Source organism: Xiphias gladius, chromosome 8, assembly GCF_016859285.1.
Source record: "Xiphias gladius isolate SHS-SW01 ecotype Sanya breed wild chromosome 8, ASM1685928v1, whole genome shotgun sequence".
Taxonomy (NCBI): Eukaryota; Metazoa; Chordata; class Actinopteri; order Istiophoriformes; family Xiphiidae; genus Xiphias; species Xiphias gladius.
In genome coordinates, this window is record NC_053407.1 from 15021782 (window position 1) to 15091991 (window position 70210).

Here is a 70210-nt window from a genome sequence, read left to right on the forward strand (position 1 = left end):
CTTTGATCTCAGAGCGCAGCAGACCCCCCCCCCCCCCCCCACTCCTCCCTTCACTTTTAAAACACTCCCTGCAGACCCCACGTCCACCTCCCCCAAACCCCTGTGACTCGGGTGCCTTTCGCTAAATGCTCTCCTCCCTCAGTTGCTGCCTTCTGCCTTCCAACACAAAGCACATCCAGGCGCGCACGTCGCTCTGTCTGCTTTCTCCTGAGGCTGTCCGGTCGCTGCTCCAGAGGATGTAACCTGCATCAGTGATGCTCCCCTGCCTGAAGCACTCCTCCACTGTGGTGGGAAAGACAGACGCTCACCTCACCTCTCCACTCAAAGATCCAGCGCAGAGAGCTTCCCTTTACACTAATCCCCTGCCTCATGTATCATCGGCATAAAGCAAGGGCAGAGAAGAAAACAAATAAGGGAGGGTATAATAAATGGTTTCAGAAGAACAGAGGATGAGGTAAAGGAAGCCAGGAGGAGAGAGATGCAGTGTAGAGAGCAGCCACTGGTAAGAGAGGTCCACACTGTGCTGAGCGTAAATGAAGGTGGGTGGAGAAGAGGGAGGGGTGAGAGCAATAGAAATGCAGAGTGAGAGCAGACCGCGCCTATCGACGCCGGCTGAAAACCAAAGCAGCATGGGATATGAGTAAATACACCTCAGCTCACTTAATGAAAGGGGTGTACATGTGTGATTGTGCACATACGATTTAGATCCATGATAGTGGTCATACCCACAGGCACCTGTGCTTCAGACTGTGCTTTTTTTCCAAACCAGTGTTTGACATTAATAATTTAGACAGCAAATAGTCTCGGCAGGGCTTTTGTCTTGCGTGTGCATGAGGGAGCATGCAGGGCAGGGAGACAGAGAGATAAAGAGAAGCAATGAGAAAGAGATGCATGGAAGAAGGTCAAAAATAATTTTTCACAAAAGAGCTTGCAGGCTAATATGTTGTAACTAGTTTCATTACGTGTATTTAATCCTGTGCGAGTGGGTTATTTGTTAAATGTCTCACTAAAACAGTTGTTTAACAAAAGCAAAGGGCAGCTACTCTTCAGAGCGTAGAACTCAGAATAACTAACAAGATCTTTAGAAATACTTTGATTTGTTGGCTTAATAAGAGGTCACATGTTTATCCTTCAGCTGTATTAAGGCTCACTTAGATAACAATCAAGTGGATGTGTGAGACAAGACAGGAAGTGTAACTGACACTGTTTTCAATACCCACAGTTCATACTCTGTCTGCAGAGAACGTGCCCGGATCAAGTTCCTAAGTTTAAACTCCACCCCTCAAGAACTGCATCAGGCTGCTCAGGGAGTGAGGACAGGAAACTAAACCTGCTATCGTCTTTTTCTTGTTCAGCTTTGGTATGCTAAACTCCTTACTTTTGAATCTTTATGTGGACAACAGATGAAGAGATATATGGTGAGTACAAGCCAGATTTTTAGTCATATAATGAGAACAAGGCACAAGAGAAATGTTGATGGAAAATGTGCATAAGTATCTTCATAAGCAAAGCTTCCTGCTGCTCTCATGTCATCGTAAAAGCAAGAACAGAGTACAAGCAGTAATTACAATGTAGTGTATAAAAACAAATATACAAATAGCCACCAAATTACTTTATTTATGTTTCATTCCTTTTTTTGAATTTTTTTTCAGTAATTTTAGTAGATCTGAGGTAGCCGTTTAAGCAGGAGATGGCGCTGCTGAGCCACACGACTGAGCAAGTTGGCTGTGAAAGCCTGGAGAAATGGGAGCCAATTGGCTCTGGGGGATTTGGTCATGTCTACAAAGCCAGGCACAAGGACTGGGGGTTTGATGTGGCCGTTAAGCTACTTCGTGATGATGTTGGGTAAATTTATAAATATCTGGAAATTTCCTGGAGGACTTACTTTAAATGATTAATTCAAGCACATCCATACAATACATGTTAAATAGTAGTTCAAGCAACTCTCTCTCTTATTTTTTTCTTCTCTAATCCTCCCCAATAAGGTATCATTCTAGTACCCTCATGCCCAAGGAGAAAGCACTGTATGAAGAAGTTAATCATATGGATAAGGCTTCCTGTGAGTTTGTGCTGAGGGTTTATGGAATTTGTGAGGGAATTCTGCCATTCGGAGGACTCTCCATGCAAAAGGGAATAGTCATGGAGTTCATGGGCAGAGGATCGGTTCAGGCCCTGCTGACTAAACTGTCTGGCCCTCCGCCGTGGCCCCTGGCCTTCCGCTTTGCCCATCAAGTGGCTCTAGGCATGAACTTCCTCCATTCAAGGAACCTTATGCACCACGACCTGAAGCCAAGTAATGTGCTGCTGAATGATGACCTTAATGCCAAGGTAGAGTGCCATCAACCTCAACTCTTGAGTTTATATTAATTATACAGCTTATTTAATTGTGTGTTTGATGTTATGTGCCCCCTCTTGCTCAGTAGCTAGCAGACTTTGGTCTGTCCAGGGTTTCCACCAGTGCTTCTAACAGCAAGAGAGAAACGACAGGAGAGGTGGGAGGCACATACAAGTACATGCCTCCTGAGGCTTTTGAAGCATCATATGAACCCGTCCGTGCTTTTGACAGATACAGGTAAAAATTAAATGAATACTTTAAATAGGAATACTATACAGTACAAAGCTAACTGTTTGAACAAGTTACTACAATTCTTTCTCTCTGTTGATCAGCTATGGTATCCTTCTCTGGTCTATTGTTACTGGGAAGGAGCCCTATCCATGTACGTATAATTAGTTTTATTGTCTTACCCTTTTCCTCCTCATTGTTTGTTTTTTTCAATTTAATGTTCTGATCTTTTACTCAGCGAAATGACATCCTGCCACCTTTTTCTCTCGTTTGTTTGGTAATCACTGTTTCCTTCTTAATTGATCACTTTACAACTAAAATAAGCACAGCGTATGTTCATTTCACACAAATGTCCACACACTCAGTTGTGTGTGTTCATCATGTTTTGATGCGTGACTTCATTACATCACCTGGACCACAGTGGCTAACTGGAGTCTTGTGGCGCTGAAGATTCCTGAAGGGCAAAGACCTTGCTGCGAGGAAATTAACCAGAGCAAGGCGGAAGGGTTAAAAGAGCTGGTTGACCTCATGAAGATGTGCTGGGACAAGAATCCCTCCAAGAGGCCCACCTTTAAAGGTGTGTATTTGTTATGGTATCATATGTGCTATACATGCTCATTGTCACCATATTAGAACATCTGCTACTCTAAGCTATATTCTTGAATCAACTGGGCTTGAAGGCCTTTTGTCGATGACCTTGACATTTACACCTGCATTATTTGTGAGGCCACTGGTCATTCATGCACATGTTAATTTACACACGCTGTGTCTTCTAAAATGAAACTCGGTTTATGTTTCAGAGTGCCTTAAAGTCACTGAGAATGTTTTCTCAGAGCACAAGAATGGAATTCATGCTGCAGTCCATCAAGTCTTGAGAAGACTGGTACAACTTATAAATTTCCTTTCAGATAATCAAATATAGTGCTGATTAATCATGAATTATAATTTATGGGAAACGGTTCATTTCTTCTCTCCATATATATTATTTTCCTCCCTGTTTTAGGAGTCACCAACCAATTATCAACACTCAAACACAAGTATGCCGTTCAGTTCTTCCCCTCAGACACCAGGTAGATTGTTAAATATTGTCTTTGGGTCAGGTGAGTTTAATCTGATAAAGGAATTCTTTACTTTCTATAATTAAAATATCACACACGTTTCTTTCTCTTCATTTTTCAGAACAGTCAAAGTCACATGATACTGTGGATCATGTCATATTACAAAACATGGAAAGGTCACCAACACAGGTATGCCAGACGCACTTTGATCATTGCCTCGCAGGAATGTTTAAATGCTTTTATTTTCCTTTAACTACTATCAATGCATACAATGCATGTGTTAGTTCATTGGTATAATTACACAGGACAGACTAAATTACCTTCCTACTTTTGCCGACAGGAGTCAGTCAGTGTTTCTATTAAAACAATGAGTGACACAGATAAAGGTGCGTATATTGAAGTAATGCATGAAATGTGGCATGAAAATAAATTAAGGTTCTTTTCTGTGTGTTAAAAAAATCAAATGTGCATGACATTGGCATTTATGAAAGGACACATTTATAATTTAATCATGCTACTTACATACATGCTTTCATTCTTCTTCATTTTCAAACAGCAAAGTTCGTTGATGACAACAGAGCAGTGTTAATTCAAGATGTGTCCGAGGTAATGGCAATAGTAGACGATCTTGGAGACATGGTCCACAGTGAAACCTACTCAGTGATTGAAGCTAAACAGACAAGCCAGGAGAAAATGAGAGTGCTTTTTCGTAGGACATTTCGTTCAGGAGGGGTCACTGCCAAAGCTGTCTTCTATGATGTCCTCAAAACACATCAACCCAAACTAGTGGAGAGGCTCGGTACGATTTGCACTTCTTAAAGCATTCAAAAATGGTTTAATCTCTTACAAGTTATTCAAGTTTTAAATATCACTTTCTCTACTCTCAGGTGGGTAATTCTGAAGCAAGTGTGGCCTTCCTGCATTTTATCCACGTGTCAGAGACTTTCCCTGCCTCTCCTTCTACGTGTTCATCTTATACAAAAAATGTATAGATTTCATTCATTTTTCCATATGTTTTTTGGTAACATTTTACATACTATAATTTCTTAAAATAAACATAATTTTTTCATAAAGAAAGAAAATTTTGTTTCCTCCCTTCTCTTCTTTTTGTTAGTTCAGAAAGTAACATGGCCTGTTGTGCAGAGCCTGTGGCTTAATTATTAGCGACAAACATGTTTTCCATTGTTGATATTATAAAGGGGGCTTGCTTCTTTCAGTGGGTGGGAGAGAGAGAGAGACAGACTGGGTAAGAGGCTTTTCTGGTTCAATCCCTCAGTAACTGTCACAAGCAGTCAGTCAGTCACCTGCAGATGATGGTGTCGAGGGCAACCTAGGCAACAAAGTTATTCTCCTAACTCAGTTTAATGAACAGGTTTGTTGTTCACTTCTCTCAAATTGAATAATAGTCCAAAAAATGTTCTTTTGGAGACAAAATACTTTGGGTAAAATCTAATGTTTAGATATAACCAACAATGCGCAAGTGCCTCGGGAGAGAACTTTAGAGAATCCACTCAACATAGTGCCTTTAAAGGTTTTGCCTTTCTTCACACACACAGAGACACTTGTGTGTGTGTGTCTCTCTCTGTCTGTCTCAAAAGAGCAAAACTTACCACGTAACAGTATTCTGGGATTTGACCTTTGTTTCATTCACAGCTCTGTCTTCTTGAGCTCTGCAAAAAACACACACACCTTCACATCATGGAAATCCTCTGAAGGGAACGTGTGTTTAAGTGTCATCTTGACCCATCCCTCTCTTCCCCAGTGCCACTGCCTCACTCCACCATACACACCCATCTCACCCCACCCCGTCCTGTATTAATGCTCCCAATCCTCTTTGTGGGAGAGTGACGTCTGCTACTGTCAGAAACAGAGTTAAGCTCAGCAGGCACCAGGAGAACGGAGTGGAGAGAAGATCCCAGCCTTAGGGATAACCAAGCAGCACTGCATTCTGGGCCTCCAGAGGCACGTATCTCTGCCAACTAAGCAAGACCAGACCCTCCTCCCCAGTGGCTGCTCATGCTTCCAGCTTGGGAACATACAGGGGATATAGTAGATAGTTGACTTCATCAACAGGTTGGCTTAAAACTCTACCACCCTGGCCTCCTTGACGGCCTCCAAGGTTGAGTCCTGAAAAGCTGGAATACCAACTCTACCCTGGGCAAACAACAGTGTTTCAGGAGACTTTTGTTGCCGCTGCTTCTGTCTTTTTTGAGATTTTTGAAAAAACTGAGAAATTTTGATCTGTTTCATACAGGTGATTTTCACCTGCAAGCATACGGCTGCGAACCTGAATTTGTGAAATCCTGCGTTTTTTGGCCATTTTGGTTTAACTGCTGTGCCAGCAACAAAACAGATGGCACGACAGCTTCCTCCTATGTCAGGTGTGTCTGAAAGGCGTTTGTGTGAACATGCACTCAAAGCATTGGGTGTTTACAAGTGCTTATAATTGAACAGAAATCTAAGTGTGTTGGTGTGTGTCTACTGGGAGCTGCTGGGGCCACTGTTTACTTGGAGTGGGATTTTGTTAATGTGTATGATACAAGTCAGAAGTGCTTGAAGAGTGTGTATGTGTGTGAGGTGGTAAGGCTCTGTGGAGGTCGTAGCCCTGGATTTCCTAGAGATGGATGGTCATGGTTATGACCGGTTTGGAGACGGGGAGAGGGACAATTACCAGATTGATTACCGGAGAATTGTAGGGGACATGGAACCAGCACGGCCATGCATCTCAAACAGAGATGGGGAACAACCTCATCCCTTCGGGGCGTACACCCACCCAACACCACATGGTCATGGGCATGAGACTGCGGCCCAGCGATACAGCGCTACACGAATCCAAGCTGGATATGAGCCAGAAAGGTCAGTCTCACACTCACCACTCTGCATAGCCTGTAAGGTCATGACCTTAACATCACTGCAGACCTTTTCTAATTTGCAGAAGTGAATGTGTGAAGCCTTAAAAATCGTACACATTGTATCTTCAGCAACAACTGAGATGTTTTCACTTTCTAGTAGCATTGGCTGTGCGTTTTTACAAGGCCATTTATCAGCTACTTGGGCAACCAACCAAATCCTCTTATCGACTGTACTGTCGTCATCGGTGTATAGAAGGAGTTTCCATTGACAAGGACGGATTCTTTTTGTGAGCATTTCCTGTCTCAACTCCAACGTTTGTAATAGGATCTGGCTAAAGCATGTGTTTAAGAAACAGAGGTCAAGAGAAAGACGAGCAAAACCACATGCATGTTGTGCACAAGGGATAAATCTATCAGGAAATAAATGGCTGGCTAAACAAACATGTTATTTTTTCAGTGACAATAGATTTGACCGTGATGTATACACTCATTTTGCAATCACAGGAAGTAATAGATTGAAGATTGTGTTAAAATAGTCAATAAAATGTCCATTAAAATATTCAAAATCTGTAATTGCTACAGTTAATGTCACTAGGAATCAAGTATTAACTGTAGGAAGCTGTGATGTTAAGGCATGATGGAAATACAAGTGTCATCTATTCATTGTTATATCTTTACACACTTATAAAATATTCAGACCTGGCACTGAGCAAATTCTATATGTGCATTTGTGTGTTTTAAATTTTTCAGCATGGCAGACTACTTGATCAGTGGAGGCACAGGTTATGTTCCTGAGGATGGGTTAACAGCACAACAACTTTTTGCTATCGGCGATGGACTCACATACAAGTGAGAAATGTTGATAAAAACACACACATACATTTCACTGACTCATTTTAAGATACTACTATGAGAAACTGATGCCGATCATGCACAAATGGCACACATACATGTGCACATACAGAAACAGAGAATTATGCAATGTCTTCCATTAAATGTTTAGTAATATCAGTGATGACACATCTGCTTGGGTTTTAAATGGAGGATTATAATGGGTAATACGACTTTCAAGGATGACTCTGAGTGGTGTCACAGACATTAAAAGCTGTGCCTGTGTGTGTGTGTGTGTGTGTGTGTGTGTGTGTGTGTTAATGGGTGATGAGTGTAGTTTCCTTAATGGAGGCTATATGCAGGGTTTATCAGTGTGCAGAGGATAAATGCAGAAAATTTCAGTGGGTTGAAAGGCTGACAGATTATGTCTGCTCACTATTAGTTAAGTTTAAAAAACTGCTCCTTTGTGGGAATGGATACAGCTCACACACACTACGAAAGCTATGTGATCCTTGTTTATGATAGTTATTGTCACTTGTAACATTGATGATTAATTTAATTTATGTAATACACATGACCACGTGTGTCTGTTTTCTCTCTCCCCTCTCAGTGACTTTTTGATCCTCCCTGGCTTTATAGATTTTACCTCTGATGAAGTGGTGAGTATCATTGTCCAGCACCTCACAGGCCACATATGCTGTTCCCTAATACACAGTATATTGTTGGTTGTTTTGTTCATATATGATAGCACAAAGCATAATTTCTTTAGACATACATAAACCATTAGATTTGGCAAGGGGGTTGAAGTTCGCTTTCTGCGTGTAATGTATTTCTACTGTTTCTGACTGGCATGTGATTCCTTTGGGCTGCAAATATGTTCTTGCCATACCAGTGTTTGCTGATGTTTTATATTCCTCACAATAATTCACAAGCACAGCGAGGCTTTGCTTTAATCCTTGTAATTAATCCCTAACTCTTTGCTGTGTCTGAGAGTTAAGGGTGTGCGAGCACTGGGTTGTTTTTTTGACTCCCTTTGTTTTCGTCTTTGCACACTCTGCTGGGACATCAAATTAATTTCATGCCTTGGTCACATGGGTTATTGCAGGAAAGCAGTTCAAAACAGACACACACCTGCGTCATCTAACACTGGGTGAATTCAGCGAGTCAGCCTCTAAAGTGTCCAAACTGGCTTTTAAGCTCATTGCATAAACTTTGTGTGGCTATTTTGCTGCAGGTGCAACATTGTAGGGCTGTAGATCATAAGATAATGTTTCTGTTTCCAAATGCACCACACTTTTAGGATCTAACTTCTGCACTGACAAGGAAGATAACCCTGAAGACACCTCTTATTTCATCTCCCATGGATACAGTCACAGAGTCATCCATGGCCATTGCCATGGCAGTGAGTAATACCTAATAATACCTAATTGTTCACTTAGCTTAGTACCTTGGAATGCCATCAATATGTTTTTTTTTTTGTTTTTTTGTTTTTTTTTGCTCCACTCTCTCTGATTGGCTGGTTTCAGCTTATGGGTGGGATTGGAATAATTCATCATAACTGTACTGCTGAGTTCCAGGCCAATGAGGTGCGCAAAGTCAAGGTAAGACTGTCCAAGTCAACAAAACCATGAACTTACAGTAGACAGAGATATCTGTGACACTGTAGAACCAAAAACAGCCATCTTTAAGAATGCTAGTTTCAAAACACTGAAGTCTCCTAACCACTCATCACTCATGTTTTTGTTCTTGCCAGAAATTTGAGCAGGGCTTTATTACAGATCCAGTGGTGATGAGTCCCCGACACACAGTGGGGGATGTGTTTGAGGCCAAGGTACGCAACGGTTTCTCTGGGATCCCTGTGACAGAAACGGGCAAGATGGGTAGCAAGCTGGTTGGCATTGTCACCTCCAGAGACATAGACTTTCTGTCTGAGAAGGACCATGACAGACCCCTGGAAGAGGTGGGCGCATAACTGAGAAGGAGAACATAGCACATGCAGTTATATAGCGATCTATTTTTCACTGCTTTAATCATTTTAATCTCCTTGTGATTTAGGCAATGACAAAAAGGGAGGATTTAGTCGTCGCACCAGCTGGAGTCACACTAAAAGAGGCTAATGATATACTGCAACGTAGCAAAAAAGGTGAAACTGTCAGTGAAGTAACACTACTGCAGAACCAAATTAATCAACACTCGGACTCACGTACATACTTTTTTCTTTCTTCCTGAGCTCCTTTTACACTCTGACTGTTTTAGGTAAGCTCCCCATAGTGAATGACAGTGACGAGCTGGTTGCCATCATTGCTAGAACTGACTTGAAGAAGAACAGAGATTATCCCTTGGCTTCCAAGGACTCCCGCAAGCAGCTGCTGTGTGGGGCTGCCATCGGTACCAGGGAGGATGACAAATACAGACTGGACCTCCTAATGCAGGCTGGGGTGGATGTGGTAGTCCTGGTAGGTTTTAGTTTGATTTAATTTTGGTTTAATTTATGATTATATTTTGATTGATATTCCTTTTTATTGTTTTAAATTAACTTAAAATGTGTAATAAGTTTGATAGGTGCTTCATCTCTCATTGAAAGTATTTCAACTATTTTAACTACAGGACTCCTCCCAAGGAAACTCAGTGTATCAAATCAACATGATAAACTACATCAAACAGAAATATCCTGAACTTCAGGTGGTTGGAGGAAATGGTGAGCTCATTGTCTTTTCTCAGATCTTTCTTCTGCATTGGTGGAGTCAAAACTCCCTCTAACTAACGATCTCTTCCTCATTCAATTATTTTCTGTGCCTCTGTCTCTCTCTAGTGGTGACAGCTGCTCAGGCTAAAAACCTCATAGATGCGGGTGTGGATGCCCTGAGGGTGGGCATGGGTTGCGGCTCCATCTGTATCACCCAGGAAGGTATGATATAGAGCGCAGTATTTTTGCAAATTCTAAGATCATAACAAGTGAAAGGAAAAAGAAAGAAAGCAAACACGTTTATACCCTATACAACTAAACTATGGAACATGCAATATTGGGTATATATTGTGGCTAACGCATATTTTTTTACTCCTCTTCCTCAGTGATGGCATGTGGACGTCCCCAAGGAACATCAGTGTACAAGGTCGCAGAGTATGCCCGACGTTTTGGAGTGCCAGTAATCGCTGATGGAGGCATTCAGACTGTTGGACATGTGGTGAAGGCGCTGGCCCTGGGAGCGTCTACAGGTAGAAAAATGCAATATTTTCAAGATTCTTACGTTTTCATGATATACATTTGGAACATTCAGCAGACACTTCCTTGCAATGACATATTAGGCAGGGGTCCGGAGGATCACATGGCTGTCGATTGGCTTTTTCTAGTCATTTTGTAAAGTGTGCGCTTATTTGTTGTAGTCTTTCTTGCCCTTGCCTCTTGTCCTTTGCAGCCAGCATCACTTCATACCATTTTTTTTGTCCCATCATATTTCTGCCTTCAGTGATGATGGGGTCATTGCTCGCAGCAACCACAGAAGCTCCAGGGGAGTATTTCTTTTCAGACGGTGTGCGTCTGAAGAAGTACCGAGGAATGGGCTCCCTGGATGCCATGGAGAAAAATAATAGTCAGAAACGCTACTTCAGGTAATGTTACAGATGCCCTTGCTGTATAAACACTTCTTCTGGAGAAATATACAGTCTGAGGATGTCATTGTGACACATTTATCTCTTACTCTGTGTGCATGGTTCTGTGTGTGTGTCCAGTGAGGGAGATAAGGTGAAGGTGGCTCAAGGTGTCTCAGGCTCAGTACAAGATAAAGGCTCTATCCATAAGTTTGTTCCTTACCTTATTGCTGGTATCCAACACGGCTGTCAGGACATAGGAGCCAAGAGTTTGTCCATTTTACGGTAGGTGTGATATTGCGTGCGTTTGTGTGTGTGTGTGTGTGTGTGTGTGTGTGTATACAATGTTTATTGTAAGTTCATTTTGTGTAAGGGCTTTTGGCTATTATGAGCTGTGTGTCTTTATCTCAGGTCAATGATGTACTCTGGAGAGCTAAAGTTTGAGAAGAGAACCATGTCTGCTCAAATGGAGGGAGGAGTTCATGGCCTCCACTCGTAAGTCCGGCCTCTGACCCTGGTGACCTTTCCTCCTCCTCTACAACTCCTTCTTACTCCATGTGTTTCTTTTTTGTGTTCCTTATTTCTACTGCCTAAATATTTTTGTGGCAGTGATGGTTTGATGAAGTCTGTCATCATCTGTTTCCTCTTGTTGTCTTAGCTTCACTTGTATTCAGTCCCTTTGTCAGAAAACCTTTAGTGTCAAATGCAATGTAATTTACATGAGGTTAGCAGCATCAAATTGTCTTCTCTCTTCCTCTTTCCTTACCCATGCTCTCATATTAGATATTCTTTTGTGCCATGTAAGTACAACCATGCGGCTGTCACACCTCCATCTTCTTCTTTATTTCATTCATCTCCATTCAGGACTGTTTTTGTGGTGGTGCATGTTATCACATAACAGAAAATACTAAGACTTTACTTTTTTCTATTCCAAATGTAGTTATGAGAAGCGGCTTTACTGAGGCTGGAGGAAGAGGAAACACTCGATCGGGACCTAACGTCCCGACCCCAGCAGCTATGAGCAGATGCACCGGGCGCATGTGATCAGACCACAAACAATAAGCTGTTGCCGTACAACATCCACACTCTAAAATCTGAAACTACTTTTTTGTGTCCTCCTCTATTCTTCTTGTTTGTCCCATCCCTTTAGGATATACAAAACAACACACTTTAATCTGAGTCGGAAGTTCGAAGGAGAACCAAAGAGTCACGCCCACTAACGGACGCGACGGCACATGAACTCTTTGTCTGTCTTTCTCCTGCTAATGTAGGCTAATGGCTAATGTAATTAACTACTTTGCTGATCCCGTTCAACAAGCAAATGCATGTATTTAACTACTTTAGGATAAACTTATTGTGCTGACCTAATGAGGGGCCCACCTCCCTGTTGGCCTCTGAATTGCACCCTGATACAAAAGCATATACAATAAAGCTGGCAGAGTTGCAGCCCTATATTTCCATGCTCATTTAATATATCATACAAGATAATTAATTTTTTGCAAGAAATCATGCAGTCACATGTTTTATTTACAGAAAAAAAAAGAAATAAACATTTGCAACATTATGTCAAAGACATAATGTTTCAAATGTTTTAAACGTTTCAAACATTTTATTTTATCAAAAGAGAAAAAAAAACATAAAAGTTAAACAGTTTTAAGACAGTTCTCTGCTGATGTTGAAAGTAGACTCCAGAAGTGTAAAATCATCTTGAATTATATGTAAAGATTCTAGCCTGCGACCTTGTGTATAAAGCTTACTGTGTCAGAAGTAAACATATATTACACACAGGACAGTTGTGTTTTCACTATCTTCTCACTGCACTGGGTAGTTTTTGCTGAAACAAATTCAGTGTCATTTCTGTCTCTGAATTGATTTGGCTTTTACATGATAGGTGCTCTGCTCTGATCTCCCTGCATGTAATGCCCTGCACTGTTGCAGAAGGGAAGCTCGGCTTCAGCCATTATTCACCTATAGACATTTGTAACAGGGAGCGCCTTAAAAGAGCAACCACATGTAATCTCACTCTGGATTTTCCTCTACTCTTATTTCGAGTAGAAAACACTGGATAACAAACTGAGTGACATGACAGGAGAGTATCCATGCTTTACATTTCAATTATCTGATTATAATTCTATACATTATCCCGATTTTTATATACAATACATACACTGTATCCATTGGAGATATAATACAAATGAGTCTGTATCTTGACATGTGATCTTCCATAATTCCATTTTGCAAAACATATCCTTAGCTATGTGGCTAATGACTGTACATAATACAGATAGTAATGTCTCTTTTTCCGGCTCAGTATTTAAAAAATTAAATGGTGAGCCGATGAAATAGGGCTGTGGAGTCAGTATAGTAGGGTAGTAACAAACCAGTTGCGCAGGTTGGATTTATTTCTTTGTAGAATTACAGAGAAAAAGATTTTCTCAGTTTCAAAACATGATTTCTTCTTTTTCTGGAAGGTACTCGACATCTATTGTATTATATATATCGCTCTATGATAAACACTGGATTTGAATTTTGCAATAACTTGCAAACAATAAATAAGCTACTGTACTGGTTGACAAAATTATTTGACAGTTTCTTAATAATTTCTACGTGAGCATTACAGAATATACAGAAAATATATTTGTCTTCCTCTATCATCCACACTCAGGCTTCAGAATGATATTTACTATAAAGAATGTTGCATAAATAAAGATTATTTTGACAAGGGCATTTTGATATTGTTTTAACATTTTTGTCATATCTCCAGAATTTTTTGTTGTAACAGAATTGTAGGAAGCAAAACGTGTTGCTGATCTTCTCAACTCCTCAGTAGCTGATTTTTCTCATTACCACTAGAGGACAATATAGTAAAAATACAGTAAATTTAATATGGCAAAAATTTCAAAAATACCCCTCAAATGGTCGGCTAAGCAAACAATACAAACTCATCCTGTCTATATATGGCTTTTCCTTGAACTTCCATGTTTATTACACCACAATGAAATTAAAATAATCCTATGACAAAAGTAGTACATGCCAAAGTGTCTATTTCTATGATGAAGTATAAATTTACTTATACTTAATGGCCATCAAGGTACTAATCACATGTTGGCAAAATATGATTCTTCACTGTTACAAATTGTAACTTTTAGCTCCCTCTGACACTGAGATTTTAATATTTCTTCTTATTATTTACCAATATAGATGAAATCGTGTCTGCGGCGATACTATCACACATGGGAGGGGGTCAAAGGGGATTATCATATTATATGGTAATGAGCATGTCTCACTTTTTCCATTGTTGAAAACACAGCAGTACATCAGAAGTGTTAAACATTTTCTGAGTCCATATTGTTTGTCCACTCAGGCTAATTATTCATTTATATTCCTTTTATAGACTCTTGGAGTTTCTTTTTGCAGGATAGCTTCAATGTCAAAAAGCTCAACATTGATACGATTATTACAACTCCTGCTTAAGTTAACATCTTGATAGCATTTGCACTTTTTAGCAACAGATATTTGATCCTTAACATTCATGAATGTCTAAGTGTAATGAGCACAGATTTAAATGAGAATATTGGCACAATATTTTAAAAACATTACAGGAAAAAGAATAGAGAAAGCTGCTGAAAACAGTGTACAGTATATATAGATATATGTGTGTGTGTGTGTGTGTGCATATGTGTGTGTGTGTGAGTGTTTATGTGTATATGTATATACACATCTATATCTCTCTCTCTTTCTTTCTCTCTCTCTCTCTCTCTCTCTCTATATATATATATATATATATATATATATATTTATATCAACTGTACAGTATTAATAGAAAATAAGTTGGGTCTACATATTATATCAAGAAAGTCCATTATCCTTCCATTAGTTCATGTAATTATTTAATCTGTAGAACTTTTATGATGTATAATTTAAATCAATCACAATCAGAGTCTGCTATTTCAGTACAATGTCATGTACATTCCAATCACAGCTGGGCTTTTACAATTTCCTACAATTCAATGGTGTCACTGCAAACACTCAGAGCATCAATTTGTCTGCACACATTGACAAACTCTGCCTGTACAGCCAGATCCCATTCCAGCTGTTTGCTTTCACTCAGGTGTTTAGTCGCTGCCAATCGGCCAGAACCCTGGCTGTCCTTGGAGGCTAAGCTCAGAGTTCGGTAACGCCTGTGGTAAGACAGGTGGGGAATTGCTCGTGGAAGGCTGTGCTGAGCAAAGCTTTGTCCTCTGTTGGCCCAGGAATGTGAGCGCAGCTTTCCTGTTTCCTTGGGATTGCTGCACAGACCCTGGGTTGAGCCAGAAACACTCCCTTTCAAATCCCATTGCTCTGGTGTCTTGTTGTGAGATGTCAAAGAGCCATGTGGCTGGGAAGATCTTGAACTAGGCAGTGTTTTCTCTTGATCCATGTCTCCACAGGAAGAGGTTCGGTACAAGGCTTTTTCCACAGAACTGGGCCCTTGCTTTGATCCACCTTGGTTGGGAGAGCTCAAGGAATGGCTTGAAGAAGCATGGAACATCCTTGGCAAACCAAAGATACTGTGAGAGAATAGGGACTCACTGAACAGAGCCTGGTCAATGCTGCGGGACAAGTCTATTGGTGATGGGGGCCGCAGGTCCACAGTAGAGTCAGTCTCTAGACCTAAGCTATCTAGTGACGATAGCTCAACTGCATTTTTAGGCTTGTGAGGTGGGCTTGGGGGTGTAGATAGAGGTAGTATGGTAGTATGTGTTTGGCTGGATTTTGGGAGACAATCTAGCCCATTTCCAGGAGGATCCATTATTGAGCAAAGAGGAAGAGCCTCTGACTCTCCCTTAGTGATGACATCACAGACCACCAGCTTTTCCTGCTTACCTTGGGACCATGAATCGTGTGAGGAGAGGACAGGAGAATTTGCATCTCCATGTGAGGGCAGGGTGAGCCCTCGTGAAGGGGGGCTGCAGGAGAGACGGGACCAAGATCCTGGCCGAGGGTGAGTTATCGTCTTCATAGAAGAGTTGTTGTGACAGAATAGAGGGTGTGTGCCAATGAGAGACAAACCTAGACACACTCCAACCTCACACAGTCTGCAGCCTACCTGGTAGCCCCACCAGGACCAGGGCTGGAACCCATAGCCATTCACCCCACCTAAACCAAGTGCATGCAGGATCCCATAAAGCTGTAGGCCTCCACACCCCAACAAACACAATGAAGCTCCTACTCCAGCTCCTGCTGCTCTACGCCAGTCCTCAACTTTGGCAAACGGGCAACTTGCAGGTCGCATCACTTCAGGAGATCCTCCACTCTCTCCATTGTCATTCAGCCTGTAGATGTGTTTAGTGTCAACTCGTATTAAGCAGTAGAAGATGAGGTAGGAGCATGAGAGAAAGATGGTGAGACATACGAAAAGGCCCTGAGGGAATAGCAATATCATGGTGGGGAAGCTGTGGAAGAGCTGGAGCATGCCAACACACCCTAGAGAGACTCCAAAATGCACCAGGGACAAACACAGTAACAGGCAAGGTTTGGGCAAGGCTGAAAATGAGGTGGAAATAGCAAGTGGGAGTGAAAGATGCATGCGTGAGCGCAATGAAAGAAGGAGGAAGGCCAAGGTAAAGGCTGAGATCAAACAGGGAAAGGGCAACTCAGAGAGCAGCAGAGAGCCCAGAGGAGGAAGGCGATCTTGGTGGCTGTAAGCATCATAGAGTAAACAGAAAGCTTGGATCCCTGCAAATGCTAGGAGGAACAAGTGCAGGAGAGTGAAGTAAGCGCTTCCTGGGGGACACCGCAGGGGAAGGCCTAACAGGCAGACCACAGAGATAAATCCGAACACAGTGAAGACAGACCCCAGGCCATAGATGTGAGCTTCCCACGCAAATCCCCATGTGGCAAGGGCAGAGTTCCAGTCTGAATACAGAGGGACGTAAAGGACAGAGTGGAGATCCAGAGGGGGATGCAGGGACTCGCTGGGAGTAAAATCGTCTGGGTAGGTGGGAGTCCAGGACTGGTTTGTTGTTTTGCAGGGTGTAGCAGATGCGTTCATGTTACCATCAAACAGGAGTGTGCCACTGGTCTTTGAGACAGAAAGGCCATTGTCCCCGAGGTCATCTGTTAAACAAGTACAGTAAAATAACACGTTACCAATGTAAAACAGATAACTAAATGGTAGAAATTTGAAATACATACATAGCTCAAAGTTTTTAGCTGGTAAATAGAGCTAACACACTAAACTAAGATGGTGAATATGCTTAATATTACCAGGAGAACATCAGCATGTTAGCCTTGTCATTGCAAGCATGTTAGCATGCTGATGTTAGCATTTAGCTGGTTCCAAAATACAGCCTCATTTTCCTACTAGTGTGGCTTTGTACTCTTGTTATCATATTTTTGGTCTAGAGTTATTAATTAGCAGTTTGAAGAATGATGACATAAATTTACTCTTTAAACCAACATAAAGATCTAACCATGAATTCAGGCCAAAGTAAATGATATTCAGAGTCTTTATTGTCCAAAAAGAGAACATGGTGGAATCTGCCGTGTGTGAAGTTAATCCATAATAAAACAGAGCAGGCTGGTAACTGGGAATCTCTAACTGGGTCACAGAGAGAGCATGAGCAAGTAGTGTATGTGTGTGTGTTCGTGTAAGCGATAGAGGGAGAGATTTGTGTTGATTAGCCAGTATTGACCTCATTGCTGCTCTCATTTTGTCTGGCTCTTATAAAGCATGATGAAGAGGTGTTAAACTATCTTTAATGTTACATCCTTTCATGAACTTTCATATCTCACTGTGACTGTGTCACCAATAAATAATGTAAGCATCTCGTTCTCTAAGTGAAATAAAGTTAAGAGTAAGCTGTGTGGAGCTATCCGAATGAGGGAACCTACTGGTTATAAATGGAACGTGTCCTATTTCTGGTCCTCCATTAGTTGTAAAGTGTTAATGCAGAAGCAGCAAGCAAGCAGTGAGAGACCCCTAAACAAGGGATTTTCTCTGTGTTCACTTCAAAACCTAAAAAAAAAAGAAATCACATCTTCACCCGTAGAACCTACTGTGACACAAGTGCCAATAAATTTGGTTAAAATTTAATAGTTACTTAACAAACTGGTTGTAAGGCTGAAAGTTGTGTCTAGCATTAAATGCATAGGCAGATTGAGGAAGGGTCATTTCTCACACATTTCTGTCAAAGCCCTCCTCCCCCCTATGCTTGTGGACATAACAGATAATTTACTTTGACAACTGAGTGCCATCGTTTGTGTGTTTGTGTAGTAAACACTGCATGTTCAGATGTGCACCACATTATCCAATAACCTTTGGATGTGGGTAATGGAAGCTGGTTGTAGTGAGAATGAAATGTTTCTACATCAACAAGAGAGCAGAGGACTGAGTGGGAGAATCTATTATAAAAGGATTGAAAGCGCAAGACAAGGCAGAGAGGGTAGAGGGGAAGAGATAGGGAAGACAAGGAAAAATCCTTGAGGAGAGTGAAAGCTTGGGGAGCGACGTGATCCAAACCATGATGTGAATGTAAAACAATTGTGTCTGTCGGTGGAATGCATATCACAAACACTGCAATCGGATGTTGACATGGAGTGTTTTATTTTAGGTACTTAATGAGGAAAACACTATAAATTTTACCATTCACAATAGGCATGAAGTGACAAGTGGTAACTTTGATTGGTGTCAGGTTTAATAAATGACGGATGCTCCATATGCTTTAAATTTCATTAGAACTCTTACCTTTTTCTACCTCCTTGCTGACAGCTCCTCTGTGCAAAGTACGGTCTGTAATATCAACAGCTCCATCTCCAATCTCTTTCACTGGGACTGTCCCCTCCTGTGTCTTTTCCTGTGAAGGGCCTATGGTCCATCCCCAACTGCCAGTGGTTACGGGTGGAGTGGTGTGCTCAGGGCTGGACCCAGGTCCACCAGAGAGCGGTGAAGTTGAGTCCTGGTCTGGTCTGTCTGATGGAAGTGAGCCAGACAGAAGAAAATGTAAGCGGCTATCAGTCGTCTCATTCTGAGAGGTCGGGAAAGTTAGCTGATCCTCTCCAGTCTGTGTAGAATGCAATATAGATCCAGTGCTGGTATCAGCTGGTTGATACCTTGATGTCTGTTCCGTGGTAGGCTGAGGTGGTACTGCTCCTGATGAAGGCCTTACTGGCTGTGTACTCTCCTTAGAGGTAGCATCTTCTGTAGCACTCTCTGTGGGGCTGGATATGACAAGTCCATTCTCATTAGGATACAAAAAAGGTGTCTCTGTGCTCTCCTGTAAATCAGTGTATTCACCAATCACACCTTGTCTATCCGATTCCTCAGAAGACGACAAGGCCCAACTCAAAGGTAGACCAAGGAAGTCAACATTCTCAGGTCCAAACATGGGATCCACCGTTGCTAAACCAGATCCATGAAGTCTCTGTGATGGCTGTGTGAGATGCTGCACTGCTCTGTCCGTGTCTAGTTGTTGTGTTTCCTTGACATTTTCTCCAGTTATGGCAATGACATGAGGTGAGAGAGGCAAGGAGAGGGGGAGGAGAAGATACAGATTCCACAGAGAGAGCATGGTGAGGGTCCATAAACTCCACTGCAAAGTCACATGCTGTAGGTTTTGGGGGTTATTGTCCAATCACATGTTTGACAGATCTTCTAAACTCAGGTCTCCAAGGATTTCATGCTTGACAGGCCTGGAGATAAAAGAGAGATGAATCACATGCAAGACACAATCAGTGTAAATGCTAAAAAAAAATACTGTGTATTGCTAGGATATCTGCAATTAATAGCTTTGGTGTCTGCATGTGGGGTGAGTACTAAAATGCAAATACTGTATATGAAAAGTGTTCCATTTAGGTATATGAAAACACCTCCTACCCTTTACCCTATGAGGTCCTGTGACAGACACATAGTACAAACATTAGTGTGAGTGATATAGCTATACTCATAATAACAGCACATGAAGAGACATTAAATACACAGCTGCTCCTTTTCTTGTAGCCAGTCTCGTTTCAGCATTCTTACCTCATCAACGGCCCACTCTGCTGCAGCCTCTTTAAACATAAATGCCGCTCTGTGCTGCTGCATGCCTGCAGTCTCTCTCTGCGCAGCACTCTGTGTCCTTTCATACTCACTGTGCTGTGCCCCTATTCTCTCCATCAGACAGTCGACACATGGGACAGACCCCACCTCCTCTTGACAACCCCCGCTGTCCCACACTCTGCCGCTGCACTGATCTGACTGTGAGTTTGACTGTTTGCACGACCCCATTCTCCTAAATCTGAGGCATCATCCACACCACACTGAGTATCATCTCTTTGATAGTTGCATAAGAACCTATGCTACTGTCTCTCTTCCCCACATACACTCACGCACATCCAAATGGTGTGTATGATGTACAGTAAGTGATATTTAGTAGGAGAAGAGAAGACAAAGGAGGAGAAGAAAGGAAAGGAAAGGAAAATACATAGATATGTCATAGGGGCAAAGGCAGGCTCATCATCCAACAGGCAGGCAGTACCCTGCACTGAACAAATCGAGGGTACAGATCAATACATGCCACTGAGTGTAATTTACAACTGATGCTGTGCCCTTCCTGTTTTCAAAGTAGCCATCACATCAGCATTTCTGTTTGAAACATGTCACCACAGTGGATGAAGCATACATGCACAATGCAAGAAAGTGGTTACTTCTGTGTGTCTGTACATACAGCACCTCTGAACCTAGCGCATGCACTTTTTTAGCAAAGCATTGCCAAACTGTGACCTTGTTGCCATGTCAATTATTGTGGAAACAGTTGTTTCCATGAGTGGTCCCTGTCTGATGATGCCAAGTTACTCACTTTCTATATTTTTGTCCTGCCAGTGGTATCAGGCTTGTTGCTGTTTTTTATACGATGGGGGAAAATCTAGGAGCCTCGTGGCCTAATTCAATTCCCAAGGATGCTTCTAAAATAGACACTGATCCACATACCTTTGGAAGTGTTCAAATCAGAGAGTTTAAAGCAGAGTCGCACATTGTATACTTTCTCTGTCTGGTTGATGTAAGGATCTGAAAAGTTCTGTTTTAAAACTCTCCACTCACCACTGTTGAATTACCAGGGCACAAGATATTTCAAGCCAGGATTATTGCTGTGTGGGCATTCTGCCAAATGCACATTGATTCTTATTCTATCCAAAGAAAATTGATAAATACGGATCAAACTGCATCCCAAACAAATCTTCCAAACATATATTTAGCACAAAACACAAAGACATCAGGACATAAAGGCTGGTTCTGCATGCCAAGAATAATGTTGGCTGTGACAGCAAATACCACAGCCAGTAATGAAGAGAGCAGCGTGCCAATCGTCTCCTAAATTTCATCTTGTCTCTGCAAAGGCTTCAGCTTGCAGGATTAAATAAAAACAACAACTTTGCTTATAACAATGAGATTCAGATTTCACATAAGCACAGACTGAAAGACAGTTAACGCTATTTCGGATCATCCAGGCAGTCAGTCACTAGTGGAAATAGCAACTTCCCGAGGGGTGTGAATAACCCACTGTCTGATGAGGACACAGGAAAGCACCAATCCAGCCGTAACTAAAAGGACTGGAGAGGGACAATGACAGGCCAAACATATGAGCTCAGTGAGGGACATGGCCAAATTATTGTCGCCTCGCACTTGCTATCCTAACTCATTGGGCAACTGGTTTCTGTTTAGACAAGTCATCCTCCGACAAGACAAAGTCAGCAGAGACTGGGGTCCAGCTGGGAATGTGGACAATCAGGACAAGACACAGAAACAAAGCTGCACAAGCAAAGAGGAGGATAAAAGCAAGCCATGACCCTGGTTAGGATGAAGAGTGTGGATAAGATAAAGTTTTATACTGTATATTGAGTCTTACTTATCCATGCAAGCAAGCTTCATCATCTCTCCCCTTCGTTGGCCCTTTTATGTCCAACAAAAGAGGTCACAGTGATGAGGGTAAATTTACAGGTTGTGTATTGTTAACAAATTGATATAAAAATTAAGCCCTGGCTGATTTGACAATATAACAACAATCTAACAATCTGAATCTTCGTTTTTTTTTTTTTTTTTTTTTGTGCAAATGTTATTCCCAAATCTACACATTTTCTTTATCTGTTTGTTCCTTTAAGCAACTGGGAAAACAAAGCCGCTGCCACACTTAAGGCAAGGAGTCAAACTTGTGTCCTTTTTGCACTGATAGCAGATTAGTATCGGCTTTGTACCAAGCAACCGATAAGACGCTTTAAATGTTGGTCTGTGTACAATACACTACAATGCCATACCCATATAATACCATGATATGGAAACATTTATGCATTCTTCCACGAAATGAAAATTTCAAAGTATTTAGGAAATTTGAATATAACCTACAGAAATATCAATATTAGCTATAGATCTGTCAATATCTATGGACATTTAGTACTAGTGAAATCATGTAAAAGTGAGACGATAGGTAATAAAAACAAACACCATAAACTGAGCCTATAATAAAGTCACTTTATACAGGTCCGACACACTATATGAATCCCTGAATGTTCTGTCACCATGATTTTTCTTCTGTGGAAGACGAGACAACCAGTTATTGTGATCGCTCTTAAACTTAAACTACAATAGATGATTAACATCTCTAAAGTCAAACCTTGCAGAGTGGTTCACTACTGTGTGCACAGGGGGTAGAGGTACTGTGTCGGATTACATACCGGTTAGACCGGTCATAGTGGCACAGTTTTAATTGGTGGAGCTGGTTTGCCGGGCAGCCTGTTTCCGGAGGAGGGCAGCATTTCGCCGGAGATGCCACTGGCCGCCAGCCCAGGACGACACACCGATGAAGAAGGCGAAGAGGAAACAGGGCAACGGTCAAGAGCACAAGTCGATACTTTTCAACAACAAAACGCTGACTCTGAATCGACCGATGCTAGAGGACACCTTGCGTTTAGCTGGGTAACCCTTCCCCTACTGGCAACCATGCGTTTTGGAAGCGCCCTCCTCATTCATTAGAGCATCACCGGCACAAGACCGAGCCCGGGTTGGTAACTCAGCTAGCAGACCGAACAAAGTACGGAGCCCAACATTCAATGCTTACAAAGTTACGAACAGTTTTAAGGTTGACGGACGTAAAGTACATTAGTTCATTTATCAAAGGCGTTTTTCTAAACTAGCCTAACATGTTCGTACTGTAAGAAAGTGGCAGAGTTAAAGTTTTTCAGATTACCTAGCTGTGATACTAGCTAACTAACTTTGTTAGGTTTGGGACATTGATTAACCTGCGACAGGTTGAATCTGTAAACTGACTTGAACTAGTTTACAGATAACATTACAACCTAACCTATGTGTTCTTAGCACATTTCTAACGCTATAATTAGCTTGGTAGCGCCGGGTTATAAATGGAGTTAGCCTTAACATTAAGGTCAATTCTCCAGCATGATGTCAATATAGCTGTAAACGACAATGTAGCAATAGCAAACATGCAGGCGGCTAGCGTTCTCATTGTCATGGTTACATCTAGTGTTTTTTATTATTATTATTATTGTTGTTGTTGTTGTTGTTATTATTATTATCATTATCATTATCATTATTATTATTATTATTTTATTATAATTATTCACTCGTGTCCCCCTTGCTCCCCCCCCCGCAGACACTCCAGCCACCTTTAATCCAGTGGGAAGCCTGACAGCAGCAGCTATGTTGGCAGCTACGTTGGCGAGGACAGCTCTGAGCAGAGGCATCACCGCCCACCGCCTCAGCAAGAATGTCACTTTCTACGTGAACGAGTTCGCATCCCCGGGCTCAGCGTGTCAGACCCAAGCCGCTGAGGAGCGCAGACCCCTTATGCTGCTACTGCCGTGGTTGGGCTCCCGTCCCCAAGCTGTGGCCAAGTATTGTGAAATCTACTTCCGTACCGGCTTCGATGTGCTTGTAGTGGAGAGTGAGGTAAGGACAATATAAATCAGTGGCCAAGAAATGTTTTTTTTAATTTTTTTTTTTAAACAAAAACAAAAAAACAAAATCACATGTTGATATTGAACATGGTCAGTGCTTGTCAACACAACCACAAAGAACTTAAAATCTTAAAATCCAGGTAACTAACTGACTCAGTTGTGTTACTAGGATTTATGATGAAGTTTTAACAGAAAAGATTTCTTCAAGTTAGCTACTAATGCTACACAGGCGTTAGCACCCTCATTACAGCAGTGTTGTGTTTTTTCATCATTTTTTTATTTTTTTTGGTTATCATATGTGCATCATCATCCACTGTGTTTTTCTTTTTCTTTTGCCTAAAAGCGTTTAAACAATTAACTCTGAATTCACAGAAGCCAATTTGTAGATTAGATGTAGTAGTATTTTTTTACCTTTAACCTTAGAATGAGTTCAAGTGATACATGGTATTTTGTCACCTTCTCCGAACTTTTTTTTTTAATTTTACATTATTACAGGCCTTAATACTTTTTATTTTTTTTTTTTTTTTGCTCAGATCTGATCTTGTTGTCATGACTGTTCACCCTGATGTATAGAATGAGAATGAGACATATGTGTTGAACACACGCTGACTACCCTAAAGCCACCCCACATGCACCTATTTACAACAAAAAATAAGACATAAGCCACCTTCAGTGGTGCAAGAGTTCATTTAAAGGACTATTTTTTTTGTGGAGGTTTTATGGCAATTGACGGTCAGAGTTTGGAAAAGTCAGAACTGTAGCTGAAATAGCAGCTGTTGCTGGCAATTCTGTGAGCTGAGTGGTTGCAGTCTGATGTTACATTGCAGTCATGCACTGATATGCATTGACATGCTTGCTTAAAACTGATCTACAGGTGCTGTAAAGTGCGAAAATATGTGGCAATGCATCATCAAAGACAGGGAAGAGAAAGGGGGAAAGCTGGTAAACATGGATGTAAACAATGCAGGTTTCATAATTTTACAAAAAAATGGCTTGAAACATTTACTTTATACTTCACTGTTTAAAAGAAAAAAAAAATAGCATGATGCATTAGACAATTAAGACACTGATTAATGAATAATCATTTAAGTGATCTCATTATGATTGGTCGCACTAATGCCCATTTATCAGATTTTTAAGTTTTCTATTATTAGTAGATTTAGTAGCTGGTAGTGGTAGGTATTTTTGAAATAAATGCACTGTGTTCTACACACTCCTAAAGGCTGAAAATCAGATGCTTCAACTTTGTTTGTTCCTACACAAGGTGCAAGAGTTCCTGTGGCCTCGCTGGGGTCTGGATCATGGAAAGAGGTTGCTGGAGTTGCTCCAGAGTGAACGCTTCGCATCCCGCCCACTCCTTGTCCATGCCTTCTCTATCGGTGGGTTCACATTTAGTCAGCTGCTGGTACATGTGTCTCAGGACACACTGAAATATCAGTCGTTCACAAAGAGGATCAAAGGCCAAGTCTTCGATAGCTTGGTGGTGGGCTCTCTTGAGACGATGGCCACAGGTTAGTTAAGTATTAATATTATTTAATTCATTATGTTCATGTCATTAGTATCCATCATTATAATCACACATACAGATGATACATGTATGAATAGGAGGGAATGCTTTTTCAGTGCAAATAAATGAAGTATGGTGTTCTCCTTTCTGCCCAGGTCTAGCTAAGACTGTATTTCCTCGTTTGGAGACACTGATAAAACCAGTAAGCCTGCTATACTTTGGCATATTCAGACACCAAACGGTGGAGTACTTTAACAAAAGCATCGATGTGTTTTGGAACACTCCCGTCCCCGCTCCTGCACTGTTCTTCTTTTGCGAGAACGATGCGTTAAGCGACGCACAAACCTTGGAGGGTTTGATCGAGTACTGGCAGAAGCGCGGGATAAGCACCACAGCAAAGAAGTGGGAGGATTCGACACATGCAGGTCACCTAAAGAGACACCCAAAAGAGTATCTGACCATCCTAGATTTGTTCCTTCATTCACTCCACTTCACTCCACTGAAGGCGAAGATGTAAGATACAGTTATATTAGCTTGACTTTTCTTGTTTTCTGTGTTTAACCTATAATCCTTGTCAGCTTATGGCATGTTGCTTTAACTTTGGGAAAATACATTAATTAACGATATATTCAGCTTGCAGTTATGTGCAGTTTAATTCAAGTTTGATGAAGTGATGGGGAAAAACAATCAGATTTATTCTTCATTAGAGTGTAACTTCACCCCTAGGTCTGAGCCTAACTCCGCCCACTAAGTAATTTTAGAAAATTGCTAAAAAGTGGGCAAGCGGCTGAGCAGGAAGGGGCGGTGGGCATGGATATGTGAGGCAGGATTTGCTCAGGGAAATCCCCAGGCCGGAGAGAAAAATGGAGAGCAACACAGAATCGAAAGGCACATATGAACAAGGGCTGTTTGGAAGTGGTCTTTTCCGCTTCAGACTCCCCTGAAGTAGACATTAGTGTGTTGGACCATGGTGGTCCAGAGCGATACCAGTTTGAGCAATTGGCTCCAGCCCCAGTAATGCCCGAAGCTGGGGCTCTCGGAGCCAAGCATGTAGTTAGAATAGTAATCTTGTTAAAAATGCTGACTGCAAATGTACATAACAGGGTGTTGCTATCGAGGCACCTGCTGCCATCTGCAACCATGGCCGAGCGATATGAAGGTCTGAAGGGAAAGAATGAAGGCCAGTGGTGCTTCTACGGCCATCAAAAGCTCAAGTCTGTACCATTGTACCAATAAATTGTAAAATACTAAGTAGAGGGTTAGCAAAAATAGTGTAAACTCCTGTGAATGATAAGGCTCAATCAGTATATATTTGAAAATTAACACCTTTTCACATATTATATTATATTATATTATATTATATTATAGTATATTATAGTATAGTATAGTATATTATATTATATTATATTATATACATTTCATGACTTAAATAGGTCCCAAACAGTTGACTCTATATAAGCCTTGGCCTTGCAAGATTCAGGATGATTTAAAACGGTAGATGGCGTGTTGAGCCATTTTCAACACATGAAATGATGACTGCTATAACTTTGGGAAAAAAATGTCAATATCAACATCAGCGCTGATGTGTTTCATCACTGTTATATCATTTCGTTTAAAGCTCAAAAAACAGGTGAAAGTGTTCAGTACCTCCTTAAGCATAAGAAGTGCAACTACAGTTTCAGTTTCCTATGATCTGTCACCAAAAAAAGTATCAAATCTATACATTATAGAAATAGTTGCTGATTAATTTTCTGCCGATGGATTGATCAACTAATCATTGCAGCTCTATTTCAGTGTAAATAAAAGACCCTTAAAATAATAATTAAAATCTGAAACAACAATATAAATCCCACCTTTTTCACTTTACCTTCATAAAACCAAACTAAGCTACATAGGAATGTCTTTGTGAAGAAGAGGAACTACTTTGCCCCAAACCCCTATTTCCAAAGCAAATGTATTGAATACTGTTGTTCATTTGCATTTTCCATTTCAGAGTAATTTTTAGAGCTGAATGAAGACAGTCAGTGGAAAGATCTATACAGAGATAACCACAGGCACATTTGCTCTTGGCATCATGAACTAAGGCAAGGCCATTTTATTTGCATAGCACATTTCATTACAGGTAAACCCAACATGCTTTAGATTAAAGTGCATAAACTAAGGCTTACACACATCTGTTTGAGTTGAAAATATAAATGAAATTCCATGAAAATATTTCATGTTTAGTGAAAAATGTAATGTGTGACAGAACCAGATAAAACCGGAGGTGCACCCTGCTTGATGTTTTGGAGTGAGGAAAAAAAAAACAGCTACAATGCAAACCGCTATAACCCTGTATTGCTTGCAAAGACATTTGCTAAGGTTTTGTTCATAATCTGATTTTTTTAAATTGCAAAAAATTATGCCAAATGTAAATCTTGGTGCTCTTAAGTCCTGTTCCTATACAATCAACACAGCAGACGTTTATGAAGGATTATACATTTGCTGTTACTGTGGGTGTGTCTTTCCAGGGAAAATTACGTGTCACACATGAAGAACTGCAGTTTTGTGTCTGGCAGCAGCAAGTAGTTAAGGGTACACGGAAGAATATCGAGAAAAATGTTAATTAGCATGAATATGACTGAAAGACTTCTCAAAACTGATAATTCACTGACCTCATTAACAGGAACTCTAAAAAACAGAGTGTCCCAGTTACACCGAAGCAATCATTGCTTATGGACAAAGATGTTAGGATGTTCAGGTCACACTCTACAACCACTCATCTGTTTTAACATTGTCTGACACTTCCTCCTTTACCCTTCATTAATGTCAGTACTGTTTCTTTACTGGTGGTTGGTTGTTCTCTCATCTCAGGAGGTATACTTGTTAGATTGAATAATAACTGCTTTGAATAAGTTGCATATTAAGTGGTACATAACTGTTATGTTACTTGAAGGTCAGAGGGTTAAGAATCCTCACCACTCCATAACGTAACACCTTGGGAATATTTTGTGTAACTTGTCAGACAGGAAATTTATTTATTTAGTACAACAGAAAGTTTATTATGTGAAGCAGAAAATGAGCCATTGTGCATCACCTTTTTTTCTACTTTCTCTAAGCCAGAACATAATTTGATTACCTCATAACCTTTGGTTGTTGTGCAAAAAATCTCCAGGACCATTGATTCTTTTGGTGGTCTACCAGTGCCTTGCAGAATATCTCTTATTCCATAAGAAATTTCACCATGTAGGTGCTGACAGTGTTGAACGAAAACCATATGATAACACACTAATACATCAAGGAGTTCATATGGCTTCTTCAGACAGAGGTGTTTCAAGAGGCCTTTTTTTTTTTTACACTGTTTCTTTACTGTTTCTTTACCAATCACTTATGGTTTTTTTACCATAAGTGATGGATAACTTCTGGTATACGTCACTGATTTTGGTGTCTTCCAAAGCTGTCAGATCTTTAAAAAGTTTTACCTGTTTTCACTTTTTCTGTCAATATCAGCCCTGTGTGTATCTGTTATACTATACCAGTCAACCTCCGCGATGGCACAATGAACCTCAGTGGTAAATCTGTTCCGTCCAAGATGACCAAAGCAGCTAGTAACAAGTTAAGACTTGAAAGCTACCAATAGCTTTACTTAGAAGTTACCATTGTTGTAACGTTTTACAAATGAATGACATGTCTGTTGAAGGTGGTTGTTGACCATGAAACGGTTGCTCTAATATAATATTGTAAAGCTTTATGTCTCATTACTTGATCATGTCATACATTTCTGTTATTTGCAGTTATATTCCAAGCATTTTTTTTTGTTCATGTTTTCTCTTGCCTTCTGTGTGGTTTGGAAATAAATATGAGGACATCTTTTTTTAGGTGTGATATTTTTATTTATTTATTTTTTTTAAGACTAATTTAAAATGGAGAGTCGTTATCAGTTGTGTGCTAGAGTGGCACAGAGAACGATACTGGAGGTCTTTCCTGCCAGCTGCCTCTGTGTCGGGACAGAGGAGGCGTGCGGCAGTGAAGTCTTACTTCCCTTCCTCATATAACAAGGACACACTGCTCACCTGGACTAATGAGTTCATTTATCACAACTTTTTAACTACTTGATTTGCTCTAATGTACACTCTGTGTTGCAGCATATTACTGTAAATGTTTATTCAGTACATAATCTATTAGAGTTATAGGCTACAATATCTACATTCAGAAAGATCCAAAAATTTAAATGATGCAAGGGAGGCGGACTAGAGAAAACCCATTTTTGAAATTTTATTCATGAATAATGATGATGATTATTAATATTTTTGTTATTATTTTTACATCCCTTTTCTTTTTTCCTTTTCCACTTTAAGGGTGCAGCATTATTGTAAGGGATTAAAAATATTTACTAAACTATAAAAACAAGTTAAGGGTATAGTCCTATCTTTAGTCTCTGGTCTTGATCAGGTTTCTTGCTTAATTCTATTTTATATTTTTATATTTATATGCTTTTTTATTTATATATTCTTTTTTTATTGTACTCGTTTCTCCCCTGAGATTTATGTGAAGAAGCTGCTGTGACTGCAATTAACGTGTCGACACCTCCGGGGCCCCAGGTGGCGCCACGGTCCGGATTTGTGGTGGTAAACGCGGAAAGTGACGACTTCCGTTAACTTGCTAAGATGTCTGCCCACGTATGTAAACATGCGAGTGTATCTGGCAGCTAGTTGCGTTCAAGTTAAACGGTTCCGTGGCATGTATTCATCCCACTGACTAGTGTAATTACGGATATTTTAATATTAACTTCCAATGCTGGATTGTTAACACAGTAAACTTCGGTTTGTGAGTTATTACCGGGCCAGAAAGACTTAACAGTATCGTGCTAACGTTAGCTGGGCAGCAGGGAGCCATGCCTGCTCAGACCATATTCGTTCGTTCTCTACCAGATTCAGCTTCAAATCAGCGTCTTGAGGAAATATTCTCTGAAATCGGTCCGATAAAGCAGTGCTTCGTGGTCAGAGAGAAAGGTGATTTTGCCACTGTCATTTATTCGGGGGTCTTTTAAAGTTAAATATAAGTTAACCACAAATTTACCAAAAACAGACATGACAGCATAAATAATGTATTCTCATTAAAAACCAGGCACAGAAAAATGTCGGGGATTTGGCTATGTCACATACTCCATGGAGGAAGATGCACAGCGAGCCTTGAAAGAAGTGAAAGAATACGACGGAAAGAGACTTTCTCTGTCAGTGGCAAAGAAGAAAATTAAAGACAAAAGGAAAACAGGTGGTTATGAAATCATAGCCCCAAAAATTAGCAGCTTTCTGGAAATGCTCTCGCACTATTTCTGCTTGATAACCTTCCTCATGTCTTTCATTTAGCACCTGAAGACCCAGCTGCAGCAGCAAAGGAGAATGAACAGAAATCTAAGGGCTTCAGGAGGAAACAACAGAAAGCAAGACTCATCATAAGGAACCTCAGTTTTAAGGTACAGCACGCTGCAAGGTTACGAAATTCAAGAACTTCAAGCACACTTTGATCCATTCTCTTAATTTCAGTTATGTGCTGAAAAAGTGGTGCACTCTTTGCTTGCCCTCTAGAGTGATGAGTGTCTTGTGTTACAGTGTTCAGAAGATGATCTGAAGGAGGTATTTGCCAAGTTTGGAACGGTTCTTGAAGCCAAAATTCCCCTGAAACCTGGTAAAATGGTTTTAAAACTTACAACCATGCCAAGCAACGTTTTTGAATTGTCGTTTGACTGTTGGTTAGGACGATCGGGCAAGCCCTTCCCTATATTGACTCTGTCTGTTTTCTGTGTAGATGGGAAGATGCGAGGATTTGCGTTCGTCATGTTTAAAAATGTGTCTCAGGCAGGCAGCGCGCTCAATAATATGAACCTGAAGGAGATAAAAGGTTAGTGACTGAGAAACTTACCTTGCTGTGCTGCAAGAAACACTAATCTTTGTTGTCATCTCACTTTGAATAATAAACTTTTATCTAGTTTGGATAGTGTGACTGCATTTTCAAATGTTATTGTCTTATTCATAGGTCGACAGGTAGCAGTTGACTGGGCCGTACCTAAGGAAAAGTTTCTTGCCACACAGCAGTCCTCGATTGCAGGTAATTTTCTACAAGAGTAAACATTAGGTCTCTCTTTAATATCTACAACACATTGAAAATGAAAAGAGAACGCTTTGTATGTCCTCGTAGTCATAAGAAGGCATGTCAGCATCAAAGTCAAGATAGTAAATGTTAACACCATTTTGTTTACGTCATAGAAAATAAGAATACAGAGGAAGCAACTGGAAAACAGTCAGACTCAGAAAGTGACACTGAAGACGATGATGAAGAAAAGAAACAAGCAGCACCTGTGAAGCAAAAGTGTGAACCCCAAATATGTATACTTCTGTTCATATACCACTAGGTTTTAAAAACTGGTTAACTTCACCGTTCAATTTTGTGCCAGACCTTTCCACAGAGTCAGTTCGAAACCAGCTGTGCAGCAGGAGGATGAATCCCAATCAGATGATGAAGATGATAGCATGGAACAAGACAGCGAGGAGGACGAGGATGTGTCCCAGGAGGGAGAAACGGATGATGATGAGAGGAGCCTTGATTCAAATGAGGATCAAGGTGAGAGTCAGGATGAAGATGAAGATGAGGAGGATGAGGAGGATGAGGATGACGAAGAAGGGGAAACAGGTATTAATTCTCAGCTCATGTTTTTCAAAGTTTTGCGTTTATGTAAATAGCTTCTTTCATAAAAATGTTGTTTTCACCCGGCTTGTCTGCTTTTTACTCCAGCTCAAAAGAAGATCCCAAAGAAACTTCTCCCTTCAGATGTGAAAGAGGGCAGAACAGTTTTCATCAGGTTGGCGATTCTTCTCCCTACTTGTTCTCAAACCTGCTTTCATTTATCTCACTCTGCCCCATTTTTCAGATTCCTTTTAACTGTTTCATCCTCAAATTCTCTACGAGCATTCGCACATTTATCATGTCATCACCATCTTTGTTCATCTTCCTCCTGGCTGATTTAGGAACCTTTCCTTTGACACAGAGGAAGAGGGTCTTGAGGAAGTTCTTCTACGGTACGGACAGCTTAACTACATAAAGATTGTTCTCCACCCAGACACAGAACATTCAAAAGGTTAGTCAGTAGTGCTTGAGTGAAACACTCTTCTCTCTCGTTTTATAAAATGGGCTAATTGACTCATTTTGGGTTTGTTGTTTTGCCAGGTTGTGCTTTTGCTCAGTTTAAGACCAAAGAGGCTGCAGACAAATGCATAGCTGCAGCACAAGACGAAGCAGAGGTAATCTGCAATCTTATATGCATGAATTCTGAATACATAGCCGTAAATATTCCCTGTATTTGCCTTTTTAATGGTATGACATCATCCATTGTTGTGCTTGTTTTTGCCATGAGTTGATGTTGCTGCCTTGTTGTAACACTGGGGTGTTTGATGCAGAGTGGTGGCATCCGTGTAGATGGCAGGAGGCTTTTGGTTGTGGCAGCAGTGAGCAGAGAGGACGCTGCCAAGATGAAGGTCGATAAAGTGAAAGTAGAAACGGGCACCAGGAACCTGTACCTGGCCAGAGAGGGATGTGAGTAAACCCATTTCATGCTCTTTTTTTCTCCTCCTTTGTTTCCTCACTCATCTTGATTTGTGACCCTTTCATCTTACAGAGAGATATTTAATTAAAGGTATTGCTTTATGCAGATTTGTTGTAACACTCATAGCATTCCATGTGAAAACTGTGAACCAAGATATCTCTACGTGAGCTGCAAAGCCAGAAAAGCCATATCTGAGTTGTGAGGTCTCTATTAAAGTATTAGAGTGGGTTTAGTTGTCACACTCCTTTGCTGAATTGATTCTAGATCAATTCTACTTCTTATACTGTATGTTTTTCTCTTCTGTCTTCAATTCCCAGTAATCCGTGCTGGAACCAAGGCTGCAGAGGGTGTGCCTGAAGCAGACCTAATCAAAAGAACCAGAGTGAGTTCATTTCATTTCATTTTTCATCAACATTTTAGACCTTTCTTTTTGGAGGATGATTTTTAATAGATAATTTAGAGAGATGTGTAAATTGATCTTACACATCTCTCAAGTTGCCCCTGAATTGATTCATATATTTGGTTTTATCTGTTTCCCTTAGTTTGAAGAAATAAAGAGGGCCAAGCTTCGGGACATAAATGTGTTTGTGTCAAAGACTCGTCTGTGTGTTCATAACCTGCCCAAGTCGGTGGACAATAGAAAACTCAGAGCACTCTGCCTTCAAGCCATAAAGGGAGGCAAGGGAGTCCCGATCACAGAGGTGAGAAATCATATGGTATGCCGGTAGACATTTCATCAAATATAGCAGTGTTGAATAGATTATCATTTTATTGCAGCTTTGTAAAACATTTCTGGAAATAGTTTTTTAGGAGCAGCGATTATGAGTGTTAGGCAGTTACAGAATTAAAAATAATGTGTCTATGTGCCCAGTAGGGGGTGTTGTTGTCATGCATATTGATGCTGTTTGTGTTTGTACCTCCTGTTTCTCCTTTTTAGTGTCGGGTGATGTATGACAAGAAGCCAGAGAAGGGTCAGGTGATGGGACAGTCGTTAGGTTATGGCTTTGTCCAGTTCCGGGACCATGAACATGCTCTCCGCACACTTCGCTACCTCAACAACAACCCTGATATCTTTGGGTCACACAAGGTACTTTTTTTGCATTGGCCTGCTTAAGCGTTAAAATCATTATCAGTGTGTTTTAAAAGCAGCTTTGTGTTTTTAAATTTCTTTTTCTGGTCCAATATTGTGTCATCCTGCAGAGGCCTATTGTAGAGTTCTCCCTGGAAGATTCAAGGAAACTCAAAATAAAAGAAATACGACAACAAAAAAACAAGGTGCGTATCAATTTGTGTGATAGTTACAGCTTAGAATCCCCGTTTTTTTTTTCTAAATGGAAAGTAACCCAATACGTGGATATTATTGCAGGAATTTTTCCAAAATCGTCCTTTGAAGGGAAGAGCAAAACCTCAGTCCCAGGCAGCTGGAGATGGAAAAGGACCTAGAAAAGATGGAAGTGAACCACAGTCCTCATCACAGCTGACAGGAAAGGAGAGGGGTATGAAAATATGAATAGGCAACTTGACACCAGGGTTTCAAATCAGTTGGGCTCAAAGGGGTTGCTGTCTCCTGGACTCATCCCAATCATTGACGTCACAGCTTTTCATGGATGACGGAGAACACCGGCTGTGAATCATCCACTAGTTGAGTCTGGTCTTCACCAGGTCTTGCTGAGTGGATTGATCAGGTGACTGACTCGGCCAGTCGAGGATATTCCACCTCTTCACTCTGAAAAGCTCTGTCGTTGTTTTGGCCGTGTGTTTAGGATCGCTGTCCTCCTGAGTGATGATGTGTCGTCAAATGAGTTTTGATGCATTTGACTTCGTCTGAACACGCAGAAAGCTCCTGTATACTTCTGCATTCATCTTGCTGGTTCCGTCAGCAGGGAAATCATCAATAAATGCCAGTCTGTCACAGTTCCATTAGCAGCCATACGAGCCCAAGCCATAACAGAACCGCCGCCATGTTTGACAGATGAGGTGGTGGCTTTGGGTCATAAGCTGTTCCTTTTTATTCCCTCCACATTTTCCTCTTTCCATCATTTTGATATTCGTTGATTTTTGTTTCATCAGTCCTTAGAACTTTGTTCCAGAAGTCCACCGGTTTTCTTTTTGTGTGTTTTTGTGAACTGCAGTCTGGCCTTTCTGTCCTTGAGGGTTTACCAGGGGTTTGCATCTTGTGGTGAATCCTCTAAAGTAATGGTCATGAAGTCCAATTACTTTTGAACCCCTAAACTTTTGGGAGCTATATTTTAAAAGGGCTACATATTCCACACAGTTCTTTCTATATTGATGCAAAATCTACTCAAAGGAGAGACTTGGCACTTTTGATGTAGAATCCATTATTTTATTTCTAATTGAATGTGCTGAGGCACAGAACCTGAAGAACAAAAAAAAATGTGTAACTGTCCAAATACTTCCGGTCTTGACTGTGCTTCTTTCTTATTTTTTTTTGGATTTTCTCTTTGTCCACTTTATTTATGTGTTTATCAGCTTCTCCTCAAGTCCAGAAAAAGGGCAGGCATTATTCCGGCTTCCAGACAAACCCTGAGGTCGAACACGTAGATTTGGAGAATGGAAAGAAGCGAAAGAAGGTTCTACCTATGCCTTCTCATCGTGGACCTAAGATCAGGTGCAATTTTTATTACCTTTGCTAGTTTCCTGTCTACAGTCCTCTCCCTATGACTCTGAGCTTAAGCAAATAGATCTTGACATCAAAATTCATAACACTGCCATTTTTAGGACATGCGAAAAACAATTTTCAGCCATTTGAAAGAGTTACACAAACGATTTCAAAAAAGAATTGGAGAAATCTCCTTCTCTGTTACATCAACACAAGTAGTAATTGTGGTACCAATGGGAAAAAATGATGTGGCGCTGCTGGATCCCTTTTTGCATTTTTTTAACTTGTAAAGGAGCGCGTACAGTTGTTGCGTGTTTTGACATTATAGCGGCAGAATCTGCTCTCTAGCTTACCCTAGTTCACCTGTTTAAGCATTAGAGCCAAGCTGTCTGAATTCTAAAACCTCTTTGAATTTAATTGCTGGGATTAACTGGCCAATAATAACTCAAAATCTAGGTCTGTTTCACTCCAATTACCACAAATATCTAGTAGTCTTTCCTACTTGAAGTATTTTCTTCTTGTGTACCTCATGTAACCTGTTTTGAGCTGTCAGATACGAACAGGCCTTTAAAAGCGTGACACTGTCATGTAAAACAGTAGGTAAACTTTTCCCAAGAAAAACCCCATATGAAAATACTGACTCTGACTCTGACTCGACAGTGAGCATCAGAACTAAGTTACAGACTGTGAACTGTTGTCTTTTGCAGAATGCGTGATAAAGGAAAGCAGCAAGCCCCACCACCCAAGAAAGCAAGACCTGGATCCAACAGGAGGGAGCATCAAAGACGACAGATGGAAAAGCCCACACAGCCCAGAAACCAGGTTTATACATATACTGTTGTATGTGCTCATTTTAAGACCGGGGTTATATTCACACGGCAAAAAGTAGCTGCTGAGGCACTGGTTTATTCGAAACTATTACAAACATTGGTTTTGTCAGTATAAATTTAATAACTTCTAAGGCTTAAGCCAGTTGAGAAGACTGTAACTCAAAAAGAAATTTACAAAACCAGATCCAAACAACCCTAAAATGGGCTGCTGCTGGCAGTCTGTGTGGTTGTTTTTTGAAAGATTTAACAGTACTCACAGACATGTATCGCAAAAATGGAGTGGAAAGCAAGACCCGGATCCAACAGGAGAGAGCGTCAAAGACAACAGATGAAAAGATGCTGCAGGAGATTCGCTGAAGACTGCACATTCATGTTTCCCAGCAGTTTAGTCAGTATAAAATGCTCACGTTTTGACGTCACCATGTGAAATTGTGGTGGGATTGCCACATTACTGTTGAGGAGAAGGCAAGCTGAAAGACAGCAGTAACATTAAGCTTTAGCTTCTATTTTTATCTTTTCAACCTGTTCTTGCTGCTGAGTCGGTTTGACATCCTGGATATATCCCTCAAACGCATTCTGTAGACCCCTCGGTCTGCTTCTCGATGAAACTGCTTTTTTGTTTATCCAAAAATTGGATAATAATTCTTAAGGGAGTACAGTTAGTGAGGGTGTGGGCGCCATGCCAGCGCCGACAGCAGGGGCTAACAACAAAGAGGCAGGGCTTAGTGAAGGGTTAAGTTGCGGTGTAATTTTCTTGTACTGACAGTGTTCCAGTACCGTACGTACCGATACATACGTTAGGTATGGTATGACCTTACTGAGCAACAGTCTGCCTTTTGGGAGAGAACTTACACTGTGAGTATCTACAACTACACAGCAGTACAAAACAGTTACACTGTACATCGCAGGCTGTAATCTAAAGCGTTAACCGCCATGAGCCCGTATCTTTCTTTGGACACTAATCTCTGCCAGCAGTGCTATATAACTCTCAGTTTTTAAAACAGCAGTGTGTCAGTTTGGTGACACGTTTTTTTCCAGATTTGTCCTATTACACCTCATAACTGTCTTTATTTTGTTGGGTTTTTTTTTTTTTTCCTCCAGAAGGTTAAAGCAGCGAAGAACCGTTTCAAGAACAGGGACGGGGACCGTTTTGACAGCCTGGTGGAGCAGTACAAGAAGAAACTGATGGGTAACAGTGGCAAGAACACCACTTTCAAAAGAAACAAGTGGTTTGATAGTTAATGCTGTGTGTGTGTGCGTGTGTGTGTGTGTGTGTGTGTGTGTGAGTGAGAGAGAGAGAAAATGTGCTGGAATCAACGGTCTTTAAGGCTACTTTAAGGCTCTATATTCCAAATCCTGAGGTTTTAGAATAAATACAGTGGTTCTTATGCATTTTTTTTTTTTTTGGTCAGATATGACAGTATGTGATCCCCGTGTGTTAAACTGTACTGTCACTTAACTTCATTCATCCGGTTCCAGCATTTCTTCGATCTGTGCTCATGGTTTTTGTTTTTACTAAAACAAACTGACGTATGTAACGATAAGGTTTTTCTTTGTGTACATGTCTTTTCAAGAAAATATACCATAACAATTGAATTTGGGCTTTATTTTTTATCTTTACACTTTTGTATTAAATCCATATTTGTTGTTGGATTCAAAGATCACTTTTTTAAATGCTAGTTTTTAACAGGAGTTAATCATAAGCCGATAGCTCTGGGTAAACACTTTCCACTCATGAACCCTGAATACACAAGTGGAGCAAGAGATGAACACCCACAAATTCTGATCTTTCTCATCTCGTCTTTCACTCATCTCACAACACCTACAAACTTGCATATATAAAAAAGATTTTTAAAAAATATTTATTCATAGTTTAAACCCAATAATTATAAAAAATACTGTGAACTGTATAAAAATATACAAAATATCTATGGCTATAAATAGCTATTTTGGAAGAGCTGAGGATATTGCACTGAAATTAAAGTTGCCCTTTACCCTTCCTGTGCTACTTCTCATAAAAACACAGCTGTTTATCTTGGCAAGTTTCCTCCCGGTTTTTAGGAATTTCCAGACATGACATCACTCTTCGTTGTGATGCTTCTTTACAGCGCTGATTCAGCTTCAGGCCCGAGTTACCATGTAGATTCATATTTTTTTTTTACTTTTGACACAATGGTGGTGTCATAATGCAAGTCTACGAGCAGCTGATACGTGTGTGCAAGGCATGCTCTAGACCAGTTTTCATACAAACGTTCCGGTGGAAACTAGACTTTTGTTGCAGACATGCTGTTGAACAGACAGTGTTTGTTACAAAAAACATATTTTCAACGTAAAGTAGATAAATAAATACATACGTATATAAATAAATGCATGTTCAAGAATAAATTTCCTTCAAAACACATCGCAAAAGTATAACTAAGAATGGGGGGAATGCTAAGTCAGACATCACTGATGCAGACTTAGCATCTATAAATATTAGTTCTAATGTCCATCTTTCAGCAAGTCTCAAGATGATCCAGATTTTTCAGCAGCAGGTTGAGGAACTCTTTCACTCTCATGAGAGCCTCGATGCTCACCGTGTGAATGAACTCTTTCCGACTCTGTAGCTGTTGCAGTGGCCCTGGCACTGAGGGCTTTGGCCGCTGCTCACTGCAGTGTCCCTGCCTCCACTGATCGAGGTAACCTGTCAGCGAAGAGATGTCAAACTTGACCTGGGAGACCCCGTTAAAGGTGTCAGAGATCAGGCTGTTATAACCATCCAAGACCGTCACTATGGAGGAAGGTCCGTCCAGATCATCAGCAGGTGGACTGAGTGTCAGGCCAGCAGGAACCTGCAGTCAAGAGAGAACAGGTGTCAGTCAAAAAAACTTTAACTTTTGGAAAAACTTGTAGTTCTGTCACCATAAACAGAATTACAAACATTACCTGGAAGTCCTTGTCCAGCCTGACAATCAGCTGTTCAGCCATCCATTTTACTTTTGATTTCATCTTCACTACTTCCACTGGCAGAGGAGCAGCTGTGCACACACTTAAAAGTTGCAGCAGGGAAAACAGGAGGGCCAGAGTGTAGTCCATATTTGTGGTATATTCCGAGATGTACAGAATTCAGAATAGCACTGGTACTCCCTAGGAGAAGAAGGGCATTGGACATGATCAGAGATCATGCAGATTGTTCTGCCTAAATGTTGTTTGTGAGTCTCCATCTTTCACTTGGTGTCAGCATTGTTTCATCTTACTAAGACAGCAGGCATGAGTTCATATCAGCATGTGATCAGATTATACGTGCTGCATACACAGGTTTCCTTCCAGTAATTTACTCAGTATGTTTGATTATTGCAGCAAATATTTGTGGTAGAGACACCTGTGAATTTCTGACTGTGTAACTGGTACAAAGATCACTGACTTTAGCTAACACTATTATTCTCGACCCCTTTAAATGAGATTTGGACTGGGGTCCAAATCTCATTTAAAGGCTCTGCAAAGAATAAACAGAAAGGTAAGCTCCTAAAAAAAAAAACTAAAAAAAAACTTTAGCTAGAGCTACAAGACACACAATCAATAACCAACAAGAATTTCTCTAAAAACAAAACTTGACATCTTTTACTAATAAATCCAGTGTTTAAACATCCCAGATAAGCTGTTCACTCTGAAACTAACTGATGAAGACCAAGTGTGACAGTGAACACAGATAGTGAAACAAAGATGGAAGAGCTGAAGCCTGAGGAAAGGACACAGTGAATGAGATGAAGAGGAGAGTTGACCTTACCGTGGCTGGTGTCTGCATGTATGCCACTGTTAGGTTCCATCAGGATATCTTATAGTGGAGGGCTGTTGACTCATCTCTTACTCACCTCTCTCCGATCCCCCAGTTCCCCTCTCATCCACCCCCTCACTGACTTCTCCCCATCTCATACCCCTCAATCCCCTAGTGGCACCGGAGGAGATCAGAGGCAAGTTGAATATGCAGTACACGTTATACTAAGTATCTTGTGACATATTTGAGCCACATGGCAAAAGTGTACACAAACTATTTTATCAATATTAGTAATGTTCATAGATGCAACTGATGCAGATTTTTATTTTTATTTTTATTTTTCTTTCCCTTCAGAAGTAGCTCACAGAGTTAAATGTGTGTCTTAGTCTCTCAGGAGCAGCACGGGGTGAAGTTTTGATCAAAGGTATTTCAACAATAACTTTCTAAAGTGGAGGAAAGCACTACATGTTGACATAGCAAACCCAGAATTGCACAACACTTTCTTATCCCTGCGTAAGCCTTAGAATACTTGTTTATTACAGTTAGGAATGACAATAACATTTCCAATTATGTGACCGCAGAACAAAACACTTCTGCTGCCTGACTGACCACACAGCCAGTATGCCTAATATGCCATAGGTTGTACTGACACTCGCTTATTCTCACTGCTTTTTCTGAACCTTGCATAATGGCACCAGGGTCCAACATCAGCTACGTCGGTACTTATTGAGCATGCGCCAGAAGCACACCTGAGCTGTACAGTAGAAGAAGAATCTCTACATCTATCTTTATCTATATGGTTCTTGTTTGCCCAAATATAAGGAGCCCAGTATGATAAAGATCCCCTCCTGCCTGATATCATGTTTAGTCTTGAAATATATAAATGATATGCAACTTATAGATTTTTGTCTTCATATCTTTAACTTTATCATTGCCCTTTATTTTCATTTTATTTCTTCAATCAGTTTTTTCTTGCATGCATGGATAGTTTGATTTGGTATCAAATATCTTTTTTTTTTTTTTTTTTTTGATATGTGAGTGTATAAAATCAATACATATTGGTCACGACCAGCCACACATACAGTATCTGAGTCAAAGGGCAACTATCCACTCAAACATAATTCACGCATACTGTGACATTTGATAAAAAGATAGATACAGAGAGATAGAATGGACTTCGGTTGATGTCTGTCTGAGCATTTGCATATTTTACCCTAGGAAATCATTATGGATGATCTCACCCAGTTCAGTGTGACCGATTAGGAGTGTAACATTCTGAAAATAGTTCAAGCAGTAGTTACATTTCCTCCATAACGTCTTTAGCATAGCAAAAATAGTTTTAAATAAACAAACATTATTTTGTAGGCGATAGATTTCCACAAAATGAATGTGATTCTTTCTTGGAGATAAATTTTGATTGTGTATGTGCATAGCTCTGTGAATTATCAGCTTCTCCTTTTTCCAATAGGTAGTAGTCACACTTATATAGTATGAATGTGCACCGCCCAGGACTCACACGGGCATACAGGATCAGGAGTGCAGCAAAAAAATGATCTTTTCAGCCTCGGATTTCATTTTAAAAGAATTGCCAGAATTAAATGTTTGGTTCATTTTGAGCTACTACAACTATGTTATCACACATCAAATGTTTTGCCAAAGTTGAGGAGTAAACATCGTTATGCTACTTAATAAAATATATGCCAGATGTTTCTAATGTAGGCCAACTGTCCAGATAACTACATTTCAAGCACACATTTTTCCACCATTTGAGTTGTATTTCACTGAATTCTTTCATATTGCTCTAATTCACTGCTCTGCTTTGAAAACTGTTTCGAAATCTATGTATATTTCATGCAGAGTGGCAATTTTTGGAAACAGATTTCTGTCGTCACTCCGTGGAGAAGTGAAGGGAGGGCTGTGCAGAACAAGTTTCTGTTTTTCTGAAGCGAAAAGAGGTCAGAGAGGCCAAGAATCTGATTACGTTAGAGGGAGGTTTGGAGGCAATAAAACAGGAGCATAATGGTAATTTCAGTTTTCTCTCGAGGTAATTTACAGTAAATCCTGCATACTGTTAAATACCTCATGCACATGCTCCAATATGCTGAGAGCAGACACGCACAGATAAAGAGGTTTCATAAAATGATTAACACATGGTCTCCCTGCCACGCTTTGAACAGAATAAACAGATGTGATAGGATCTGAAAATTGTTGGGAAAAAAGACACACTGAAGGACATTTCTGGGAAGAAAAGTAAATGGGTGACAGTGTCCGACTTGTATTTTCACCGGGAACAGTGTATTATTCATGAAAGAAAAACATGAAGGAATGAAGTGAATGAAATAATATGATGGATAGTTTCCAGATATTGTTAAAAGTTTCTTCAGAGTTGTTCTCTGGGGGTTAGGGAGCTCCATTGCCAGCAACGGAGCTGACATCTGGGATGAATCAAAGCTGCCTGTCGCTAAAACAGTTTTTAAATTAGGATTTTGTCTGCCAGTATGTGACGTCTCAGTATACAGGAAACACTTTAAGATAATGTGGTGGTCAATCTTTACAGGGTTATGACTGTCATTTAATGCTACCACACAGTGGAATACACATTCACAGTATCTCCTTTGCAAATCAGGAAACAAACAGCGGCATGCTTTATTTTTATATTTGAGATGGATCTGTGGTGTTATCAATTTGACCTTAAGGATTAATCAAAATGTTTATGCCTCTTCTAAGTTGGCTCGGCGAAAAACATCTAATAAAAAGGATGAGTCAAAGTTATTTCCTCTTTGCCACATGGAGTTGTTAGTTTATGAATCTGTTTATTTAGCCTACAGTTCTCAGCACGCACAAGCTACTTCCAAACAGCAAAGATACACTTATGTGGCTACATTATAAACCACAACTGAAAAAAAAAAAGTGTTTACAAAGTTTTATCGTTTTGATGCCCCTTTGATAATGGAGAGTCGATCAGATTGGATCCCTGCAGGACTGGAGTGTGACAGAAGGACACTGCAAGGCTTCATTAATAATTCATAAGGACTTTGTGTCACATGACTTATGGGAGCATATGAGTCACATTCTCATAAAAGGTTTGTGCCCTTCTTTAAGCTAACTATATAGACTTATACACATTGTAAAACTGCATGTATGGTATTCATTAACCCTTTAAGGTTAGGAGAAGGGATGGGATGACTTTAGCCGTTAATTACGTAGAATGATATACAGGCCTAAAGGTTAACACAGTGTTATTGACCTGTTCCCTTAGCGGCACCGGTTGAGCCATGTTAATAGGCCTTACACAGCCTCGGGTTACTTGTCCAGATGCAGCATGGAAACCAGGAATTCCACTCAGCAGGACCTGCCTGGATGAGTCACAGGAATGACGGGAATTCGGATTCAGCAATCCTGTACGTGCTGCCATGCAGGACGATGTGTTATTTTCACCCCCAGACACTTGAGTGACGTTAAAACATTAAAACTGGTCTGAAAAGACCTGAATCAGCATTTCATTGTGTGCGTGTGTGTGTGTGTGTGTGTGTGTGTGTGTGTGGGTGGTGGTGGTGGTGGTGGGGCACCAAATGAGTTGGAGTAAGCAATCATCTTAAAAAAATGTCATGTTAAGGAACACCAGTAACAGGTTTTTTTTATAATTTAAACATACAGGACAAAAGTGGCCTATTACAAAGAATTAAGTGAATTAAGCACCTGAGTGAATTCATGCAGACTACAACTTGTAAGAGAAAAAATGGCTGCTGATGCTCTTTCCTGCCAACATATTATCGAGATGCTTTATATTTCTAGGAATGTTGAATAATATATCTAAAATGTGCTTACTGTAATCCCTGTTCCAGCCAGTCAGATGTCTGCAGTTACTGAAACTGACTTCTAATAAGTTTCTAATAATGAGTTGATTTATCTTTACACAACTAATACAGAAAACTCTCTACACCACACCGAGAGACGACATCACTGAAGGTAATTTGACTCCTTGTGATGGTTTATATGAATCCATGGTAGTTGGTAGTTGGACTGTACATTTTGCATTGTTTTCTAGAGCCTTTTTGTGCTATGGGATATAATTCACTTAATGTTACTATAAATTCACTCCCAAATTTCCATTGTATAAAGAATGCAGAGTAGAGTATCTTGAAAGATGATATTTTAACAGATTTTAATAATGAAAGTAAAGATCAAAATGCATATTCATTTGAACAGCACGTCTACAACTGAAACTTTTGTACTTTAGAAATATGAATGTACAAATACAGAGACCTCAACTGAAATCAGTCAACTGGCAACATGTTTATGGATGGATGTGTACTGAGATTCATTAAAGAATATGAAGGAAAATGTGCATTAAAACCTGTGGATGTGTAACCTACCAAATGCAAATATGTGTTGGGATTTGTTAAAGCATAATTAGACTTGCAGTAAGAGCCAGTCAGCCAGTCTCTCTCTCTCTCTCTTGGCTTCCAACCTTTTGTTTTGGTTGTACTGGATTTATCTTAAGCTTAATTTCTCTTTTAGTTAAGTAAAATAGAACAATTCAAATGAATGACTCAGGTGTGGGCTCCTCTCTTTTGTCCTACATTGAGCTAGGTAACGATTCAATGCAATGAATGAATGTGTATCAAGGGTTTAAAAATGCATAATGAGTAGTATAGTTTCATATAATGCAGCTTCTATGGCCCTACACCAACTGTTTTACAGTGTGTCATAAAAAATTAAAAAAGGAAGGAGTATATTGTGATTTTAGTGTTGTATGCTGTGATTTAAATGAGAATCTTCACAGACATCTTACTGAGCAAATTGGGATGAACCACCACCTACGGTTAAACCTGCAATGCCAACAACACAGACTCATAACAAACAGCATACGTCCAGGTTCCACGGTGAAAGGCCACAGAGCTGAAATGATCCTAGAAAAGGTGCAGAACCAGCTACTGAATGAGAGAGAGAGACAGGTCCATTTCACCATTGAAGGTTGGAATATAAAGACTGACTGTTTGCTCCAGATACTGACATCCTATTTGCCCAGAGAAGGTCACTGATTTCATTGAGAAGGCACAACTGTTTAAACGTGCTAAGAGCAAAGAAAGACAGACGTGGAAATTCCAAACCTTACTGTCACGTGCCAGCAATGCTAGCAAGAGCTTACCCGGATGCAAAAGAAAGATGATTCCAAACAGGATGAAGCATATGACCAAAAGGTGAAGAACCTGTCAGACAGGGAACTTACCTAACTAGAGAAAGATGTCCCAACCCAAAGATTACACTTTGCCAACAACATTTACCAATAGTTGACCTCATCACTGCGACAGAATCAACCATTAGGAAAAACAACTTAACAGAAACGGAGGCAGAACAGCTCAGGTTGAAGGTCTGGCGACCCTTCCCAACGCAGACACCGCGCACCACCGTTATGATAATCTTCCAACATGTTCCCAGGCCCAAAGGAGGGAGCACAAACACCTGAAGGGTGCATTTAAAACTTGTGGATATTCTACCTGGATCTTTGTGAAAACAGCCTCGAGATCCAGGAAGACCACAAACACTGCGGGTGGTAAAGAAAAGAGGAATAAACACAACATTGCCATCCTATACGTGTTTGAAATATCTGAGAAACTCAGGAGGGTCTTCAACAAGCACCACATTCCTTTGTTTTTCAAACCAAGCAACACACTTAGACTGAAACTGGTCCATCCGAAAGATTGCAAATCCAAACACAATAGAACAATCTAGTGTGTGCAGTCCGATGCAGTGAGGAATGCAAAGACTTGTTTATTGGTGAAACTAAACAACCATTTAACAAATACATGACTCATTACAGCAGGGCTAACACCTCAGGTCCAGACTCAGCAGTTTACCTTCACCTGAATGATAAGGGACACTCCTTCAAGGACAAGAATGCACATATTTTGGATAGGGAGCACAGGTGGTTTGAAAGAGGGGTGAATGCGGCTATCTAGGTTAAAATAGAGAAACCATTGCTCAGCTGAGGAGCGATGGTTTCTCACTTATCCCCCCCTTACAAAGCTGTGCTTTCATTCCTTCCCAGGAGATTTATCAACCATTCACACTTGGCCTCATGTGAATCCAATGATTGTAACGACCATCGTTACAACAGCCAGGAGCACTAACAAACCAAGTGACATCAATGGCCTTGATAATGACCCCAAACGGCTCAAACGCCTGGGACTCCCCACCCGTCAGTCACAGCCAAGTCCAGTTGCCCTCGATTCAACCCTCCTTGAATAACCATGACCTGGATGACTGAGAATCTTTACAGACATTGTGATTTCAAGAGACAGGTATTAATTCTAGAGGAAATATGATTACTTTATGAAATACTTAATGTGAAAATAAAGACCTAAAATCACCAGACCCTATTTTATATTTGCATTTAAATTGGAAGTAATAAGAACAGAAGGTCCAGTATTGTGCAAGTAAAATAGTGTGTAAGGACTATGATCTTTGAGACCAGATCATACGGAGGAACAGTTTATTAGTAATACAACTTCATTCAAAATTTTATTCTCTAAAAAGTCATAAACTGGACGTCTGGAGAACCTAAACATGCATAAAGGGTTCATTAAAGGATAGTTTCACATTTTTTCAAGACTGTCTTAATTTTTCTCATGAAAAACATATTCTAATGACTATTTTATCGTGCTCACAATTAGATCACTTTAAGAAGGGATCTCTTTGTGGCCAGAATGGATAGGAGGAACAATTACAATTACTGTTCCCCAACAGGCTATATTCATAGCTTAATTAAACTAATCCCGCCCAGTCTTGTTCATATATCAAAAATAAGCTGTTACAAAGCAAATAATTCATTTTTTAATTTCTTTTTAGATACATGGTTTATTGGAAATATTGTCGGTTGGTAAGTGAATCCAGGTGAGGTCAGTTGTTTGAGTCTGCACCTGAAATTACAGACGTGCAGGTCACATCTCTCACTGTGAGAGCGACAAAATTATATCGAGAAAAGCCACAAAGCCATTTTTCAGTGGCCTTGCAAGAGTCAAACCAATAGCTTCTGTCGGGTATTGAAAAGAAACAGGCTAATATATTGTTCCAGTTCCAGCATCAGTATAACAAGGATGTGGGTGCAGCCTCATGTGGCACAGGGACGTTTTCTGTAACATCCATGTCCATGTTGCCGAAGTGCTCAAGCATTTATCACCAGTGTCTCTCCTCCTCAAAGTGTTGTGTGAGTTTCGGGTAACTGCCAATGAGATGGTCATCCCACAGCAGTTTTTACAGAGTTACAAAAGACTTAATTTGTCATATGTGATTTTGCCACTGAAAAACTGAAGAACTCAGTCAAGCTCTTCTCATTGTTAATGAGACCTCTGTTGTCTGGATATGATTTTGCTGATGCTCTTGACACTGACTCTGAGAATGCTATTTTAAAGGTATATTCGAGGTATTGAAAGGTATCTTTTCCCAGCATGCATTAAGACATATAAAAATGCTCAAACAATATAGTATTTACACAAAAAAGTTCTATTACCTTATTAAAAACTCTTAAAATTACATTAAATCTTTTATCTTCATTAAAATTTCAGAACCTATAAAAAAAACAAAAACTAAAAAGCCTCCACCTCCATCATTAGGTTAAAGGGACCCAGTGTTTTTTCATTGACCTCGAGGCACTAGAAAGTGATTGGTTCTGCTTCTGTTGTTTCAGAGAAGAAGTGGATCAAACAACACCAGAACAAGAGTCTAAAGGTGAAAAAAAAAAGATACAATAGTTGTAGTAGTTAGTGGAATAGTTCTGTGGATGAAGAATTGTCTAATAAGGTGTTGTAACTGCTTGCACCTGTTTTTGGTTGTGGGTTTATCCCATTTTGCATGATACCAAAGAAGTTCTTGACACAGGGAATGTTGCAGAATTTAGTAAAAATTTAGGAAATCACAAATTTCTGTGGAGAGTTTTTAGTGAGTTGGGACGTGTTCTCAGGAGCTCAAAATTCATTTCCTTCACTATTGCAATGCTGTGTAGGCTGCTAAAGTACTGGCAGAGACAACAGCTTCTCATTCACTTTATGGACAAACTCATACTTCCATTGTTTTAAAATGTATTACATATCTATTAGACAACCAAACACATGAATGAGAGTAAAGAAATTTTACAACTGGGTTACATTAATACATTGTAATTACAACAATTAGTAGGTACAGTCCATTATTAATTTATGACACTATATATGCTGCACACAAGGACACCATCATCAAACTCACTGTCATCATCATAACTGTGTCCATGAATTTCTTGCGTGTGTGTGGATTTAAGTATATTTTTCCTCATAGTCAATGAAAGTGAGCAATGCTGCCACCTTCTGGAAAAATCACGTGATGCCTCGCATGCCTTCAGAACAGGAATTAATGGGTCTCAATGATGCTCCCCAGGAAAGAGAAACCTGCTGATTTCCAGTCAAACAAACTAAGCAAGGGACTGATTTACATCTTGGATAAAAGTTTAAACCACTTACTTCGTCGGGAGGAAAGGCAGGGCTACTCTGGGTGATGATGACCAGGTTTGGAACCACTGGATTAACGGCAGGTATGATTTTTTTTTCTTAATTGACATGGTCTATATTATGTATTGTACCATGGCACATTTATTGCTAAAATGACTACTTAAGCCACACACACACACACACTTTTTGTTTTAAATAGGTCAAAGTCAAAGTCAAAAACACAATTTCACAATAATATACACTCAAACTTAATTGATGGACAAATTGAGAAAACAGGGGTTCACAATATATAGACTGAGCTCAGGAGTTTGAATTTTATGCAAATCTTCCTTGATGTTAGGGTCCCTTGCAGATGCTTTTTGGGGTAAGGGCTTCCTGGGTAGTCATTTGACAGCAAGCCCAGACCGCAAAAAGACCTGAAAAGAACGAGACTACTCAGCTGAAATCACGGCCGCGGTCATACACAGCATCTGAAACACACAGTTACAGCTCCATGAGACTAAACGTAAATTAGGAACAAAATAAATCAGATATAACAATCCTCATTTAGATTTCAGGTTTTCATTTTCTTCCTTCTATTGGACCATAAGGCCTCAGATAACATATAAGCCAAAACATCCAGAACATCAATCTTTTTCGAAGAAGAACAGTGATAAAGTTCAGAACTCTTTTTATTAACTACTGCCTTGGTCAGTTTAGTTTGAATTGTAGGTAAATGTTCACTAAAACCACAGATAAAATACACATATAACAAGTGGTACTATTAATTGTCAGTGTGACCTTGGTTCTCCAAAGCGTATGTGCAATTTCTCATTAATGTGATTACAAAGGAACAAAAGGAAAATGATAGCATGCAGTGGTATTCAGGCATTTCTTTTATACTCCATTTGGATGTGAACACTAATAACACTATTAATCCCTTTTTTAACTCCAAGGTTATTGTTGTCAGGTCAGCACCAGGCTGTCCGGTCTGACGTCATCTAAACGTTTGTGCGATTACTGCTCATTATGCTGTTTTTCCCTCTTAGACAGAACTGATTTTATTTTAAGGTGGTAAAACAGAAGGGCTAAGCAGATTATTACTATCAAGTTAAGTTTAGAGTCGAGAAAATTCACATTCTGAAGAAAACAAATACATGTACAAATGTCTGGGATTTCAGCGTGATTTTGATTTATTGGCTGATTCTGACTTCAAAGATAGAATACATCAGTCACAGACTGACGTTAACACGCATAAAATCAGTCACTGATCATTATATGTGCATTCTATCGGTATTGTTGATCACTGATTGACCAATAATACAGCAATAACTGAATGAAGAGTCAAGCAAACCCCATATAGGAAAATATCCTGTACACCTAATCGAATACACAAGTACAAATAAATCATCATCAAACCTATCCAAAAAACAACAACCATAACTTAAAGCAAGGAATTATGGCTATAGATTTGTGAAGTACTAGTTTCAACGCAGCTGTCTGAATTCCTTTCTTGTGATTTACCCTCATCATACCTTACACTTCAGAAATCCAGTGACTGACCATAGGGTGTAATGTCAACTAGCACAATGTAAAGCAAAAAGAAGCATTTGAGATTGACATATTTTGCTACTGTGACGAACAAAGGGGAATTCAGTGAAACTGCAGCACCTGTGAATAATAGTGAAATGTCCCAGAGCATGCTGGAGTCCTCCATGACTTCCTGATAGAAGATAAGAATGAATACTATTCGTGAATTAGAAAAGGGGAGAAAAAAAGTTAAAAAAGATGAGATTATGAGTATATTGTATGTAAGACTGTGTATTAAATGATAGTTAGGAGCAAGGCCAGACAGAGGAGCCCTGGATTTCAGGGGACAGGACGTCAAATGTGGACACACACCTGCTGTAGAGCACAAGTTGGCGGAACGGTGAGGTGCGTGAACACAAATGTTAAGAGGTGTAATTTATCCTACTGGATATCATACAAAGGAAACACTATCGTTATGTTGTTTTCAGTACACCTGGAACCTAAATAGTGGTCAACTGACGTCATTTCACACAGGTGCCGTGTAGCAAAAAGTTGATGGCAGCAGGAAAAGGTAAAACATGTCATGTGTGGAGCCGGTAGTTGATCAGAAGGTAGAAATATCTGCGTTACTGTTCGGGGAAGATATGCGGTTATAACAACGAAGGACAGAGTTATCTCTAGTGCTGTTTCACGAAGTGCCATTGCCAAACAACGATGCTGCAGCCGGTGCGGACGGAGGAGGGTAGACCACACTGGTTGATCTTCATGTGAGCTGTCCGTGGTCCTGAAAGCCTCACACCAGCCCTGCCGGTACACGCCCTAACCCCCCCCCCCCCCCACCCATGTGTGCAAGTGTGTGTGTGTGTGTGTGCCTGTGTGTGCCTGTGCGTGTGTCTGTGCCTGTGCGTCTGTCTGTCTGAATGTGTCCGACTATGTATGTATATTTGTGTCCGTTCAAGCAGGACCACCATCTCCTTGCTGTATGCAACATGCATCTCCCGCGGGGTTTCTCTTGTAGCCAAGGGGTCGCACTGTCAATTCATCCTGCCTTTATACCCACGTCACCTGGCACTAGCCTACTTACTACCCCGCTGAAAAATGACCCTCCTCTGATCACGGATGTTGCTCGCAATCAGCGGGGCAATAAACACACGGACACGGCACCGCGGACACCTGACCAACACCTCGACCTCTCACTGCAAAGAGAGGATCCACAGGCGAGTTTAAAGTTTGGGAAAGGACGAAATCTCCACGCATCCCCAACGTTCGGCTGTGCGCGTCGGCAGCTCGCCGAGCTGCGAGCAACCATGACGCGCAACAATCCTCAGCTACAATAACTAATATTCCTCTTACTACCACGCAAGTCTTGATCGGCGGGTTAAAGAGGAAACTCTGGCACCCGAACACAGTCATGTAAAACACCAGAATAAATGGCCAGTGGCTGTATTATTTCATGAGATGTGAGATGAGGGAGAAGGTGCTCGTTACCTCTGTGCGTCTAGATGCGAGCGCTTGGAATAGGTCGGGATTGTGTAAAGCCCCTGGGAGAAAAAAAAAAGAAAAAAGAAAAAAGAAAAGACACAGGACATGCAAATAAAACAGAGTATAATCACATGTAGCTAACGGCAGAGAGATAGACAGCACATAGCGTTACGCAGGGAAAACAACACAACACGCACACACAAAGATCATACGAAGAACAAACAACCGGGACAGTGTACATCAAACCGAATCAACGCACAGAAATGTTCTCGAAAATGTTATTCCACGAGGCTGGTCACTGGCAGGTATTGTCCCACAGATGCGCTGTGGATGAGGAGGAAAAAAAAGAAGCATCCATATATACACACCTCCCTTACTATCGCTGATGCTCGAAGGGTTGGGGCGACGTGATGCCAGTGTGATCGTTTTCACTTCTGCATTTTGATTCACCTCTGTTTCTCGATGCATTTTTTTGAGGAAACACACTTCCATTTTGTACCCGTTTCCATCCTTTCTGTAGGAAATACTGCAAAAGCCCCAAATGGAAGCCACTCAATTCCTCCAGTCTGCGATTGACCCGCATTGACGTCATTGCGTCATTAGGTCTCCCCTGGAAACACGGGGCTCCCAAAAATAGCAACACATTAATTCAGCCTGAGCTGGGGTTGGCTTGGCGGGGGTGACTATTTGTATCAATCCATAACCCCTCCTCTGATCCTAAGCAATACTACAGCCCCCCCCCCTCCTCTCTCTCTCTCAAGGACGAGCTGATCACGACTCACGGCTATTTTTGGAAAGAGAGAGAGAGGGGGGTGGTGGGGGTGGGGGGTGGTGGTGGTGGTGATGAGAGGCACCCGCACCTCTGCTCTCCTCTCCGCTGGCTGGCTGAGAAACAGAAACAGCACCACGGGGATAAAAATAGCAAAAGAGCGGTCATCCAGCCCAGCCAGCAGTGGGGTGTGGGAGGAGAGGCAAGACCCTCAACCTGGGTTAACGGCCGACACAAAGGCCCGGCCATCGTGCCACAGCGGACCAGCCTGTCGGTTGTGAGGTTGGAGTTTTCATTCATTCATTCATTCATTCATTCATCCGCCCATCGTAACGGAGAAAGAACCGTTCACCGGGGTGATAGGCAGCACCAGAGAACGTGGTTTCCCTGCAAGGCTGCGTGAGTTTGTACCACAGAGCTGAAATATGCCAGCTGGCCACTGAAACATCATCATCTTGTTAGGCCCCTAAAGCCCCAGATTATTCATTCACAGAGGAGAGGTGATGTACGACACAAAACCACTCACAGGTGCTGTAACCAGGCGGATTGTGTGTGTGTGTGTGTGTTTTCCATTGCAATATATTTATCAATTTGCTTTTTGTGTGATCTCTCTGCACAGAAGCTACAGACGGACGCCATAACCATGTGCTTTCTGATTGTTTTCAGTGTCATGTGCTATACTAGCATTGGTTAAGATGTTACTCCTTCCTTCAAATCATCAAAGATCAACACAGTCACAATAACAATAATGGCCACGTTTAACCTAACGGCTATTATTGTACACCGTGTTGATAGTGAGCTTTGTGCCCACAAGTGTTAATCTTAAACTGCTGATGCCATCTACTGGCTATTTAAGAGCCCTGCATATAACAGAAAACTCAGTTACATCATCCCTGAAGCAGCACAAGTAGGAGTGACTCTCACTCCCTAACCCGGCGGTGCAGTTTGGTATTACACTGGGTTTCGGTATTACAGCATTTGGAAATGGTTGGGTGGAGACACGATCTGCTTCCGTTCTCACTTCCTACTTGCCCCGCTTAAAATTGGGAATTGATTAGTGGACAGCATGACTTTTTGTTTTCCAATTTACCTTTTTTATCCTTGGCTGCAGACGGATGAATGTTGGATTTCTTCTGACAAGCAAATCTCTGCAGACAATGAGAGCAGAGAATAACTGAACCAGTGGAGGATGAATGACATTCAAGAAGCTATATGCAGTGGGCTCCGTAAACAGCAGGTGGCAGGAGGGAACACCATCTGGAGGCAAACCTGTTGCAGCACATCCATAAAGTATATTGCAGCTTATGTAAACCTTTTTTTTTTTTTTTGCCATGATGGGCTACCAAAGCGTGAGCCATTCAAGTTGTAAATAACTTTTTTTCAACATGCAGGCTCACTGAAGCACTGAAACTTTACAGCTTTACACACCCCTCGTCTCTTAGCCATGAGCAGCCAGAGGCCTGCAGGGCTAACACTAAAAGACAGTTTGCTATACTGGTTTTCAGTGTGGCAGAGAAAACTGCTAAGTGCGTGTGTCTAAGACAGTGAAGGAGGGAGGAAGGGTTTTCCTTACACACATACTGTTCTCATGTGCACATTTGTAAGTAAAACTGAGATCCCACATTATTTAGTCCCGAAGTCAGCTCTAAATTTTCCAGCTCATCTCTTGCTAATGTTTCTCTCTTATTATCTTAACTCTGGAGACTCATCATGAGATCCACAGTAGGAGAAACCGTAGGCAATTTGTATATTACAGCACTGAAACCAAAATTGCCTGTCTCGGTGATCAATTTCAGAGGCTTTCAGCGTGTTTTTAATTGCACCATTTTGCGCCCATATGGTTCAAATATAACACAGTAGGGTACCTTGGGAGACATCAGTGAAATCGCCTTGGGAGAAAATAACATCAGCAATATCTGTCCCCAGCTACAGAAATTAAGAGCAGACGCTGGCATCCATTACAGCTCCTGACGGTAAGCAGTTTAGCTCAGCCTGCTGTAAATCACTGCCACTGGAGATGTGCGCTCTGCACTGGCTTTATGTGTGGTTTTATCTCCACATATTACTGATTTATCAGCTGTTCCTTTTTGGCTTTTGATAATAGTAACACGGCTTCACCTGGTGAAGAGTCTCTGCGCGAAAGAATATATTGATTTATTCACCAGAGAAAGCCATTCTTCGCGTACAGTTGGAGGTTTTCAATGTTTGTCCTGCATCGAAAGGGTGTGCGTCACTTTAACAGCTTTATAAAGGCACTGCAGGGAGACATAGACTAGTTCATTTTCAATTAGCCATAGACTTACATTAACTGAAGATATTAAAGAGGAGAGTAATTTTGTTGCACAAGCCAATAGTCTGTGAAAGCTGGAATCTGCTGAGTCTGCACTGTGAACACGCAATACAAAGATGCTAACACACACCAGCCCACGTACAAACTTGCCCAGTTTGAAGCTCAAAACACCATTCCCCGACGTATGTTTAGTGATGGATACGTCATGCAACCAGAGCCATTTATTGGCGGGTTGGCTTTACAGCTGCATTTGCTGTAACAGGTTTTGCTCACTGGGTTTCTCCCTGCAGATTTCAAGACAGCATGCCGAAGATTCTGTGGAGAAGACCAACAAACCCCCGCAGCGCATATAGGAGAGCCCCCAACAGATTTACATGTGAGATGCTGAAAACATGAGTTTAACAGACAGCCCGATAGAGCCCTACAATCCTACCATGGTGACCTATGAGGAGGAAGTTGGGATAGTGGGCAGAGTTTAAAGTGGTAACCTTGCTAAAATGTCAAAATGTACTTGGTGCCCGTTTGATCGGTGATCCACGGATACGATGCCATATCTCACATTTGTGCCGTGAACTACTACAAGCCTCACCAAGACCATTATAACATTTTAAGGCACATTTGGCTGCATATGCCTAGTATGCACTGTCTATAATTCACACAACTTCAATGTATAATTCATGCATCTTAAATTATCTATACAACTCTTGGTAGTCCCCTGTAGTATCCTGATTCATGTATCATACTTGTGCACGTGTAACTACTGTAGTTCGTTGATGCTCTTCCAGATGGGAACGCCGCTGAGCCTCATAAAGAATTGAATGTCCCTTTGGTCAAGGAAGATACGGACACTGAGACCCTCACTGAGACGCTCAAACTAGCGGCCCCTGAATGTTGAGAGACGGATTGGGCTTGTGCATTTAAATGCGCATGCGTCTGTTTTTAGTCAGCTGCATGGCTCTATGGATGGCAATGTTGGTCTGTTGGTCGGCCCATCCCTTTGGTCTAGACTGAAATATCTCTACAGCTATGTGAGGGATTGGCATGAAATTTTGTGCTGATATCCATTTTGCCCAGAGGATGAATCTTAATGACTTTGGTAATCCCCTGACTTTTCCTGTAGCGTAATGAGCAGGTCAAAGTTTTTACTCATCCAGTGAAATAGTTCAACATCTACCGGGTGGATTGGAACGACATTCATTACAGATATTCATGGCTCCTAGAGGATGGAGCCTGATGATTTTGTTGATTTCCTGACTTTTTCTCTAGTGCCACCATGAGGTTTTGCGTCAAATGTCTAGACAACTATTGGACGAATTGCCATGGAATTTAGAACACACATTCATGTCCCCATGAAGATGAATTATAATAACTGTGGTGATTTAGTGCAGTCATTAGGTTTTAATTTCAAATTGATCAATACTGTAGTTTATGACCAAATACCTGCAAAACTAATGACATTTACAGCATTCTCCGCTGTACTTTGCGTTAATTGCTAATTAGCCAATGTTAGCATGCTAACATGCACTATAGTGGTGAACAGCAGCATTTTAGCATTGTCATTGTGAGCATGTGACGTGTTGATGTTGGCATTTAGCTGAAAGCACCGCTGTGCCTGAGCCTCACAGTTTTGTTATCTTAGAATTTGTGTGTGTGGTTTAAGTTTTCATATTATTGTACATCAGAATAAGCAAAAGATTGGGTTATTTCCCATCTTCATAGTTATGTGTGACATAAAGTTGCTCTTTACTTTCATGCAACAATGCCATATCTGTGAAGCAGCTATGAACAGGTAAGATCTGGAGAATCCACATCAGAGTGAAGTTCCATTAATTACCTTGAGGGAGGAGTCTAAATGGGTTGATTGTTCAGGGAGTGAATTAGCAGAAAAGCTATTGACTGGTGCAGGATGTGGACATCTAACAGGATCATTCCAGTAATTACTAGACACGAGCTACAGGAATGGTGAAACTGAGAGAAAGCCACAGTCAGTGTTTGTCTCCAGCCTCTGAGCTCTACCTAAAATTATCTGCATTGCTTACCTGCTGAGTGGGACAGGAAAACAGGACCAACTGAGGGAACGCAATTCACTTCTCAGCAGTTTTACAGCAATATCATATATCATCACTTGTATAAGCATTCAGGGTCCCACTGTTCAGCAAATATTGATAAAGTTGCATCATTCAGAGGAAGAAGAATGAAGCTCATTGTCAAGCAGCGGATGGAATGATTTTATATTCTGCCTTGTAGTGTGATGGATGATGAAATGCTGCCCTAAAAACCAAAAGTGAACAAACAAAACAAAACAGCAAACTCGGCTGGAATACCCAAAGGACAGTAACTGGAGAAGGAAAAAGGAGATTGATATTCTATCAACAGTGTTTGTTTGTTTTGCTGTAAATCTATTGAGAATATGCCCACACATATTAATAGAAGGAAAACTCCATATGAGCTATTTTTTCTTGCAGATATCTGTCATTGGATATTGCTCCCCAGACACCATTCCTGTGTGTTCTGTTTAGGAGAAGATTATACTTATTTTGTCGTGGCTTTGGTATATGTAATACTACTGTCCATACATTAGAGTGAGCACATCATATATACAGTATACCACTCAATTCTGTGAGATACAGTATATGTCCAATTTTGAGTTGCAAGGTTGGGAAGTATTTTTTCAGCTGTAAATTAATTTTTGGATGTAAAGTTTTGTCTCCTGTATCATTTAAATGATTATAGCAGTGTGTTTGTCACTTTTAACTCTTTGACAACAGATTATGTGTATTTAAAATTTTTGCTAACCATTTTGAGAAGCGTGGTTTACGGATTTCAGATGTATTTTTCCAATTATATGCAGATGTTTTTCTGTTCCAGGTAGCCTACGAAAATCAGTTTAAAACAGAGTCATTAAACTTGCTCGAGTTCTGTGGTGCATCACAGACACTGACTTTAAAGTAGAGCAGAAGCAATACAAGTGCAGATTTACACAGTGGGCAACAGTGGGATAGAAAGCATTGATATGGTCCTTTAAAATACTATAGGGTTATGTTACTGCCATGGGCCTCATTCACAGGAGATATTTTAACATGGTAAGATAAGCACAGGTATAAATAAAAATAATGATGGCTGAATTTCATTTGACTGCTTCAGGTTCTGTACAATCAGTTTGGCATGTTGAATGACTGCAAACACCACACTACCTATAGTATGTGCCTAATGCCATGTACACACTACATGACTTTCAAAGTCGCCAGATTGCTGTACTGTTCAAACCACGCCTTTCTTTTGACTCCGATCTGGGGCTTTTTCTCGGCGATCTCCAAAAAATCAGGGCTAAGACCGTGTAGTGTGAATTTAGCATCAGCAGTCATTGTGCTGGAGACGGGGTCGGCCAGAGGCTCAGGGCTGTTGTGTATTCAGAACACTTGATCACTGCAGTTTGGAACAAAACAAAGCACCATCATTCCTGAATTGATCCACAATTGATTTAGAATTCCCAAACTGGTTCAAGCTGATGAATGTATTCACCAAGGTTTACAAAGCTCAACCTCTACTGTCAGTTCACCACTAGCAGCATTGACAACAGAATTTTAAGCCTGATGATCGTGATGTCTCTTACCGCAGTGTTCCTTGGGCCATGGATTTGTCTTCTCTCCTCAAGATTTTAAGTACAAGAACTGGTATCTTGGACATTTTATCAATGAACTCTATTTCTTTTTTTTCTTCTTTTTGTTCATGGTTTGTACTGATGATTCAAAGGAGTTTCATGTGCATCGAAGAGATGAAAATGCTCTCAGGGCCAAATTTCTCATACTTGATATAACCCTTTATATGCCTTAGCATTTTCTTTCTCTGGCTTATCTTTCACACACACACACACACACACACACACACACACACACACACACACACACACACACACACACACACACACACACACACACACACACACACACACACACACACACACACACACACAAAACAATACCTTACAGCAGTCACCTGGCTGGGACTGCCTGGAGAGAAAATGTCAGTGTGATCCTGTCATTCTCCACCTTCTAAGCAGGGAGTCTGAGCAATGTTAATGTTTGTATGTGTGTGTGTGTGTGTGTGTGTGTGCGCGCGCGCGCGCACATGGCTGTTTCACTCCTGTGTGTTCATGCATGGCGCACGTAAGTGAAGAAGCAGCTGGGGTCCTACCACTGTTATCAGCCCTCCTGAGGGACGGGGAAGGACACTGGAGAGCTGCTTGTGTAAGATTCATTCTACATGTGTTAGATGTGATGGAGGACATGATTGTGCCTGCAGTAGCAACCTTTGACCTGTGTGAGGCAGCAGAGATACAGCCCTCTGTTCCTCCATGATAGCACCGTCTTGACTGGCGCTGCCGCAGCACTGAAACACGTGAAAGCGCGTGCACACACATATGTGCACACACTGAGACGCTGACTGGGGCCAGCATGCTAGACACAGATTTAGACTGGACACAGTAGATCACTGGGTAGTCAAGCCTCCTCATTCCAGACTGACACAGATGGCGATGGTTTATAAAGTATGTGGACGGGGAGGAGTAGGTGGCGACGGACTGGGAATTGTTATAAATCTTTGTTTTGTATGGAACAAAGAGATTTCATCCCACACCAACAGGCAAAGGCTGTTTGCAACACCTTTGTACGACAGCGGGGACAGGTGTGTGTGCATGTGGTTGATTGATGGTAATATTTTGCTTGAAGAATTGGAAATAGGGTTAGGAATGCATTGAGGCAACACAGAGTGGGCATGAAAGGCTATCCTTTCTGAAACTACGCCTAAAGGATAAATATGATGCTGTCCTTGAGAAGGAAAGGGAAAGAGCTGAAGAATATGAGTGTGTCCTCGTGTAATGGGGTGAATGGAGGCCGGTCTGTGAAATCACTGAGTAATTCTTCAAGCACTTATCTCATAGTGATTGACTGGTGAGACATTTTCACTTCATTTTAGATCCATTCTCTTCGGCCAACAGGGCCTGTGATGAGTGACAGGCCACACATTGCTACCTCTTGCCCCAACAGGTGGTGCATAATGATGAGGTTTGGCACACACACACACACACACACACACACACACACACACACACACACACACACACACACACACACACACACACACACACACACACACACACACACACACACACACACACACATGCACACACACATATTGAGGGAAAGTAATCAAGAACACCTGCAGCCTTGACAACTGACCCTAAAATGATAAATATTAAATGGTAATTTGGATATGCTAAATATGCGGCATGCTAATTAACTAAAGCGGAAGCGGCGAATGTTTTAACAGTGAAACTCATTTTGTTTCTGGTTTGTTATTCTCATAAATAGATTCATGAGGCAAGATTAAGTGGTCTACTCAAGGTCCAATGAAAATTTACCCAACGGCCAAGGAGGTCTGTGGAAAATAATGGGATCTGACTTTTGGTGATCGTGACACTGTAAATCTACAATTTCTTTAATTGACCTCTGCTCTCTGTGTCCCGCCCCCCCAGTAGTCCCACATGCTGACTAATGGTTTGTGGGATATAAGGAGGGGCTTGGGGAGGTAAGAGCAAGGAGGCTGGAACAGAGCTGAAGCATGTGGTGTGTGTTTGTGCACGTGTATACATGGACGGCTTGAATGCCCATGTGTGTACGTTTACATCCATGTGTGTAAATCTCTCAGCGCGGCTCAATAATGAGTGGCTGATTAATGACTCAGTGCTCAGAGGGCATTGCATTGTTCCGTGGCTTACTACAGGGGCTCGACCGAGCCAACAAATCACATACACACACCTATACTCACATGTTCTCTACCGTGTTTTCTGCCTACTACTTCATTATCTCCCATTAACCATGGCTGGTTTAACTTAGGAGCTGTTTTCCTTTTTTTCCACAGCAGACATTTTAACTTGTTACAACAGGCAAGCACAGGTCTCACTAGTAATGCTGGCTCTGTTCTGTTCAGATGTCCCCGTAAGCCATGACAGTGTGACAGTGAGTCATTGTGAACAATACCGGGAGCCTGAAACCAAAGCAGCAAAATGGTAGCCATCACCGTTTTTATTATATACACCTGTGTTTCTCCTACTGTGACATGTCAAATGTCTTCAGTGAAGAAGGCATATTTTTCAGGGAAACAGCTGAGCTCAGACCATTTTAGTTTGTGTAAGAAGCCGCCTTTCTTTTGTGCTGTGCCCTTCAAATGAAGCAACTTACTGCAACACTGACAGGAGTCTTGAAGCAAACATAAACAGGAATACATTTGGTTTCAATATTCTCCTCCACAGCCAGGTATTTATTCCTAGAGAAACCTTTGCTCACCACTTTGACAGCCCGAAAACACAAAAAGGAAAAACAAAAATATCCTGTTGGTTTGCGTGAAGCAGAAGTCACATAATAGTGCAAGCACAGTGTGGATCTGTAAGTTTTGCCAGATAGTTTTTATTTATTTGTTTGTGTGAGTGTCTCACATGTGTGTATACAACTTTTAAACTGAAATCTGTGACACCACACTTGGCAGGAGCTCAGCAATCAGCTCTTAGAAATCTAAATGGTGAGCCACTGGCAGCCCACCTCATGTACTAATTTGTGGGTTCTTAAGTGGCTTAACAGCTTCCCCTTGAAATCCCATGAAAGCCAACTCTCTGTCATCAGCAGTCTAACTTGTGCTTAGAGTCTGGGGATCCAAGATGGCATCCCGTTTTTGTAGACAGCGAGCGACTTAGCTGTGAGGGATTACTAAGAAGAACACTCCATAGGGATAGCATCTTCATCAAATATAATTAACATGATTTGTATGCTTGCCAAGCTGGAGATAAGGGCTGTGATTAAAGAAGGCTGTGTCAAATGTCAAATGTGCAATGGATGCCTAAGCCCCTGAAACACATTTCACAACTCACCATGGCATTGTAATTTCCACAGTTCCGATCTGCATTTTGCACACACATGTAGAGTCACATGTAGAGGACCAATTAGTAAACTACAGGGAGTGTTCAGATGATGATGTGACACACTATTTTTTTTGGCACCCCTGAAACTTGTGAATAACTATTTAATTTAGATGTTATAAATATAAAATGAAACCTGTTTGTACAGCTCCATGGCCTGTTTTATTCGAAAACAGAATCTGTGTATTTTACACGTGGTATTTAACCCACACCAGCCGACATGATGTATATACAACAATTTAGAGTAGGGGTTAAATAGTAGGCTATAAATAGAAGCTGTAAAAGATAAGAGATTATGAAAAATTAAAAAAAAACTTGGTATAATGTGGAACTGGTGCAGTCAACCAGCAGTAAAAAGGGATTAATGTGAAGGAGGGAACTGTCAGTCATTTATAATGCCACCTACCTGAAATTATGTCCTTCTCTACCACGGTCTTACCAGAATAAATGCATAAAGCCAAACTTGTTGAATGGCTTTTGTAACTCAGTAAAACGTACCACTAACTTTTAACTTGTGAAATACAAAAACTGTACTCACAACATTGCATTTCTGCTGCTGCTCTCACTCTAAATGTTTGGAACTCTGAGCCTCTGTCATCCGCCACGGCGGATGAAAAATGAATATGACTCTCTCTCTCTTTCTCAATTTTCTGTCCCAAACAAATTCCTGTTGAGTATAGCCAGACCACACTGATTGTAGCAAGCTTTGTGCAGCTAATAAAACGTATCTTAAGTCATAAAAAAGTTTAGGTAAGGATGACTTTTTTATGGATGGATGATTTATTTCAAGGTTACCAAGGTTCATTGAAAATATGGGGGGGGGGGGCAATATTAAGATAAGTTTTTCCAGGCACGTCAAAAAAGAAAAAAAACATACAGTATTTACAAGGACAGTCTGGCAAGACATTAGCATCTTGGAGAGAAAGGAGAATGGATAACTTATTTAAAGACCAACTCAAAAATCATTGCCAATTCGTAATTCAAGGATATGTCACTGAAACATTTAAGCATACATCAAAATACAAACGTCTCTCAAGCGATGAATCCTTGTGCTTTTGGGCTGCTTTTGACAGATGCAAAATTAGATTTTCTGGGTGGCAGGTAGAGGTAAGAGGTGCATCTGCTTGTATAACAAGAGGTAGGAGAGGTCAAAAAGAACAGGCTTCATGTTCACTTTACACTGGCGACTTTAAACATGAGTTCAAGCCATCGTTCACTCAGGTACGGATGAGTGAACGATGGATTGTGTGTGATGTGCTTTTCTTTTTGTGGGATAATGATGGGGATAGACTGCAGGATTCAGTCATAACTGGTCCCTGACTGGTCCCTGAAGTCTGCACACTTTATGCATGAAAACACGCACACGCACAACAGGCAAAATTCAAGTTCACAAAGACTCTGATCTGCAGTGTCACAGGCAAGTGATCAAAAGGAAATTGCAGTGTGCTTTGGGAACCCTGATGGGAAGGGGATGAAATTAAAGAAGGTGCTTAATTCAATGCGACACATCCATTTACACAAAGTAAATGGCTATTACTCACATGTACATAGACTTTGAAACCCACCAAAGGATATATGAGGAACCTGGTGGGTCGAGATAGAATAGAACATGGACATGTGATGTGTAGCATGTAGTACAGGTTACAGTCTATTCAATCCCACAGTTATCAAGCAGAGTAGAGTCAGAAGTCTCACTTGATTAAATCCTATCCCCAGTCTGGCTGTGAAACATGCTTTCATAAAAAGGGCACATTTATATTCAGTTACTCTGCACACATACTACTCTCTCTGAGAATGCTTTCCCATTTCAGTGACTACTAATATGTTGTGATGCCTCGCATTTTCCAATGCAAATATGAATCGAGAGCAATAAGCTCCCGGGCAGGTGATGCTGAATTATCTGTCTTCCCGCATAAGACTCCATGTGCAGCGTGAACTACACTAAAAACACAAATTACACAGTAAACCTGCTCTTTTGCCAGTGATAAGCCAAAACTGGAGCAATGGGCTGTAAGGAAATATCAGTGCAGGAGTGCAAAACGATCTCTGGAGTTAAAAGCGAAGCTACAGTAAGGCCTCCATTGTTGTGAAGCAGCCATTTGAGGTCTGATTTACAACCAATCCATGCTCCGCTCTCCTATAGATGGCCTCTGGCTCTCCAGCCTCCCAAATCCCTGAGGAGCCAGAATATCTGTCAGTGTGCCTGATTCATATGAAGAACACATAATTTCCCAGGGAATGACTAGTTACTGTTTGAGAGGAACAAGGAGAGAAAAAAAAATATATATAGTGGATGATGACTGAGAATGCAGAATCACAAATGAGAAGTAACTGTGTTGAAAATAATCTCAAAGCAGTGAGAGAAGAAGAAAAGAGCCTAAGTATTAGTACTAAGACATTACTGTAGGATTACTCATTACATGTAACAGTCTTAAATTCAAAATCCTAATTAAGTAGCAGTACAGAAGTACTCTAAAATCAGCAAAATGCACTTAAAGTATCCAAAGTAAAAGAAATCATTCTTTAGAAAAATGTCCCTTGCGACTGATATGGCATTATTAAATTCTTAATACTGATGCAGCTTTGCATGAGCAGCATTTTACTGTTGTAGTTTGTTAAGGTGGAGCTAGTTTTAATTACTGTATGTAAGTAATTAAATGTAGTCCAGTTGTTCCTAACCCGGGGGTTGGGCTGCCTGCTAAAGGTCACATGATAAATCTTAAGGGTTGTGAGATCATTCGTGCCATAGGAAAAAAGAAAAAAAAAGTTCGGCTACAAAAGTTTGTATTGATTATTTTTGTGCTTTTCTCTAATTGTTGCTTTTTAATGATATACCACTCATTAACATCTGAAATGTGACAAGGGACCCCAACTACAGATTGCTTTTTTTGTAAGGGGTCACAAGCCAAAAAGGTTGGGAACCACCTCTCTAATCTTAAGCAATACATTTTATTTTGCAGTATAATCATATTACTAGTTTTTTATGTCAAATCTTAACATTGAATGTAAATAGTAAACTGTCAAATTCATGTGGTGGAGTAAAAAGTCCCTTTGAATTGTAGACATATAAGTATAAAGTATAGTAGTAGTAGAAGCATCTAATGGAAATGCTAAAGTAGAGTATCTCATAATTGTAGTTAAGTACGGAACTTGAGTAAATTTACTTAGTTACTTACAGAGTTACTTTCCACTACTATCTGAAAGGGTACAGAGTGTGTAGGAGAGAGTGAAACAAAAAGAGAAAGACAAAGAGGATGCTGGAAATAGGATTTAAGTGACTTCTACCTTCATTGGCCCGTTCCTGTTTCCTGTAAGTGAAGGCAACACCAGTCCGCTTCATGAATCATGACACAACCACTGGGATTCTGACCCTGGAGTGATCTGGATGACCAATATTCATGCAATTCAATAACACTAGTACCTCAGAAAATGTAACAGACAGTGATGTTGTTTTCTTATCGGTGAGTTTGGTTTAGTTTTTTTTTTTTTTTTGTTGATCCATAGGAACAGTAAGTGTGTTGGTCCAGTCCTTGAGCAAGTTGTATTACACTGTCAGTTTTACGGTAACAGTCAGTAGATAAGAAGAAATGATCTTACACCATTATACATTATGCATTATTTGCTCATTATTCCTTTCTAAAGGCCAAGCTCTGACAGAATACAGCCACTGTGCCTGGCGACAGCTGCAGCTGCTCTGACGGGCTGTGGCTGAAGTTTTGGCTGTGGATCTGGGTTTTGCTAGGACTGCAGTTGTGGTTGTTTCTGTGGTGCTATGGATATGGCTACAGTGGCTGTACTGTTAACATTAGCTGAGAAAGCATTGTTAAAGGTACCCTGTGGAGTTTTCTTGTAAACAAACAAAAGTTATCTTTACATTCAGTGTTACCAAAACGGACTGAGTATCGTTGAGATCTAACAAATCTAACATAAAACACTTGAGAAGCAATTTTTTCTTAAACGTTTGAATCCTGCATTGTTTGCATCCACACTCTCTGACAAGCAGTCTTCTTCTTTCCTGCCTTCGCTGGCCCATTGCTGCATTTCTTTGCGCATTACCACCACCTGTAGATCAGTGGAATGGTGTAACACCATTGGTAGGACTGTGTATCATGCACATGTGCGCAAGTGCATCCTCGTGCATGAGACAAACAAAATGGGGACCCACTCATAGAAAAACTGCTCCACAGCGCTACAGGAGGTGAAAAGGTTGACATGTTACCTTTAATGCTGGTATCAGACTACACAATTTTGGTGTCTTTCATGATGGTCACTATGTCATACTAGGCAATTATAATGCAATAAATTATTTCCGCAACTTGTTCGGGAGACTGGCAACACTACAAGTTTGACCCCCGACCAATCATTGTTCAAGTCCTTGTTTGTCGTCTGAGAGAAGGGTCAAGAAACTGTAAATATAGTGTCAAGCACTGTCAAGAGCATGCCAAACCATCAGGCGGTGATATAGCCCTAGAGAGTGCTCTGTCATACTATTGGTCACCATGAAGGAACACATCGTAGGAGATGTCACACTAGGCAGGAAAATTAAAAAAATTCTGACATGTTAGACCTTTCGTTGGGGTGTCTTGGGGCGTCCCCGATGCCACATCACTGTTCTTCGATTATGTCACACTACAAGGCCTGTTTGACATTCCCGACGTTCATATTCGGACCTGACACTCGAAATTTGTTGGCCATGACAACATCGTGTCACTATTTGGCTGCATTTTTGGAGAGTCTGATCCCGGGATAAGAGAGATACTCGCCCAGTGCTTTTATCAGTTTTGACAGATGTGTTACCAATATACACCACACTTCACCACAACCTTGTTACACCAGTTAAAAACTAATGTGTCACAGCCTTGGTCATCATAACAATCGAAGCCACAGCCAACAAAGCTCATCCCATCCCATCCCATCCCATCCCATCCCACAGCCATCTTAGGTACCCGCAAAACTTATTGCGAAGGAACGCAAAAGTAGAGCGGAAAAAAAATCCCATTGTGCCCTTTTGGGGGATCTGTAGACATCAAATCACACAAATTAAAAAAAATGTCAAGGATAACATCATAAAGTTCACTGTGGTCCTTGATGTGAAGATAGCAAAGATTCAGGACATCATACTACCAACAAAACCAACACTATGAATATCTACATTATATCATCATTAATAAATACACCTCCAGTCAAACATCCATAATTGCATAGAATTGCATGCACCTTTTCAGTAGGATGGTAAGCGTACACTTCCAAGATTCCTATAATGGTGAACATCAGTTACAGAACAGAGACAAGAATGAGCCCCCAGCACAACTGTTGCTCTTCCTTTAAATGTTTTCATGACGTGTGTAAAAGTTCAGCATAATCAACTTTTTATTTCCACTCAATTAAGAGCGAATTATTTTTTCCAAAGGCTTGGCGGAAATAATAGAAATAAAAGAAAAAAAAACACATAAACTCTTTCACTATTTCTCCTTTGCTGTCTTTCTAACTCACTCTATTCCCCTGCTCTAATCCCCTGTTCAGTGCGAGGTGTTTTATTCTGTGCCTGTCAGCAGTTTGAAACGGCAGGCTCATATCCATTCATGGCATTGTGTTGTACAATTACACTGACAAATGCTTGAGTGATTTTCTTGGCGGTGTTTCATTAAAAAAAGAAAAAAAAATCCCATTGTGCCCTTTTGGGGGATCTGTAGACATCAAATCACACAAATTAAAAAAAATGTCAAGGATAACATCATAAAGTTCACTGTGGTCCTTGATGTGAAGATAGCAAAGATTCAGGACATCATACTACCAACAAAACCAACACTATGAATATCTACATTATATCATCATTAATAAATACACCTCCAGTCAAACATCCATAATTGCATAGAATTGCATGCACCTTTTCAGTAGGATGGTAAGCGTACACTTCCAAGATTCCTATAATGGTGAACATCAGTTACAGAACAGAGACAAGAATGAGCCCCCAGCACAACTGTTGCTCTTCCTTTAAATGTTTTCATGACGTGTGTAAAAGTTCAGCATAATCAACTTTTTATTTCCACTCAATTAAGAGCGAATTATTTTTTCCAAAGGCTTGGCGGAAATAATAGAAATAAAAGAAAAAAAAACACATAAACTCTTTCACTATTTCTCCTTTGCTGTCTTTCTAACTCACTCTATTCCCCTGCTCTAATCCCCTGTTCAGTGCGAGGTGTTTTATTCTGTGCCTGTCAGCAGTTTGAAACGGCAGGCTCATATCCATTCATGGCATTGTGTTGTACAATTACACTGACAAATGCTTGAGTGATTTTCTTGGCGGTGTTTCATTAAAAAAAGAAAAAAAAATCCACACTACAAGGGGGGAAAGAAATAGCTAGAGAATAAAACTGTGTTTTTCCACTACTGGGTTCTTCTCATAAATATTGTAATTGTCCGGTGATAGAAAGAAAAAAGGCAGCCAGAGATATTTCCAGTTTTTTGGTAAGTACAGGAAGCTTTAACTCGTCTGCAAGCTGAGCCTGGGAGATAATAAGGGAATATCTAAACAGTATCTTCATCATTATGCTGTCCCATAAAGGGATGACAGCACAGTGTAAAACATGCAGATTTAGCAGACAGAGCTCCATGAGGAGAACAATAATTTTGTGGTGGTTTGCTCCATATTTAATCTGAAAGCAAACATAGAATGTAATTTACAGTCAAAAATGTGTGTGGAGATGTGTGTTTGTGTTGCAAGTCTCAGTTGGGTTGACATTTTGAATTACACACACGCACACACACAGCGACAGGGGGCAGTTTGTCTAGCTGGAGACAAAATTAGTGTTCCTTATTTGGGTTCACTGCAGTTGTATGCAGCATGAGCTACAATGGTTTCTATCATTATTCCAGCTACAGTAAGGTAAGGGTTAGCTTCCAGATAATGAATGTAAGTTATTGTGTGAGTGTGTGTGTGTGTGTGTGTGAGTGCTCACCTCCACGTGCGAGTGTGTCAGAGCTGGCAGCGAATGTTATCTCTGAAATAAATGAAATGGTGAAGTGAGTTGCAGGGCAATCCTAAAGATAACACAGAGTGGCAGCCAGCAGAGAGGTGCCCGGCTTCTCATCACCTTTAAATCATTTATGGTTGTTACCCATGCTGCAGGTGAACACGAGCACAGTATCTACACTAACACAGAGACTGAAGCTCACACAAGCAAGAGAGCAACTGACATTTAATAACGAGACAGTGGGTAGAGGCAATTATGATTATTTTAAAATGTCCATGTTATTGTAGTGCAGAACATTGAGATGCAAGGCTACACCCCACCAGCGTAACATGATTAATTAAGATGCCATGTGGAGGGTTATTGTGGGTTGAGCTGATTAGCAGGGTCAGAAGCTTCAGGCGACCCTGGTCTGCTGAACTAGACAGTGTTAGCAAAGCAACAGACCGGCAAGACACAAAATGCAGCAACCACACGCACACACACACACACACACAGTTATAAACAGAGAAAGACAAACAAAGATACAAACACAGGCAGACAAGTGTGTGACAGACACATAAATGAGCTGAGAGAGTGACAGAAACATTACTTTTCATGCTAATTAGCTGTCTGATCAAGTGGCAGAGACAACTGTGGGTGGCAGGCTAATGGTGGCTTGTTCTTGGTGAATCAAAAATGTGCAGTGCACTGTAGAGAGGATAATACTGCTTTAAACATCTAAGGACGTTTTGTGTCCTGCAGAAATGCTGATGCTGATGCACAGTTTCAATAGTGTCTTTGAACAACAAAGTCAAGGTCATTCTAGGTTGGAGTTTCTATTCTACTCTATTCAATTTTTTTTTAAAATAGGTCTCATTTATCTTCCACATTCATCTCTCTCTACCTTTCCCTTTATTACTGTTAGGAAAGGAATATTTCAGGAACTTTTTTGGAAGAGGAGTTTTTTTTAACTTTAGAGTTAGATGAGAAGATCAATACCACTGTTATGTACAGTAAATATGAAGCTGTCACCAGCAGTAAATTAGCTTAGCTTAGCCACTAGACTGGAAATGGGGGACACAGCTTGCCTGGCTATTTCCGAAGGTAAAAAAAATCCTCCTACCAGCACCTCTAAAACTCATTAATTCTGACAAATTGTATTACTTTGATTTAATCTGTACAAAAAATTAACTGTAAAAAATACATGCTGTGATTTGAGTTGAGGTTTCTGCTCTGGTCTATTTCTTGAGCATATGCGGTGACTTCCAAGCAATCTTGCCACACAGCATGTTGTTTTTACTCTGGTTTTTGGTACATGTCAAATAAATGGGACATTTTAATCAGTGAGCTGTAGAGGTTCTCGTGGGTGGACAGGGTCAGGCTAGCTGTATCACCCTTTGTCCAATCTTTGTGCTAGGCTAAGCTAACTGTCTACTCGCATTTGCTTCGTATTTACCGTAGTGACACAAGAGAGGTATCAATCTACTCTTCTAACTCTCTGCAAGACGGTGAATAAGTGTTTGCCAAAATGTGGAATTTTTCCTTTAAATAGTAGTCAGGTAGGAGGGAGTTGCTTCTGTGTGTCATATAGATGCAGAGAAACCAGTAAGAGTAAGACTCTTAAGTAAAGAGTCCCTTTTCA

At 40.7% G+C, this 70210-nt stretch overlaps 6 protein-coding genes across 8 annotated transcripts; 4 read left to right on the plus strand and 2 right to left on the minus strand.

Moving 5' to 3' along the window:
• The first annotated feature begins 1301 nt into the window (after positions 1 to 1301).
• On the plus strand, positions 1302 to 4662 carry LOC120792776 (receptor-interacting serine/threonine-protein kinase 3-like). Its single transcript, XM_040132106.1, has 12 exons — positions 1302 to 1418; positions 1653 to 1845; positions 1986 to 2328; positions 2424 to 2572; positions 2668 to 2717; positions 2985 to 3140; positions 3364 to 3446; positions 3567 to 3633; positions 3743 to 3810; positions 3962 to 4007; positions 4178 to 4420; positions 4509 to 4662. Exons 2-12 carry the CDS (start codon positions 1691 to 1693, stop codon positions 4514 to 4516), a joined length of 1368 nt encoding a protein of 455 aa, XP_039988040.1. The 5' UTR covers positions 1302 to 1418; positions 1653 to 1690; the 3' UTR covers positions 4517 to 4662.
• Positions 4663 to 6241: 1579 nt separating this feature from the next.
• impdh1a (IMP (inosine 5'-monophosphate) dehydrogenase 1a) lies at positions 6242 to 11854 on the plus strand. The gene is made up of 15 exons (XM_040133280.1): positions 6242 to 6477; positions 7224 to 7322; positions 7915 to 7963; positions 8605 to 8706; positions 8831 to 8905; positions 9058 to 9264; positions 9360 to 9447; positions 9561 to 9760; positions 9912 to 10002; positions 10117 to 10212; positions 10377 to 10520; positions 10772 to 10913; positions 11034 to 11177; positions 11304 to 11387; positions 11833 to 11854. The coding sequence occupies exons 1-15, from the start codon at positions 6242 to 6244 to the stop codon at positions 11852 to 11854; spliced, it is 1779 nt and encodes a 592-aa protein (XP_039989214.1).
• Positions 11855 to 14892: 3038 nt separating this feature from the next.
• Positions 14893 to 19444, minus strand: LOC120792864 (proline-rich transmembrane protein 4). Its single transcript, XM_040132247.1, has 3 exons — positions 19054 to 19444; positions 18622 to 18846; positions 14893 to 16991 (listed from the first exon to the last, which is right to left on the minus strand). Exons 1-3 carry the CDS (start codon positions 19442 to 19444, stop codon positions 14893 to 14895), a joined length of 2715 nt encoding a protein of 904 aa, XP_039988181.1.
• Positions 19445 to 22665: 3221 nt separating this feature from the next.
• si:dkey-5i3.5 (uncharacterized protein LOC565091 homolog) lies at positions 22666 to 26647 on the plus strand. Of its 2 annotated transcripts, none has more exons than XM_040132169.1 (4): positions 22666 to 22939; positions 23519 to 23814; positions 25087 to 25333; positions 25485 to 26647. In XM_040132169.1, exons 2-4 carry the CDS (start codon positions 23566 to 23568, stop codon positions 25844 to 25846), a joined length of 858 nt encoding a protein of 285 aa, XP_039988103.1. In that variant the 5' UTR covers positions 22666 to 22939; positions 23519 to 23565; the 3' UTR covers positions 25847 to 26647. The 2 variants fall into 2 exon arrangements, with proteins under 2 accessions (XP_039988103.1, XP_039988104.1); XM_040132170.1 differs by having other exon boundaries at positions 22666 to 22909.
• Positions 26648 to 29915: 3268 nt separating this feature from the next.
• Positions 29916 to 37954, plus strand: rbm28 (RNA binding motif protein 28). Of its 2 annotated transcripts, none has more exons than XM_040133815.1 (20): positions 29916 to 30320; positions 30436 to 30582; positions 30678 to 30784; positions 30921 to 30996; positions 31117 to 31209; positions 31345 to 31416; positions 31575 to 31677; positions 31763 to 31998; positions 32101 to 32167; positions 32334 to 32443; positions 32533 to 32606; positions 32763 to 32898; positions 33226 to 33290; positions 33451 to 33609; positions 33846 to 33995; positions 34109 to 34183; positions 34275 to 34404; positions 35399 to 35537; positions 36236 to 36350; positions 37463 to 37954. In XM_040133815.1, the coding sequence occupies exons 1-20, from the start codon at positions 30203 to 30205 to the stop codon at positions 37598 to 37600; spliced, it is 2310 nt and encodes a 769-aa protein (XP_039989749.1). In that variant the 5' UTR covers positions 29916 to 30202; the 3' UTR covers positions 37601 to 37954. The 2 variants fall into 2 exon arrangements, with proteins under 2 accessions (XP_039989749.1, XP_039989748.1); XM_040133814.1 differs by having other exon boundaries at positions 29917 to 30320; positions 37460 to 37954.
• Positions 37955 to 37972: 18 nt separating this feature from the next.
• On the minus strand, positions 37973 to 40182 carry LOC120793600 (leptin-like). Its single transcript, XM_040133817.1, has 3 exons — positions 40125 to 40182; positions 39284 to 39484; positions 37973 to 39189 (listed from the first exon to the last, which is right to left on the minus strand). The coding sequence occupies exons 2-3, from the start codon at positions 39431 to 39433 to the stop codon at positions 38854 to 38856; spliced, it is 486 nt and encodes a 161-aa protein (XP_039989751.1). The 5' UTR covers positions 39434 to 39484; positions 40125 to 40182; the 3' UTR covers positions 37973 to 38853.
• Positions 40183 to 70210: the final 30028 nt, after the last annotated feature.

Bases quoted from the DNA above. Each gene is read 5' to 3' on its own strand.
- LOC120792776 (XM_040132106.1), top strand. From the start codon at position 1,691: ATGGCGCTGCTGAGCCACACGACTGAGCAAGTTGGCTGTGAAAGCCTG. The intron at 1,846-1,985 runs GTAAATTTATAA...CTCCCCAATAAG, and splicing joins CTACTTCGTGATGATGTTGG to GTATCATTCTAGTACCCTCA. The intron at 2,329-2,423 runs GTAGAGTGCCAT...CTTGCTCAGTAG, and splicing joins ATGATGACCTTAATGCCAAG to CTAGCAGACTTTGGTCTGTC.
- impdh1a (XM_040133280.1), top strand. From the start codon at position 6,242: ATGGATGGTCATGGTTATGACCGGTTTGGAGACGGGGAGAGGGACAAT. The intron at 9,761-9,911 runs GTAGGTTTTAGT...TTTTAACTACAG, and splicing joins GGGTGGATGTGGTAGTCCTG to GACTCCTCCCAAGGAAACTC. The intron at 10,521-10,771 runs GTAGAAAAATGC...TTCTGCCTTCAG, and splicing joins GGCCCTGGGAGCGTCTACAG to TGATGATGGGGTCATTGCTC.
- LOC120792864 (XM_040132247.1), bottom strand. From the start codon at position 19,444: ATGCTCTCTCTGTGGAATCTGTATCTTCTCCTCCCCCTCTCCTTGCCT. The intron at 18,847-19,053 runs GTACACAGCCAG...CACTTCCATCAG, and splicing joins AGATGCTACCTCTAAGGAGA to ACAGACCAGACCAGGACTCA. The intron at 16,992-18,621 runs GTAAGAGTTCTA...CTTGTTTAACAG, and splicing joins CAGCAAGGAGGTAGAAAAAG to ATGACCTCGGGGACAATGGC.
- si:dkey-5i3.5 (XM_040132169.1), top strand. From the start codon at position 23,566: ATGTTGGCAGCTACGTTGGCGAGGACAGCTCTGAGCAGAGGCATCACC. The intron at 23,815-25,086 runs GTAAGGACAATA...TTCCTACACAAG, and splicing joins TGCTTGTAGTGGAGAGTGAG to GTGCAAGAGTTCCTGTGGCC. The intron at 25,334-25,484 runs GTTAGTTAAGTA...CTTTCTGCCCAG, and splicing joins TCTTGAGACGATGGCCACAG to GTCTAGCTAAGACTGTATTT.
- rbm28 (XM_040133814.1), top strand. From the start codon at position 30,203: ATGCCTGCTCAGACCATATTCGTTCGTTCTCTACCAGATTCAGCTTCA. The intron at 32,607-32,762 runs GTAATCTGCAAT...TGTTTGATGCAG, and splicing joins CAGCACAAGACGAAGCAGAG to AGTGGTGGCATCCGTGTAGA. The intron at 34,184-34,274 runs GTGCGTATCAAT...ATATTATTGCAG, and splicing joins TACGACAACAAAAAAACAAG to GAATTTTTCCAAAATCGTCC.
- LOC120793600 (XM_040133817.1), bottom strand. From the start codon at position 39,433: ATGGACTACACTCTGGCCCTCCTGTTTTCCCTGCTGCAACTTTTAAGT. The intron at 39,190-39,283 runs GTAATGTTTGTA...TCTTGACTGCAG, and splicing joins GGCTGGACAAGGACTTCCAG to GTTCCTGCTGGCCTGACACT.